Genomic DNA, 72,089 nt, shown 5'->3' with positions numbered 1-72,089 from the left:
GAATACTTGCCCCAATGCCCGCACGTGGGCTCAAACGTCACATATATGCACACTCATAGTGCATAGCTATCACAAATAATTAACTCAATTAGTGCCTCTACTGAGTTTAAATAAAATACTCACCTCAAACAGGTCACAACCCTGAAACAATATGCTTTTGAAAACTCCCAGTCTCCAAATTCATAGGACGCATGAATCATCATAATTGATCCCAACTCTAGCATTCGAATGACTAACACGTCTTTCATATACCATCATACCATGAGGAATACTTCCATAATTCTTCCGTGCCACATAGCAATAATTGGAATATAAACAGTCTATCAACCAGGTGAGTGCCGCAATACCGATGAACATCTGTAAGTCAAAACATAATACGCCTTCTGAAATGCGCACCCTTCTCAGGGATTACCGAGTAGTTATAACATTCACCTAAATATCTGAAACTGACCATGCTGTCCAAAATTTGTGACCTTCCCTTCAAGACCGAACTGCCAACTTGTACATGTAAATCTTAATCCCACACACCACACCACATCTATCATGCCATCATGTGACAAGCACAAGAATCTCATTATGAACTCTGATTCACCAGCAAATTGCATACCCGGTTAGTTAGAAACCTTTCTCTTGCTTCCTTCCAGGAGGAAATCACAATACACAACACGTTCCCCACACCAGTAAAAACAATATCCGGTTCAAACCATGATAAAAACCATCAAGAACACTTTAAAATCCATTTGCACATAACCAAGCCATTAGAGTTGAATCTCCCTAACTCTACCAAGCACGCAGGTCACCAAACCCAAGAATATTGCTACCAAAACATTTGTAAAGTCTCACCACATCATAATTACCAAAGAACCGATCATACCATTACCATACTGGTCCAGCCTACTACCTAGTCGTAATTTTTTTTTCTTCGAGTTTCTTCTGAATTATCCTCAAGTTGATACTTCTCCTTGTCAGAACTCCACAATCCTTACCCAAAGCTCATTACAAGACATCCTAACATAAAACCACACCGCCCTAAGGCCCATAAGCCGTTGTATTCTTCTTAAGAACCCCCATAAATACCATAACCGTGACACTCACTCTGAAAATACCTTATTTGAGTCTTAAGCCATTTCCATCACCTTTCTGATACCGAAATATAAAATCCATAATGATATATATAAAAAAATGCCACAAGTCTCGACACCATCCAACTTAAATCTTAGGTTCTTGCCATATACAAATCCGCTAAAAATTCTCAGTTGCTACATATTAATCTTGAATCCATTAAAACTTACTCGAGAGTCATCCACTCCCCTCAAATCTCAATTTCACCGCCCAAACAGGCCGAACTGCCTATGCTCAATTAGCCCAACAACACCCCAAAGAAGTAGCCATGCCTTAACGTAACCGAGCAAATTCATACAATGTGCACACTACATCCGTCACGAATAACAACTCAACTCATTCCGTGATTTTCATGTACTCATAAAGTGTAATGTAACCCGTATTCAGAAATTTCCTTGCTCGTGTCATCCCCGATCTCAACCTCTTCAGCCATAACTGATCCACAAATATGCCTCAGACCAAGCAAATACAACTCATAATCGTGCAATCAAATCGTAGATAACAGACTCCCGCTCTTGGCTCAAAGCCATATAAAAAAATACCTGATAACTCATCATACCCATACTCTACTATTGTCATACTCCCTCAATCATTTCAACAAAAATTCTTCACAAGCTCAGGTAACGCAAACCATAAAATACCTTAAATCATCCGCTAAACTCGTTTTCATCCTCGTGACGGTCAAGTCAACTTTCTCAACCAATCCAAGCTTGAATCTCAACACATATACCCTGCTGGTAGAAAGGAAACTCCCCACACAACATTATAAGAAACATACAAACGTAGATTACTCTGAAGGAGATAACCCACCGGCTTAATCTCAAATTGGCATTTTGCTATACCCTTTCGCAGCCACAATTTATACGCTATCACTTAATCTTTTTGAGTCTGAACTCATTAACAAGACATAAGAATTTAATTTATCCCACAATTTCACAACGTGAAAGACCCTTCAACACACTCATAACCTGAGACTATACGTCACATCAAGACAGAAATCAAGCACCCAATAGTCCTTTTCACATCCCAAACAAACTCATCCCGTCATATTCAAACCATCTTGACTCATCCTGCAGTCACATCATACTCATCATATGGTCATTCCACCGCTCATTGAGCCAAAAATTCCACTCATAGGGACACTACTGAACGTATAAGTCCAAATGTACAAGTTCACACAACTAAAGCTACCGAGCTTAAGCTACAGTCTAAACCTAGCCTCAAGTCCTCCAGACTGGCCCATCACCAAAACACAGAATACACATCTCTAACCTCGTTCATAGAGTCACAAGCCGGCAATGCACAACTGATACAGAGTGCTCACATGCGCACACGAATGCGTGGAAGGAATTCAATGAGTTATATTTCAAACTGAATCAATTTCGCATGATAAGGAAAGAAAGATGGGAAATTATCCTAAATGCCCTGTAGCCTCTCGAAGATAAGTATGGACGTCATCATACCGATCCGCAAGACTCTACTAGACACTTTCTCATGACTTATAGAACCTATGAATCTAGAGCTCTGATACCAACTTGTCACGACCCAAAATCTAACTAGCTATGATGGTACGTAACCTCACCCGCTAAGTAAGCCAAATAACACAATCCGATTCAATTAATAATTAACTGACTCTAATACACTCCCCAAGGACTGGTAGTACAAATCATGAGCTTCTAAGATTAGAATTATAAAGTTGGTATGAAATAAATACATCATCTGTTCTAAACGTACATAAATAGATTTTTATAAATCTAAGGCTACCATGAACAAGAGGCAGCTACAACCGGAACACAAGTACATCTTCAAATCCAACTCCCGTCGATCACAACAACATCAACATCCAATATTTGCACGCAAGGTGCAGAAGTATAGTATGAGTACAACCGACCCATGTACTCAATAAGTAACAAACCTAACCTTAGGTTGAAAGTAGTGACCAGCTGGAACACAAGTCGGGGTCCAACACCAATAGCCAACAATAGTTCATAACAACATAATGGAAGTAATAAAAGAAGTAGCTCAGAGATAAATTGCTCAGCTTAATCATGATTTCTGAAAATAGCTTTGCCTTTCAAGTGCATCAGTGAAAACTCAAATCTTTTACCGAAGTTGCCAAAAACATGAGTAATTTTGAAAACAGTAATTTTCCCAAAATTCCTTTCAACAATAAATAAGATGTTTCATTTTCTTTCCACATAGCCAGTGCAAAATGCATCACTATGCTCAAATGCCAATATGTGTAAGAAGTCATGAATGACGTGATACCGTACAACATGAGGAAAATGCATCTCTATGCCTGTATGTCAAGTATGCATGTCAATGCGATGCAACTCAGGGATAAATTCATATGCATAATCTCAGAGTATCATTTCACTCAGTCCTCCCAGTCATTCAGTCCTCCTAGTCACTTAATCTTCATGTTAGTCACTCAATCCTCCCAGTCAGTCAAACCTCCCAATTGCTCGCACTCGGCACTCAATACTCGCACTCACTAGGTACCTGCGCTCACTGGGGGGGAGGGGTACAGACTCCGGAGGGGCTCCTTCAGCCCAAGCGCTATAACAAGCCAATCATGGCATAAATCAATCAACCAAGTTGCGACGTACAGCTCGATCCCATAAATAATAATATACATATAAAGCCAATATGACTTGCTGCAGCGTGCAGCCCGATCCCATAATCATCCTCACAATCAGGCCTTCGGCCTCACTCAATCATCAATCTCTCCAGTCTCTCGGGCTCTTAGTGTCACGAAAAGGATCAGCCCAAAAACAATGATGTGATGTATCAATAAATGGTAACAGAGACTGAGTTATGATATGCATATGAATGCGTATGACTGAGTATGTAAATGCAATGTAAGCAGATAACTCAACAGAATTGGCATGTCGTCTAGACATGTTTTCTAATATGGATCGCAACTCTATAGCCCTAGTACGTAGAGATTTCATGGTTACAGATAAGATCAGATAATTACACAATGCCACAGAAGTAATAGAGTTATAATTCATACGGTGCCCGCCCACACGCCAGTCACCTAGTATGTGTGTCTCCTCCAAACAATTCACTTAACACATATAATTAGGGTTCATACCCTCAGCTCCAAGATTAGAGATGTTACTTACCTCGAACAAGCCAAATCTAATACCGAGCAAGGCAAGAAGAACACCATAAATATTACTCAAACGAATAATAAACACAGGTGCAACCAATTAATCAATAAATATATTTCGAATATACTTCCTTCAAATAAATATCTTTCCATTATAATTCTTTCAAATAAATATCTTTCGAATATAATTCTTTCAAGTAAATATCTTTCGAATATAATTCTTTCAAGTAAATATCTTTCAAATATAATTCTTTCAAGTAAATATCTTTCAAATATAATTCTTTCAAGTATATATCTTTCAAATATAATTCTTTCAAGTAAATATCTTTCAAATATATTTCTTTCAATTAAATATCTTTCACATATAATTCTTTCAAGTAAATATCTTTCAAATATACTTCTTTCAAGTAAATATCTTTATAATATAATTTTTTGAAATAAATATCTTTCTAATATAATTCTTTCAAATTAAAGTCACCATGTGACACCTCATTTAACCTTCCTGGCGTGAGAAATATATTCAACATATTACATCAAATGGCATGACAATACCTTCGTGCACTTGTCTCATTCTCACCCAATACATACACACACACACACACACACACACACACACACACACACACACACACACACACACACATATATATATATATATATATATATATATATATATAGATCAAATCAATTGGCACGGTAACACCCTTTGTGCATTTTTATCTTTCTCACCGTGTATATATATAACAATACCATTTAGGTGGGAGAAATGCCAATAACAATAAAAGAAATCAAGTGGAGGTACACAGGAAGCAACAACGACTACAAGTCACATAGAAAAACGTAGGTGTACAATAACATCTCAAGATAAAGGCATGAATGTATACACAACAAAACGATATCACAGTATAATGTATGTCTCTCGTCCTCGCCTGCACGGAAACACCCTTCGTGCCATGAATATATGATAATATAAAAATAATGGCACGACATCATCCTTCGTGCTTTTACTCTCATCCTCACCTGATAATATAAATAAAATGGCACGGCATCACCCTTCGTTCTTTTACACTCTCAATGGCACGGCATCACCCTTTGTGCTTTACACTCTCAAATGGCACGACATCACCCTTCGTGATTTACACTCTTCCTTATCAAGCACATATACATCATTAACAAGCAAGGTAGGAAGCATAAATAACATCAAGGAGAGTGTTTAAACCACAACACAATACAACAATTCATATCACGATTTGCCACTGCCCACAACCAAATTCCAAATATGTAGCAGAATCAATAAATTTCTCAACAAATAGCCCAAGGCTCCACACAACGTATATAAAACCTCAAAACAATCAACAGAGGTGAAAAATACTCAGTATAGGGCAACACCTTCATTAATCCAAATTCTTGATAATTATATTAACTTATCAATTTAAACTTATTTAATAAATATTTGCAGATAAGGATTCCATCATGAATTTAATTCCAAAATAAATATCAAATCAACAAACACACAGAATTCACATAAAATTCAAGTGACAATAACACGAAATTATTATATAAAATACAAACTTGATAAATAAGGAATGAGGCGTGATAATTCAAGGATTTACTAATGCCAACAATTATCCAATTTAATACATAAAAATGCCTAAAACTTTAAACCAATAAAATTTACACATATAAGCCCGAGTACGTACTCGTCACCTCGCATACATGGCTTCCAATCACACAATTTCCACATATGACTCAATGCCTAAGGGGTAGTTCCCCCACTCGAGGTTAGGCAAGATACTTACCTTTTTAAAGTTATGCCGATATTTCAAAATCGCCTTCTTGCTTGAATTAACCTCCGAACAGCTCAAATCTATCCAAATTAATTGTACAATTTTATTAAAATTCATCGGAAACAAATTCCGGATAATAAAACGTCGACGTGAAAATTTATTCAAAAAGGTCAACAAAAGACAATGCGGGGCTTGCCCCTTGAAACCCAACATAATTGTTTACAAAATTCGAACACCCATTTCGATACGAGTCCAACTATACCAATTTTATTGAATTCCAATAACAACTCGACCTCCAAATCTTAAGTTTTTGTTTTTGAAAGATTTTGCAAAAATCTTGATTTCCTCCATTAAAATCCGAATTAAAATATGAATATAACCATAGATTCATGAAATATAATCACTTTAGGATGTAGAAAACTTACCCCGGTCGAAGTCATGAAGAAACCCTCAAAATCGCCCAAGAACCGAGCTCAAAAATTAATTTTTGTGTTATGAACTCAAACCCTCGATTTGGAATTTAACACTGTCTGCCCAGATTTCCGTCTTCGCGAATGCGACCATCCTCTCGCGTTCGCGTAGACCAACTTGACTGCCTCTCCACTTTACTCTTCGCTAACGCGATGCATGACTCACGAACACAATGCTTTACTAGCTCAGACCTTCGCGAACACGACCACAACCTCGCAAATGCGTAGAACAAGGACCCGGGGTCCTCAACTGCCTCACTCCTTTTCGCAAATGCTACACTGCTCACGCGTTCGCGATGCACACGCAGACCACACCTTCGCGTTCGATTCCTCCCCTTCGTGAACGCGAAGAGAAAAATCTCACCACTCAGAAAACACTCTTCGCAAACACGAGGGCCCACTCGCGAACGCATAAGAGGATACCAGAAGAATGCAGCAACAAATATGAACAATCTCACCAAAGCCAAAACTGATCCGTTAACCACCTGAAACTCACCCGAGGCACTCGGGACCTCAACCAAACATACCAACGCGTCTCGTGACATCACACGAACTTAGTCGAACCTTCAAATCATCGTCTACAACACCAAAAATATGAATTATACACGAATTCAAGCCTAATAGACTTAGAAATTTTTGAATTTCATAAACGACGCCGAAACCTACCAAACCACGTCCGAATGACCTCAAATTTTGCACACAAGTCAGAAATGACACAATGAAGCTATTCAAATTTTTAGAATCGGATTCCGACCCCGATATCAAAAAGTCAACCCCTTGGTCAAACCTCCCAAAAATTATTCTTACGCCATTTTAAGCCTAATTCCACTACAGACCACCAAATAATTTTTCGGACATGCTCCTAAGTCCATAATCACCATACGAGTCTATTGACATCATCAAAATTTTATTCTGGAGTCGTTTGCTCAAAAGTCAACTCTTCGGTAAACTCTTTCTATTTAAACTTCTAAATAAGGATTGTTCATTTAATTTAATTTCGAATCTTCAGTAATTCAAACTCGACTACACAATTGCAAAGCTGCTCGAGATCTTAAGTCACTGAACGGGATGTTAATTCTTAAAATGACAAGTCGGGTCATTACAGGCAAAGAGCCAAATCTTCAAAAACTTTGAGAAATGACTTTTATGAAGTCAGGATATTGGGTTAATGATGCGTCTGCTGAATTTAATGTACATACAGAACTCTTATCTTTATCCTAGAATATGATCCGATTGAAACAAATATTGCAAGTTTAAGCTTGTATAATTATTTGTAGGATAAGCTGTCAGAAATTGTGGCTGAACAAATTCAAGAAGTGGAAGAGGGTACTGATGTAGACCCAATTGTTAATGCTGCTTTTGTGAAACTTGTTGGAGAAAAGTCAGGATAATGCCGCAATCAAGGATCAGGAGTCAAGCCAACTAGTAGAAGATCTATGCATGTAACTCAAGAGCAACTGCAAGCACAACAGAAAGAGGTAGAAGAAGAACGCTATAAATGAGAGAGTGTAGAGTGCAAGCTAATAGAAGTGGAAAATCAACTTGAGGAGGAGCGAAAAAAAACGAGAAGTCATGGAAGCTCGTCTACTGAGTGATCAAAAAATGTTAAAACAGGGCATGATGGCACTAGTATCCCATATGCAAAGTTCCAAGGTATTTAGTTTGTTTAAGACGTTAAAGTTTCAATTACTTGCTTCTGATCCTAAGAACAATTTTATTAAACTACTTAAGAATAAAAAAGATAGTATCACTTTTCATGTTAATCATTATCACACACAAATATTACTTTCTTCGACTATAGACATGCCACAATTTTACATTTGAAATGCAATAGAACAAAACATTAAGCACTAAATGATCATGAAGTACATGAAAGTGAATTTGCTACTTTCAGCTATAATAGAAACTTAAGGAGCAGTAAGCTAGATGTGATCTTTGGCGAGGAGCTATTTTGTTGGGGTGATGAAATACAATTATTCAAGTAAACAATGACTTTCTAATAATTGGTTATAATTTACTACTACTTCAAGACTTGTTTTAAATACTATGATTAATATATTTCTAAGTCTAATACATATATCCTTATGGTACTAGCTTCGAAGAATGGACGTTCTCATACACTAATCTGTTTGTCATTTCTACATGAGATATTAGATATTCAAGGTATAAAATACTCTATATGGGTGTTGTTTGTTTATTTAAATCTCTAGAAACTATTGTGTTCTACTGAAAGGAAACTTTTTCTAGTATTTTTGATGTTGTAAATTGGCTTCTTCGAGGTTATATCATATTTAAGTTTAGTTGTACAATGTTTAACAGACTGGGCCTCCCTACTGCAATTTTTGACATGATTGCTAATTTAAATAATTCGGATGAGACAAGTCCTATAAGTCTTATGGATGATACCATGATAAGTAAACTTATTCTAGTTCATGACAAATGAAGTTTCTTTGTTGTATATGCAAAAGAGTCTATTTGAATAAATCAATCTTTGCCTTGTATTTTGTTTCGACTATAGTATTGTATATCTTGGAGTATTTAGTAGGTTCTTGTCACGAACCAAAATCCAACTAGCCGTGATGACACCTAACCTCACCCGCTAGGTAAGCCAAATAACACAATCCGATTCAATTAATAATTAACTGACTCTAATACACTCTCCAAGGACTGGTAGTATAAATCATGAGCTTCTAAGATTAAAATTTATAAAGTTGGTATGAAATAAATACATCATCTATTCGAAACGTACATAAACAGATTTTTATAAATCTAAGGCTACCATGAACAAGAGGCAGCTACAATCGGAACACAGGTACATTTTTAAATCCATCTCCCGTCGATCACAGCAACATCATCATCCAATATCTGCACGCAAGGTGCAGAAGTGTAGTATGAGTACAACCGACCCTATGTACTCAATAAGTAACAAACCTAACCTTAGGTTGAAAGTAGTGACGAGTTGGAACACAAGTCGGGGTCCAACACTAATAGCCAACAACAGTTCGTAACAACATAATGGAAGTAATAAAAGAAGTAGCTCAGAAATAAAATGCTCAGCTTAATCATGATTTCTGAAAATAGCTCTGCCTTTCAAGTACATCAGTGAAAACTCAAGTCTTTTACCGAAGTTGCCAAAAATATGAGTAAGTTTGAAAATAGTAATTTTTCAAATTTTTTTTTCAACAATAAATAAGATGTTTCATTTTCTTTCCACATAGCCAGTGGAAAATGCATCACTATGCCCATATGCCAATATGTGTGAGAAATCACGAATGACGTGATACCGTACAACATGAGAAAAATGCATCTCTATGCCTGTATGTCAAGTGTGCATATCTTTGCGATGCAACTCAGTGATAAAATCATATGCATACTCTCAGAGTATCATTTCACTCAGTCCTCCCAGTCACTCAGTCCTCCCAGTCACTCAAACCTCCCAATCGCTCGGCACTCGCACTCGACACTCACACTCAGTAGGTACCTGCGCTCACTAGGGGTTACAAACTCCGGAGGGGCTCCTTCAGCCTAAGCGCCATAACAAGCCAATCATAACATAAATCAGTCAACCATGCTACGATGTGTAGCCCAATCCCATAAATAATAATATACATATAAAGCCAATATGCCTGCTGTGACGTGCAACCCGATCCCATAATCATCCTCACAATCAGGCCCTCGGCCTCACTCAATCATACATCTCTCCAGTCTCTCGGTCTCTTAGTGTCACGAAAAGAATCAACCCAAAAATAATGATGTGATGTATCAATAAATGGTAATAAAGACTGAGATAAGATATGCATATGAATGCGTATGACTGAGTATGTTAATGCAATGTAAGCAGATAACTAAACAGAATAGGCATGTCATCTAGACATGTTTTCTAATATGGATCGCAGCTCAATAGCCCTAGTACGTAGGGATTTCATGCTTAAAGATAGGATGAGGTAATTACACAGTACCACAGAAGTAATAGAGTTACAATTCACACGGTGCATGCCCACACGCCCATCACCTAGCATGCGTGTCACCTCCAAACAATTCACATAACAGGTATAATCAGGGTTCATACCCTCAAATCCAAGATTAGAGATGTTACTTACCTCGAACAAGCCAAATCCAATACTGAGCAAGTTGTACAATACTCCGAAAATTCCATTCCGTGCGTATCAACCTCCATACGACTTCCTATCTCCTCAATTCAAGCCAAACGATTCGTATCTATTCAAACAACGTACAAATTAATCACAATTTCCTCTAATGCTTACAATTTAACAATTTACAAAAATTCCCAACTCCTCTCGAAAAATTGACAGTGGGGCCCACATCTCGGAACCCAACGAAACTCACAAAATCTGACAACTCATTCAATTACGAGTCCAACCATACTAATTTTACTCAAATCCGACTCCGAATCGTTGTTCAAATCTTGAAAATTCATTTTATGGAATTGTAGAAACTTCCTCCGATTTCTTTCGAAATATCAACAATCTAATGCGAAAAACGAAGATTAATTCATGAAATAAAATCACAAGGGAGTCAATAACACTTACCCCAAGTTGTGTGGTTAAATTTGCCTCTGAAAATCGCCCAAACCGAGCTCCCCAACTCTGTTTTCGTCAAAAATGGCAACCCTCCCCCCATTTATAGGGATTTTTACTGTTCGGGCGCCACATGTGGCGTGGGGCGCTGTTTCCAGAACCTTTAAACATCCCAGCACTAGGGCTAGCGCCCCAAGCTACCCTGGGCGCTGACGGCGACGGAAAATCGTTCCCGATACGGAAATAGGCATAACTCTCTCATACGATATCCGAATTCGACGATTTATTTTGCTATGGCTCCTTAATTTCAATACGGATCTAATGCTTCAATCTGGAGCTCATTACTTAATATGATACTACTTAAATATTGAAGAAACGACATCGAAACTGACTAGAAATATCCAACTTAAATTTCGTTAACCATCCGAAATCCATCCGAGGCCCTCGGGACCTCAACCAAATATATCAACAAGTCCTAAAACATCAAACGAACTTAGTCGATGCCTCAAATCACGTCAAACAATACTAAAAACACGAATCACACCCCAATTTAAACTTAATGAACTTTAAATCTTTTACTTTCAAACCTCACGCCGAAACATATCAAATTAATCCGGAATGAACTCAAATTTTGCGTACAAGTCATAAATGACCTAACGAAACTATTTCAATTTTCAGAATATGATTCCGACTCCGATATCAAAAAGTCAACTCCCGGTCAAACTTCAAAACTTTAAATTTCCTATTTTCGCCATTTCAAGCCAAATTTAACTACGGACTTCAAAATGAATATCCGGACACACTCCTAAATTCAAAATCACCATACGGAGCTAGTGGAACCATCAAAACTCCATTCCGGAGTCATTTGCACAAAAAGTCAAATCGGTCAACTCTTTTCATTTAAGCTTCTAAATAAGGATTGTTCTTTCAATTTAATTCTGAACCATCCAAAAACCAAAGCCGACAATTCACACAAGTCATAATACATATTACGAAGCTGATCAAGACTTAAAATAGTAGAAAGGAGAGTAATTACTCAAAATGACAAGTCGGGTCATTACATTCTCCTCCACTTAAATATACGTTCCTCCTCGAACGTGCCAAGAGTTGTTTCCAAGCCATCAAATCACTATTTCACCTTACCACATACATATCCAGGAGTGATCCCACGTCCCCCTATACCATGTAGGCCTGACAACACCACATAACTGAAAATCACTAATTTAGCCCATTAACATGGAATCCAATTTTCAACATCTAAAAATTTCTTTCAAGACCCGAATCTCACATCTACACATTGTATAAGTCTGAACAAGCTGTATCAAGCCATAACCATAACCCTAGATATAATACATAACATACTACACAACTCGTATACTCGCAGCACCATTTTCGATCACAGTAACTACTTCAAACCAACCCGGTACTAGTATTAAACCTCATATCAAACAAAATCTCGTTCCCAAAACCTTCGTACACTGTTGATAATGAAAGAAATATGCGAAATCTCATAACCACTTATCATATCAACTAGTCATGGAGCTCTCTCGCCCCAACCAGAACCATAATAACTTTCTAAGTCGATTTTCGATATCATTATCCCAAATATACCATTATCAAATCCGATAGTACACATTCTATGTCCGATGGCCTTATATTATCAAACATAACTATTCTATTAACCTTGCAATCCAATTTCCAACATCTAAAAATTTCTTTCAAGACTCGAATCTCACATCTACACACCGTATAAGTCTGAACAAGCTGTATCAAGCCATAACTATAACCCCAAATATAATCACATAACATACTACACAACTCGTATACTCGTAGCACCATTTCCGATCACAGTAACTACTCCAAACCAACCCGGTACTAGTATTAAATCTCATATCAAACAAAACCTCATTCCCAAAACCTTGGTACACTGCTGATAATGAAAGAAACATGCGGAATTTTATGACCACTTATCATATCAACTAGTCATGGAGCTCTCTCGCCCCAACCAGAACCATAATAACTTTCTAAGTTGATTTTCGATATCATTATCCCAAATATACCATTATCAAATCCGATAGTACACAATCTAGGTCCGATGACCTTATAATATCAAACATAACTATTCCACATACACACCACACCAATATATCTCAAGCCAAAAACTATGCAATCTGTGCACCCAAAAATGAAAAATATCTCAAAGAAGAGAACCGTTTCGCTAGTTCAGCTAGTACCACCACAACCTAATATTTACAACCAACTCCTCAAATTTTGTGAAGAGGATAATCGTAGGCGCATGTACACAATTCCTCAAATACCCTGCTCAAGTAATTTTTATCATAGAGGAAGGAAAGTAATGAAATCAAATAAATTATCAAAGAAATAAAATTCCCACACACTGCACGGACAACTCACGTGCGACACGGACAACTCACGTGTCAATAATACCAATATATAGATCCACACGAACAACTCATATGCCAATAATATAAATCGCCCGGCATGGTCACAGGCCTCTAGTCCAAGCATATCATGCAGGAGCAATCAATTAAGTACACATGTATATGATACATGAAATAAGATTCATATGCTCCTGGACTGGTATAATTAACACGCCATAGAGTAGGCATGTGCAAAGTGTGCTATCACAACACAAATCGACAATTTAACATAGAAATAGTATCTACCCAGTTTACTTAGAGAATTAGACTCTTTGTAACCTCAAATATAGCCCAGATAGTTCTCCACAAAGGTATGAATACGAGAAACATTATAACTTTATGCTTAACAGTTAACTCTAGGCATATCATAGCCTAAGCATTCTTCCGAGTATGAATACTTGCCCCAATGCCCGCACGTGGGCTCAAACGTCACATATATGCACACGCATAGCGCATAGCTATCACAAATAATTAACTCAACTAGTGCCTCTACTGAGTTTAAATAAAATACTCACCTCAAACAGGTCACAACCCTGAAACAATATGCTTTTGAAAACTCCCAGTCTCCAAATTCATAGGACGCATGAATCATCATAATTGATTCCAACTCTAGCATTCGAATGACTAACACACAAATAAGCATGTAACAATTATAACATGGATTCAAAGCATTATATCGAGCAAGGAATATGGGAAAAATAATTAATATAATAATTAATGCATGATTTAAAATAATTTATGATTTTTCAAGTAATTATGCAAATAATTAATTTGACGACGTATAGGCACTCGTCACCTCGCCTATACGTCATGGGCTGCTTTCCATCATCGACCCATGACCCCTTGACGCGCCCCGTGGCATCCCGGCAAGCCTCCCAATGCCTAGCGCCACGGTCGGCCCCGTGGTCTCGGCAGCGCCAAGTGATAAGCGCACATGCGCCTCTGTCGCCCCACCGATAATCAGTGCTAGCGCCCAGCGGCTGGCGAATGCCATCAGTGTCGCGCGCACCCGGTTGACGCATTACAGCCCATCGTGGATACGTTGCCTGATCTAAAAGCCAGCCTAGTGCAAAGGTTGGATGACCTGGACCGCAGAATGCGGCAAGCAAAAATTGACATAGCAAACATCAGTCGCGACTCTGAGGAAGACCGGCAAATGGCTGTCATCGAGGCTACCAAAATTCATGGCAAATTCGAGGACCTCCAACAGGAGCGTGCCGAGGATTTAGCCCATCGGGAACTAGAGGCAGATAGACTGACCGTCATGTATCAAACCATAGACAACTTGACAGGCCAGCTCAATGTTGTCAATGCTGCCCTTCAAAGCCTGCTCAAAGGAGGCGAAAACCAAATCAGGGGTGCCATGAACATTGCCCCCATGCCACAAAAGCTGAAAATTCCGGAACCCAAGCCATACAACGGAGCCCGGGATGCTAAAGAAGTGGAAATGAATCTTGGCCCATACAAGGGAATATTCGACCTACACATAGCTATCATCGATGACTTTGAACTGATAGTGGGATTGGAATTCCTCAAGCAGACCAACACCATCCCGGTACCATATGCCAATATGCTCCTAATGATGGGTCAGGCTTCATCAAGAGCCTGGTCAGGCTCTTGATAGTTGGGAGGTTTGTTCCCCTCGGTGTTGTGAGGTGGCTTTCTGAATGATCTTCCATGTATTTTTGAAATGGCCTGAGGTGGCTAACATGGAAGACTGGATGGATTTTCCACCAGGATGGTGTGTTCAGCTGGTATGTGGATTTCCCGATGCGCCTTTCAATGGAAAAAGGCCCGATGTAGGTGTGCAATAGGCGAGGATCTTGGGCCCTCTTTGCAAACAAGTTCCTCCTCAGGGTTTTTACCATCACTTTGTTCCCTGCTTGATGTTGGGTAAAGCGAAGGTTTTGTTCAGCATACCTCATTGCCCTGTCTTGGGCTTTGACAAGATAGCTCCGCACTATCTTCAAAGTTTGCCCCCATTCTGTCGAGAAACTGGCAGCTCGATAAGATGTTGGCATGTTTAGTGCATTCACATTCTGTGGGAGTAGTGGTTGCTGTCCGGTAACAATTTCAAAAGCGCTTTTGTTTGTATGGGCGCACTTTTGTGAATTGAAACACAGCTGAGCAGCAGCCAGAAGCTTCACCTAATGTGTTTGTGACCCAGTTGCAAATTGGCGGAGATATTCCTCCAGCATGTCATTGAACCGGTCTGTTTGATCATATGTTTGCTGATGATGATGGCTTGAGTTGTAACTCAATTTTGATCTGAGGCAACTGAAGAGTTGGGTCCAAAATTTGCTAGTGAAGCGTGGGTCGCAGTCACTAATGATGTTGCTGGGCATACCCCGATGTTTGACAACATGAGAGAAGAAGAGTCGAGCTGTATCTTCTGCCAATATGTTCTGTGGGGCTGCGATGAAGGTAGCATACTTGGAAAATTGGTCTACTACCACCATGATGGTTGCATGATTTCCGACCTTGGGTAATCCTGTGATGAAATTCAGGGAAATGCTTTCCCAAGGTCTCTGTGGGACAGGTAGCAGCTCAAAGAGTCCCGCTTATGCTGAGTGATCCGACTTGTCCTTTTGGAATGCTTGACAAGTATTCACACAATGAGGGGTGCCATGAGTTGTTGGACGCTGATGATGTGATTTTTGTTTGATGATGTTGAGGGCAGTCGGAATCGTAGGTTCAGGTCTGTTGGTTCCCTCCTTTAACTGCATGGCCGTGATATTTTCAGCGGCCATCTTCATGGGTATGCACGGTATGGTGTGGGGTTTGGCCTCGTTGTCTCCCATTATTAGGAGCATGTTGGCATATGGTACCGGAATGGTGTTGGTCTGCCTTAGGAACTCCAATCCCACTATCAGTTTGAAGTCATCGATGATAGCTATGTGTAGGTCGAATATTCCCTTGTATGGGCCAAGCTTCATTGGCACTTCTTTGGCTATTCCACTCACTTGCTGAGATGGAGAGTTAATAGCCTTGACACGACCCTTGCATTTTTGCACTGCTAGACCGAGGCGTTACACCTGAGTTCCGCTGCTCAAATGCTCACGACATTGGTTTTCCCATGCGGCACTGACAATCTAGTCTAGAGTATGGAGAGGACCTCAGTTGGCGCATAGCAACCGCACTGACATCGGTTGCTTAGCCTTACGTCGCACTTCCAAGGAACTTCAGGAAGGCGCCGCGTAACATTACACATGAAAGTTTATTAACAATGAATTTTAGGGTTCTATTCCCTCAAGTCAAGGTTAACCACGACACTTACCTCGCTTTGCAACTAAATTCAAGATTCCAATAAACCTTTGCCTCACAAATTAGTGTCCGAAAGCTTCAAATCTAGTCACAAACAATTCAATATACTCAATACGAATCGTAGGAATTAATTCCATATGAAATTACTAATTTTCCTGATTAAAATCCGAAATTTATTTTAAAAATTGACAGTGGGACCCACGTCTTGAATCCCGAAAAAACTCACAAAATCCGAACACCCGTTCCGATACGAGTTCAACCATATAAAAATTATCGAATTCTGTCATCGAATTGCCTTTCAAATCCTCAATTAAAGTCTTTGAAGATTTCTACCATTTTCAACTCAATCTTTACCCATTTGAACTCAACAATCTTCCCACAAACCTTATTGGTACAAGACTAATACTCTCACATCCAAGAATCATCTTACTATTTACCTATTTCTAGTTGGATTTCGAAATTGAAGGATTGGGGAAAGAAATTCTTACCTATTTGAAGATCTAGCAACTCTTTGATGCGATTTCAAGGTTTGATTCAAGGTAGAGTAGTGAAATCCTTAGTCCTTCCTTTCCTCTCTCTAGAATTGCTCTCCCCTCTCTCTAAAATACCAGAAAATACCCAAAATATGAACCCTAAACGAGTTAAATGAAATGGGGGTTGGGTTATAAAAACTCTCCAAATTTTCGGACCGGGCTACAGACCAGGCTAGGCACGCTATGTAGTGAGCTACTGACCAGGCTTCGTGAGCTCTGTAGCGAGCTAAATACCAGGCTTCGCGAGCTCAATAGCGATCTAAATACCAGGCTTCGCGAGGGATATAGCACGGTCTAGCGCGCTACAGATCTGGCTTCGCGAGGGATATAGCACGGTCTAATGCACTACAGACCTGGCTTCGCGAGGTCGGAATGGTTCCACTCCCCAACGCACTGTTCAACCCAATAAGTCCTAAAATACAATACATTAGCCTACCTTGGCACCACGAAACCTTAAATTTCTTGGCGAAAGTTTACGGGGCATTACAATGAGGTGTTGAGTTAAGGTCACCAGGTAACAGAGTGCAGACTGCACAGGAAATTATGCGGCCGCATTCATCCTTCCTTCCCTTAGAAAAACCAAGTAGTATAAATAGAGGAATAGAGGCTATTGTATGTTTTTTCTTTCCCTCTCTAAGCACAAAAACAGTGCTATCTTGAAATTTCTTGGTGAATCTATGCAACGGCCCGGCCAGTCATTTTGAGAGTATTAGTCGCGAACCCTTAATTATTTCTCCCTCTATTTCATTTTTTACTTTTATGACTTACCGGGAGGATTTGTTTTCGGTTTCGGAGTGTAATAGGACACATAGTCCCTAAAATGAAAGTTTAAGTCATAGGAATTGACCGTAGTTCAAACTGTATGAAGATGACTACGGAATGGAGTTTAGACGGTTTCTATAGCTCCATAAGGTGATTTTGATCTTAAGAGGGTGTTCGGATGTAGGATTGGAGGTCCGTAGGTCATTTTAGCGCAAATTGGCGAAAGTTGAAAAATTGGATGATTTTGGGGAAGTTTGACCGGTAGTGAACTTTCTGATATAGGGGTCGGATTCCGATTTCGGAAACTGGAGTAGGTTTGTAATTTCAATTATGACTTGTGTGCAAAATTTGAGGTCAATCAGACTTGGTTCGATATGTTTCGGCGTCGGATGGAGAAGTTTGAACTTTGAAGTTCATTAGGCTTGAATCGATGTGTAATTCATGTTTTTAGCATTGTTTGATGTGATTTAAATGCTCAACTAAGTTCGTATGATGTTTTAGGACTTTTTGGTATGTTTGGTTGAGGTCCCGTGGGCCTAGGGTGGATTTTGAATGGTTAACGGATCATTTTTGGACTTGGAGGATTTCTGAAGCTGGGCTGGTTCTGGTGTCCTCGCACCTGCGGTAGATTTGGCCACAGGTGCGGTCTCGCATAAGCGAGCTGGGAGTCACATATGAGGAGGCTAGGAGGATGGCCAGTGGTCACAGGTACAGTGTGAAGGCCGTAGAAGTGGAGTCGCTTCTGCGGAAGATTGATCGCAGGAGCGGGCGAGTGTAGGGAGGCATGTCCGCAGAAGCGGACGTGTTTGCGCAAATGCGCACCCGCAGAAGCGGGATTGGGAATGCAGAAGCACATCCGCGGGTGCAAAATCAGGAGCGCAGGTGCGGGCCTTGAGGAACTTAAGTGATTTCTGCAGAAGCAGAGGAATTTACTGCAAAAGTCGTTCCGTAGGTGCGGTGGAAATGGCCGCAGGTGCGAAAAGCCTGGGTAGTGCTTAAAACCGAAGGGTTTCGTGATTTCTCTCATTTTCGACTTTGTAACCTCGGTCTAGGGAGATTTTTGAGAGCATTGTTCGGGTGATTTCTTGAGGTAAGTCCCTTGTGCTTATTTTTTATCAATAATCTTGTTTCCCCATTGATTTTCCCACCTAGATTGTGTGTGTTTAAGGTAGAATTTGGAAGTTTAAGGCTAGGGATTTGGAGAGTATAAATTGAGGATTTGAGTGGCGATTTAATGTCGGATTTTGGTAAAAATGGTACGGTTGACTTGTGGTGAAATGCGTGTTCGTAATTTGTGACTTTTACCCGATTTCGTTACGCGGGCCCGTGTCGGCTTTTTGGGGCGATTTTTTTATTCTTTGCTTACGTCATAGTTTCAATATTTAAATTAGTTTCTTGTAGTTGTATTCATGATATGTAATTGATTTTGGCTAGATTTGGGCCATTCAGAGTCAAAACATTGAGGGAAAGGCATCCTTATCGAGTGATTGAGCGAGATTTGAGGTAAGTGACTTGTCTAACCTTGTGTGGGGAAAATTCCCTTTGGATTTGCTACTGTTGTAACCATATGTGATACATGAGCGCCGTGTACGCGAGGTGACGAGTGCGTACACGGGCTAATTGTGGAAATTTTCTGTTCTTGCTGAGTTGTCTTCTTTTAAATTCCTTAAATGAGTTGCCATATCATATATAATGATCATGTTTAGCCTAGTATCGCATGTCTACGTGCCTTAACTCTTACTTGTAATTTGTGCAACATGCTTAGTTGAATTACCTATTTTCCTTGATTTGAATTAAATCTTTAACTCTAAGATTTCTTGTTGTAAATTCGTGTTTCCTTCAATTATCTATTGCATATTTACTTTGGGACTACGAGGCATTTCATCGGGAGATCCCCCTGTACTGCATATTTGCTTTGGGACTATGAGGCATTTTCTAGGGAGATCCCCATGTACTATATATTTACTTTAGGACTACGAGGCGTTTACTCGGGAGATTCCCCTGTACTGCATATTTACTTTCGGACTACGAGGTGGTTCCTCGGGAGATCCCCATGTACTGCATATTTACTTTAGAACTACGAGGCGTTTACTTGGGAGATCCCCCTGTAAAGTATATTTACTTTGGGACTATGATGTGTTTACTCGGGAGATCCCCCTGTACTGCATATTTACTTTGGGACTACGAGACGTTTACTCGGGAGATCCCTCTGTACAACATATTTACTTTGGGACTACGAGGCGTTTACTCGGGAGATCCCCTTGTCTTGTATATTTACTTTGGGGCTACGAGGCGATACCTCGGGAGATCCCCCTGTCATGCATATTTACATTTGGAACTACGAGGCGGTACCTCGAGAGTGCCCATGTTGTTTACCTCTATTTATTGTGCTGATATTTTCTTAAACTTCTTATCGTTTAACTTCTTAGTCATTTCAGAATATTATTACATATTCTGCCTTACTTTTCTTTTAAACCAGTAGGGACCTGACCAGACCTCGTCACTACTCTACCGAGGTTAGGCTTGATACTTACTTAGTACCGTTGTGGTGTACTCATACTACACTTCTGTACATCATTTTGGGCAGATCCAGGTTCTTCCCACCAGACCAGATACCCGTGAGTTGAACCGCACGTGGAGACTTCAAGGTACATCTGCCAGCGTCTGTAGACCTCGGAGTCCCCCTCTATCCTTACTATGTTGCTTTTCTTATTCTCTTTAGATTCTGATATATAGAGACACTTAGTATTTGCTCTTAGAATCTTGTAACTTATTTTCACCTGGTTTTGGGAGTTGTAATTATTGATGTGCAGTTTTATATTTATTTCATGTGTTGAGAATTGGACTTCAGTTTTATATTATGATATTCCGCAAATTATTAGGCTTACCTAGTCTTAGAGACTAGGTGCCATCACGACATCCTACGGAGGGTGAATTGGGATCGTGACAAGTTGGTATCAGAGCTCTAGGTTCATAGGTGTTATGAGTCACAAGTAGGTTTAGTAGAGTCTCGCGGATCGGTACAGAGACGTCTCTACTTATCTTCGGGAGGCTATGGAACTGTTAGAAAAAGTTTTGCTTTCTTTGATTCCTTATCGTGCGAGATGTTGACTTCGGACTCTAAACTTCTGTCTTTCTATTCTCTCACAAATGGTGAAGACACGTACAACTACATCAGATGACCAGACACCCGCACCCTCTACTAGAGCCGCGAGAGGCCGGGGCCGGGATAGAGGCTGAGGACATCCACGTGGTGCATCCAGAGCACCCGCAGGAGTTGCTACAGAGGAGCCACCAGTAGCTACAATTGGAGGGCAGGCACCTGAGACGCCTGTTACTGCACCAGCCCTCCAGGAGACTCTAGCCCAGTTTCTGAGCATGTTCAGCACCTTGGCTCAGGCAGGATTGATACCACTTGCTCCTGCCATATCTCAGGCAGGGGGAGGAGCACAGACTCCCATCGCCGGTACCCCAGAGCAGCGGGTTCAGGTAGACTAGGATCCAGAGATCATACTGATGCAACCGGTAGCTCCAGTTCAGCCTGAGGTTAGGGCAGCAACTTCTAAGACGGAGCAGCTTAAGCTCGAGAGGTACAAGAAGTACCACCCTCCTACTTTTAGTGGTTTGGCGTCAGAGGATGCCCAGGGTTTTCTTGAGGAGTGCCATCGTTTCCTCCGTACTATGGGTGTTGCGGAGACTAGTGGGGTTTCTTTCACTACGTTCCAGCTTAGAGGAGCGGCCTATCAGTGGTGGCGCATATATGAGTTGGATAGTCTGGCTGAGGCAGCTTCACTCACTTGGACTCAGTTCTCAGATATGTTCTTGAGGGAGTATGTTTCCCAAAGTCTCAGAGATGCTTGGCGTGCAGAGTTTGAGCAGTTGTACCAGGGTGCTATGACCGTGTCAGAGTATGCGGTTTGATTCAGTGATTTGGCCAGGCATGTACCAGCCTTGGTTGCTACTGTTCGGGAGAGGGTTCGTCAGTTTATTGAAGGGCTCAACCCCAGTATCAGGTTGAGCATGGACCGAGAGTTGGAGATGGATATTGTATACCAGTAGGTAGTAGGGATTGCTAGGAGGTTAGAGGGTATGCTGACTTGGGATAGAGAGGAGAGGGAGGCCAAGAGGTCTCGAGAGTCTGGAACTTACAGTGGTACTCGTGCCCCCGCGGCAGCTCGTCAGGGCAGAGGTTATATGGGTCGCCCTGTTCATTCAGCACTTCCAGTGGCCAGCAGTGCTCCAACCACTCCTAGACCCCAGGATGTTTATTATGCACCACTAGTGTCGAGTGTGCCTCCTGTACAGGGTGCTTTCAGTGGGCAGTCCAGTCGATCAGGCCCGAGCCAGTCGCAGTAGCACGGTCCTCCCAAAGCTTGTTTTGAGTGCGGCGACACTCGTCATTTGGTGAGGAATTGCCCCAGATTTAGAAAGGGTGCACCTCCACATATTTCTCAAGCACTGCGTGCTCCACCAGGTCATCAGGCTATGATTACCGCACCAGCTACCACCCCACTTGCACAGCCAACTCGAGGTGGAGGTCGGACAAGTAGAGGTCGTCCTAGAGGGGGAGGCCAGGCTAGATATTATGCCCTTCCTGCTAGGACAGAGGCAGTTGCATCAGATTTTGTTATCATAGGTATTGTTCCGGTCTATCATAGAGATGCATCAGTCTTATTTGATCCAGGCTCCACGTATTCATATGTGTCATCTTATATTGCTTTGTATTTGGGTGTATCCCTCGATTCTATGAGTTCACCTGTTTATATATCTATACATGTGGGCGATTCTAGTATTGTTGACCATGTGTATTGATGATAGGCTATAATTACATATTTTAGTCGCTTATTACACTCTAATTTACTGCACTTTAATTGAGTTTGAGCTTTAATCGCTAGTGTTTTGCACTAATTGTGTATTTTATGCCTTGTAGGAGTGATTCCGAGCTATGTAGATGTTAGGGAATGAATTAAAGTGATTTGGAGCTTTGAAGTCTAAGTAAAAACCCAAGGAATTAAGCCGGGATCGTGTTCGGGGATCAAATTTGATAGTTAAGAACGAACGAACAATCAAGTAGGCATATTGCGTACTGTCTAGTAAAATGCACATAACTTTCCACACATCTCAGGGTGAATAACGCGGTCGAATCCGCGACCGCAGATCTGGCCGTGGATGTGAGAGAGAACACTGGGTAAAATCCGCTTTGATGAAGCCAACTAGCGTAGTTCGAGAGAATATGTCTAGTAAATTGTTATAGTTGCTCGAGAGAGAATTGCGGCACCTAAAGTGCTCACGATCAGTAGAGAATACATCGGCGAAATTGTTGGGAACATAGCTGGAAGGATTCCGACAATTAGGGAAATCATAACTCTAGACCTCCTAATTTAGTCTCCAACCCTTTGTCTCGTTAGTTGATAATTTTACCGCTTTCTAGTATTTGCTAGTTAATTCGTTAGAAATATAAATCTCAATCTTTATAATTTAGAAAATTGTTCAAACTTGTCTTCTTAGTGATATTAAAAAGCTATAGCTAAACCTTAGTTCTCTGTGGGATTCGACTCCGAATTTTTAGACCGGATTATATTTGCAGCGACCGCTTATCCTTTTTAGGACTAGAGTTGGGCGTAATTAAATTTTGGCGTCATTGCCGGGGAACTAACGGTGTAGCTATAGGTGCACATATTGCTAGGTTTCAAGTTTGAACTTTTATTTTTATTTTCTGTATTTGATTTTTTTTTTGTTTTACTTGTTAATTTTTTTAAAAAACAATATGGCATCTTGGAATTATGAGAGTTTTGATGTTGGTAATTCTACTTTTAATCCTCCTTATGCATATTGTGGAGAAAACCACCAATGAATTTTTTTTAAAATATTCCCGAGAGCGAGTTATGTGCACCAACTCAATCTTATGTGTGGAATGTATGTGATATGTGTGGTGGTCAAGATGGTCACTTTCATAGCTGTGCTTATATTTCTTATCTTCCCCCAATCCCTTTGACGGTTCTTCTTTTTCTTGTGAAGTTAATAAGAACAAAGAACCTAGGGATGATGACCTGAAAGAGATCAAGGAGATGCTAAGGTGCCTTGTGGAACAAAATAATGAGAAACAACTGCACATACAAAGGCAAGATGCTACTATTCGCAACCTGGAGGCACAAGTGAGTCAACTAGTTGAAGCTTTTAATGCTCAGCAAGGCAATTTTGTGGATAAAAGCCAAGAGGAGTGTGAATTTGAGGTGCTAATTGAGGAGGTCAGAGTAGAACATCAACCACCTAGCCAACTACAATTTGAGGATGTCGATGTTGAAGAAGTGAGACTAGAGTCAGCCAAGGACTTTGAGGATATAAATTTTGTTGACTCTAGTATCATTGATGTTGAGGAAGTTGAAAGTCCTGAAGCTCATGTGTTTGTTCGCATTTGGCCTCACTCCAAATATTTTTTCACATTGTGCTTAGATGACGATATGGAAATAGAGTCATCCAAGCCGATTGAGGAGTCAAGGAATGAGGAACAAGGTGCCTACATTCTGAAATTTTTCTTGCCAAAAAGACAGGACTACATACCTCATCTAAAAACCAAGAAGTGTAGAATAGTACAATGGTTGCTTGGGCCAATTAGATTTGTTCCACCACCCTTGGAGCATAATCGAAAACTTGAAGCCAAATTGGGGATTCAATTCATAAGCTCGAGGTGGAGACAAAAAGTAATTTTCGTCGTGCCACGATGTTAAATCAAGCGCTTGTTGGGAGGCAACCCAGCTTTATTTATTTTATTTTTTTTATTATTATAGTATTATTTTTGTAGTGTTGATTTTTGATTTTTTAGGAGCATGAAATGCAAAGCCATTGGAAGAATGCAACAGCAAACCAGATGGTTGGAACTAAGTGTGAGGTACCCACACGAAGGACCAGGCCTGGGAGAAGTTTGAGTACCCCATGAGCTGCTAGTGCTTCGGCCTTTGACCTACCAGGGAGTTTCTTTTACCCTCTCGTATTTATGGGTGTGCATTGGGGACAATACACAATTTTGAGTGTGGGGTGAGGAGATTGTTTAGGTGACTTTCCATGCTATTTTAGTTGTGTTAGTTTAATTGAATAATTATTTTTTACAAAAATAGAAATGATTGGACTTTTCCCAACAATGGATCTATTAGACAATTTTCTTGAGGGATTTAAGTCGAAAGGAAAAAGACAAAACAAAAAAAAATCTTATGTTAGGTTAGTGTAGCAATTGCCCCTTGGTTTTTTTTTTGTGCCGCAGTTCTTTTCCAAGGGTTTTATTTGAACCGGGTGTAGCTAGTTTTATTTTTTTAGGAATAGGAGCCATTGTGTTGTGTTTTGAATTGAAGCAATATCTCTTGACTTTGTTATTCCTTGAGAATAGCGAGAACTTTGGTTGTGATGCTTAGGCTCAGTTCTTGACTCTTGTATAAGTACCTCAAATTGTATAGGCTTAACTTTTCTTAGCTGCTTTGACTAGAGTGTCTCGATGAAATCAATCCTGAGTGAGTTATATGCCATGTGTGTGTGAGGTTTGTGTGTCATTTTGTACATTGCATTTGATGTCTAGAACTTGCCTCATGTGTTTGCAAAGCGAAATAGTAGTTTTGTTCAGTCTTGGAAGTGATATAGGCGTTTCTTGGTTGAGCCATATATATATTTTACCCGCCTAATTGTTATGTATCGTAGTTAATCCATTTGAGCCTGCAATCCTGTTTCTTTGGCGACCATATCACAAGCCTTACCTATTTGTTTGAATTAACCATCTATTTGAACCTTCTAACCTCTCATGAGCACTTGAATTATTATGAACTGTGTAAAAGTTAAAGTGTGGGATGGATGGTTTGGCTTTTGAGTGGAACTAATGAAATAAGGAGAAAGGTGCATTGTTTTGAAAAAGTAAGAGCCACCTGAATTGAAAAAGAAAGAAAAGAAAAAAAAAATAGTTGTATTGCTGTGAAAAAAAAACAATTCCTTGATAAGTGATGACTCTTGATGTAATTGTGCTTAAAGAAGTATAGAGAAATATACATTGATGTGAAGGTGGAGTTTGGTTTGACATAAGTATGGGGTTTGAATGTTAAAGTATATGTATTAAAGTGCTTAGGGAGGTGTAGTCACTCTTATATCTAAATGTATCCTACTGGTCCCACAACCTACATTACAACCAATTAAAGTCCTACTTGATCTTAGACTGAATGAGCTCGATTAGTAGAGTAGTACACTACGGGTAAGCCTATGGTGCATCTTTTGTGGCATATGAATGTTATTTCTGAGAGTGAGCGAATTCTTTCTATCTTGAGTTCCTAAGTGTTCTTAAATTTTATTGTGTGGAACTACTCTCTTTTGTTGTGTGAGGGCACTTGATTCATGAAGGAAAGGTAATGTCAATGACCTCTATGTTAGAGTAAGTGGGTGAGTTATGAATAATGCATGGTACTTGTAAGTCAAATCTTGAGGTAAAGATGTTACGCTTTTGCGCTTTGTCTATTTTAAGTATTCTTGGTGTGATGAGTTAGGAGAATTGTTTAAAAAGGTCGTGTCTATATAAAGTGTAGTTTGATTGCTCGAGGACGAGCAATGGTTTAAGTGTGGGGTGTTGATAATAGGCTATAATTACCTATTTAGTCGCTTATTACACTCTAATTTACTGTATTTTAATTGAGTTTTAGCTTTAATCGCTAGTGTTTTGCACTAATTGTGTGTTTTATGCCTTGTAGGAGTGATTCCGAACTATGTAGATGTTAGTGAATGAATTCCAGTGATTTGGACCTTTGAAGTCTAAGTAAAAACCCAAGGAATTAAGCCGGGATCGTGTTCGGGGATCAAATTTGATAGTTAAGAACGAACAAAGAATCGAGTAGGCATATTGCGTACTGTCTAGTAAAATCCACATAACTTTTCTCTCAGAATTCCACTTGAGCTCCACAATATATGGTTGGAAATCTAATTCAAAGGGACACATCTTTTATGTTTTACGTTTTTCCAAATTCCAAACAGAACAGGATGAAAAATGCGGTCAAATCCACGGTCGCGGATCTGGCCGCGGATGTGAGGCAGAACACTGGGTAAAATTTGCAGCCGCGGACGTTCTGACCTGGAAAAGTGTCCTTTTTCGCATAGGAGAAGGTGTAATTGTTTGGGCCCGACCCTACTTGGTATATATACATGGAAAAATGGTATTTTTAGGACCTTTGACATACCTTTGACATACTTTTGACACAATTTAGACCTAAAGAGGCTAAGGAGACTGGGGATTCGACCTAAGGAGGAAAGAACACACTAGGAGCAAGGCGGAGAATTTTTCTACAAGTTTCTCACTTCCTTCTTCCTTTTTCTATTATTGGTTATGAATTCTAGTATTGTAATTATGTATACTATTATGAATAGCTAATTTGTTATCTAGGGTTTTGATGAAACCTTTTGTAGGGTGAATTCTTGTTATGTTTTAATATAATTTAGCCTTTGAATTTATCTATTTTTTTAACTACGTGTTTATTTTAGCTGATTGAATGGCCATCGATTGACTGTGCCTATTTATTATGTGTTGCTTGAGAAAGGATACATATTTAGGTGGTTGTTGAATAACGTCACTCCTAACGTATGTGAGAAATCAATGCAGTGGGTTTAAAGGTAGGTTTAGAAATAACAAAGCCTTGACGTGGTCATAGTGAGTGGTTCGATGAAGCCAACTAGCGTAGTTCGAGAGAATATGTCTAGTAAATTATTGTAGTTGCTCGAAAGAGAATCGCGGCACCTAAAGTGCTCACGATCAGTAGAGAATACATCGGCAAAATTGTTGGGAACATAGCTGGAAGGATTCCGACAATTAGGGAAATCATAACCCTAGACCTCCTAATTTAGTCTCCAACCCTTTGTCTCGTTAGTTGATAATTTTACCGCTTTCTAGTATTTGCTAGTTAATTCGTTAGAAATATAAATCTCAATCTTTATAATTTAGAAAATTGTTCAAACTTGTCTTCTTAGTGATATTAAAAAGCTATAGCTAAACCTTAGTTCTCTGTGGGATTCGACTTCGGACTTTTAGACAGGATTATATTTGCAGCGACCGCTTATCCTTTTTAGGACTAGAGTTGGGCGTGATCATGTATCAGTCATGTTTGATTGTCCTTAGTGGTTTTGAGACCAGATCTGATTTATTATTGCTCAATATGGTGGATTTTGATGTTATTTTGGACATCGACTGGTTGTTGCCCTATCATGCTATCCTTGATTGTCATTCCAAGATGGTGACGTTGGCTATGCCAGGTCTACCACGGCTAGAGTGGAGAGGTACCTTGGATCATGTTCCTAGCAGGGTTGTCTTATTTCTTAAAGCTCAGCGAATGGTTGAGAAGGGGTGTAATGCGTATCTGGCCTATGTGAGTGATGTTAGTGTTGATACTCCTGCCATCGAGTCAGTTCTGGTAGGAGGGATTTTGCAGACTTATTTCCAGCAGATCTTCTAGGCATGCCACCCGACATGGATATTGACTTTGGCATTGATTTATTACAGGGCACTCAACCCATTTCTATTCCACCTTATCATATGGCCCCAGTAGAGTTAAAAGAATTAAAGGAACAGTTGCAAGAGTTTCTCGATAAGGGCTTCATTTGGCCTAGTGTGTCGTCTTGGGGTGCTCCTATCTTGTTTGTGAAGAAGAAGGATGGTTATATATGAATGTGTATCGATTATCGTCAGTTGAACAAGGTTACAATGAAGAACATGTATCCATTGCCACGTATTGATGACTTATTTGATCACTTCAGGGTGCTAGAGTGTTCTCTAAGATCGACTTGTGTTCAAGCTATCATCAGTAGAAAATTCGGGAGCCAGATATCCCGAAGACTGCTTTCAAGACTCGGTATGGTCATTACGAGTTCCTTGTGATGTCTTCTGGGCTGACCAACGCCCCAACAACATTCATGCACTTAATGAATAGTGTATTCCAGCCCTATCTTGACTCTTTCATCATTGTGTTTATTGACGACATTCTGGTGTACTCTCGGAGTTAGGAGGATCATGAGCAACACCTGAGGACTGTGCTTCAGACCTTGAGAGAGAAGAAGTTATATGCAAAATTTTCGAAGTGTGAATTCTGGCTAGATTTAGTGGCATTTTTGGGTCATGTAGTATCGAGTGAGGGGATCAAGGTAGACCCAAAGAAGATTGAAGCAGTGCAGAGTTGGCCTAGACCATCCTCAACTACGGAGATCCGGAGTTTTCTTAGCTTGGCGGGGTATTACCGTCGATTTGTAGAGGGTTTCTCGTCTATTGCATCACCTATGACCAGATTGACCCAAAAGGGTGCTCCGTTCAGATGGACCGAGGAGTGTGAGAAGAGCTTTCAAAAGCTCAATACTTCTTTGACTACAACCCCAGTGTTAGTGTTGCCTACCGGATCAGGGTCCTACACGGTGTATTGTGATGCATCACGCATTGGTCTCGACGTGGTGTTGATGTAGGATAGTAGGGTGATTGCCTACGCATCTAGACAGTTGAAGGTTCATGAGAAGAATTATCATGTCCACAATCTTGAGTTGGCAACTATTGTTCATGCCGAAGATCTAGCAGCACTATTTGTATGGTGTCCCTTGTGAGGTTTTCACCGATCACCAGATTCTACAGCATTTATTTAAATAGAAGGATCTTAACTTGCGGCATCGGAGATGGTTTGAGTTGCTTAAGGATTATGACATCACCATTCTCTATCATCTCGGGAAGGCCAATATGGTGGCTGATGCCTTGAGTCGCAAGGCGAAGAGTTTGAGCAGTTTAGCATATCTACCAGTAGCAGAGAGGCCTTTAGCCTTGGATGTTTAGGCCTTGGCCAATCAGTTTGTCAAATTGGATGTCTCCGAGCTGAGTAGAGTTTTGGCTTGTGTGGTTTCTCAGTATTCTCTTTATGATCGTATTAGAGAGCGTCAGTATGATGACCCCCATTTGCTTGTCCTTAAGGACACGGTTCAGTACGATGATGCCAAGGAGGTCACTATTGGAGATGACAGTGTATTACAGATGCAGGGCAAGCTATGTGTGCCTAATGTAAATGGTTTGCGTGAGTTGATCCTCCAGGAGGCTCATAGTTTGCAGTACTCCATTCATCCAGGTGCCATGAAGATGTATTAGGATTTGAGGTAGCAATATTGGTGGAGGCGGATGAAGAAGGACATAGTGGAATATGTCGCTCGTTGCCTAAATTGTCAGCAGATGAAGTATGAGCATTAGCGACCGGGCAGATTACTTCAGAAGTTAGAGATTCCAAAGTAGAAATGACAGCGGATCACTATGGATTTTGTTGTTGGGCTCCCACTGACTCAGCAGAAGTTCGATGCAGTTTAGATGATTGTGGACAGATTGACTAAGTCAGCTCATTTCATTCCCGTGGTTACTACTTATTCTTCAAAGCAACTGGCTTAGGTTTACATCCGCGAGTTTGTCAGGCTTTATGGCATACCAGTATCTATCATCTCTGCCTATGGTACGCAGTTTACATCACGGTTCCGGAGAGCCGTACAGCATGAGTTGGGTACTCGTGTGGAGTTGAGCACAATATTTCACCCTCAGACGGACGGACACTCCCAGCGCATTATTCAGATATTTGAGGATATGCTTCGTGCGTGTGTGATTGATTTTGGGGGTGCTTGGGATCAGTTCCTGCCACCTGCGGAGTTTGCCTACAATAACAGTTATCAGTCGAGCATTCAGATGTGCCATATGAGGCTTTGTATGGTAGACGGTGTCGATCTCTAGTGGGTTAGTTCGAACCGGGTGAGGCTAGGCTATTGGGTACAGACTTGGTTCAGAATGCCTTGGAAAAAGTTAAATTTATTCAGGATCGACTTCGTACAACCCAGTCCAGGCAGAAGAGTTATGCGGATCGGAAGGTTCGCGACATTGCATTCATGGTTGGGGAGCGGGTCTTGCTCTGGGTTTCGCCCATGAAGGGCGTTATGAGGTTCGGAAAGAAGGGCAAGATGAGCCCTAGGTATATCGGGCCTTTTGAGATTCTTGAGAGGGTTGGAGAGGTGGCTTACAGACTTGCACTGCCACCTAGTCTTTCTGCAGTTCATCCAGTATTCCATGTTTTCATGCTCCGAAAGTATCATGATCTATCTCATGTGTTAGACTTCAGCTCAGTCCAGTTGGATAAGGATCTATCTTATGTTGAGGAGTCAGTGGCCATTTTGGACAGGCAGGTTCGAAAGTTGAGGTAAAACAAATCGCTTTTGTGAAGGTTCAGTAGAGGGGTCATTCGGTCGAGGAGGAGAATTGGGAGACAGAGCATGATATGTGCAGTCGTTATCCTCATCTTTTCACTTCAGGTATGTCTCTATACTCGTTCGAGGACGAACGTTTCTTTTAAGAGGGAGGATGTAATGGCCCAGCCTGTCGTTTTGAGAGTATTAGCCCCGAAACCCTAATTATTGCTCTCTCTATTTCATTTTTGGATTTTATGACTTACCGGGAGGATTTGTTTTCGGTTTCAGAGTGTAATAGGACACATAGTCCCTAAAATGGAACCATAAGTCATAGGAATTGACTATAGTTTGAACTGTGTGAAGATAACTCCGAAATGGAGTTTTGATGGTTCCTATAGCTCCGTAGGGTGATTTTGGTCTTAGAAGCGTGTTCGGATGTTGGATCGGAGGTCTGTAGGTCATTTTAGCGCCAATTGGCGAAAGTTGGAAAATTGGATAATTTTTGGGAAGTTTGACTAGTAATGGACGTTTTGACATCAGGATCGGATTCTGATTCTGGAAGCTGAAGTAGGTCTGTAATGTCAATTATGACTTGTGTTAAAAATTTGAGGTCAATCGGACTTGGTTCGATAGGTTTCGGCGTCGGATGCAGAAGTTTGAATTTTAAAGTTCATTAGGCTTGAATCGATGTGCAATTCTTATTTTTTGCATTGTTTGATGTGATTTAAAGACTCGACTAAGTTCGTATGATGTTTTAGGACTTGTTGGTATGTTTGGTTGAGGTCCCGAGGGCCTCGGGTGGATTTTGGATGGTTAACAGATTATTTTTTGACTTAGAAGATTTCTGGTGTTGGGTTGGTTATGGTGTCCTCACACCTGCAGTGGATTTGGACGTAGGTGCGGTCTCGCATAAGCGAGCTGGGAGTCGCAGATGTGGAGGCTATGAGGATGGCCAGTGGTCACAGGTATGGTGTGAAGACCACATAAGCGGACGTGTTTGCGCAGATGCGCACCCGCAGAAGTGGGATTGGGACTGTAGAAGCGCATCCGCAGGTGCGGAACCGGGAGCGCAAGTGCGAGCCTTGAGGGACTTAAGTGATTTTCGTAGAAGCGGAGGAATTTACCGCAAAAGCGGTTCCGCGTGTGCGGTGGAACTGGCCGTAGGTGCGAAAAGCCTGGGCAGCGCTTAAAATCGAAAGATTTCGTGATTTCTCTCATTCTGGACTTTGCAACCTCGGTCTAGGGCAATTTTTGAGAGCATTGTTCGGGTGATTTCTTGAGGTAAGTCCCTTGTGCTTATTTTTTATCAATAATCTTGTTTCCCTATTGATTTTTCCACCTAGATTGTGTTTGTTTAAGGTGGAATTTGGGAGTTTGAGGCTAGGGATTTGGAGAGTATAAATTGAGGATTTGAGTGGCGATTTGGTGTCGAATTTTGGTAAAAATGGTATGGTTGACTTGTGGTCAAATGCGTGTTTGTAATTTGTGACTTTTACCCGATTTCGTGACGCGGGCCCGTGTCGGCTTTTTGGGGCAATTTTTTGATTCTTTGCTTACGTCGTAGTTTCAATATTTAAATTAGTTTCTTGTAGTTGTATCCATGATATGTAATTGATTTTGGCTAAATTTGGGCCATTTGGAGCCTAAAAATCGAGGGAAAGGCATCCTTATCAATTGATTGAGCGAGATTTGAGGTAAGTGACTTGTCTAACCTTGTGTGGAGGAAATCCCCTTGGGATTTGGTACTGTTTTAACTATATGTGATACATGAGCGCCGTGTACGCGAGGTGATGAGTGCGTACACGGGATAATTGTGGAAATTTTCATGTTCTTGCTGAGTTGTCTTCTTTTAAATTCCTTAACTAAGTTGCCTTAGCATATATAGTGATCATGTTTAGCCTAGTATCGCATGTCTACGTGCCTTAACTCTTACTTGCGATTTGTGCAACATGCTTAGTTGAATTACCTATTTCCCTTGATTTGAATTAAATCTTTAACTGTAAGATATCTTGCTGTAAATTCATGTTTCCTTCAATTATCTGTTGGATATTTACTTTGGGACTACGAGGCGGTTCCTCGGGAGATCCCCTTGTACTGCATATTTACTTTGGGCATACTAGGTGGTTCCTCGGGAGATCTTCCTGTACTGCATATTTACTTTGGGACTATAAAGCATTTACTTGAGAGATCCTCATGTACTGCATATTTACTTTGGGACTACAAGACGTTTACTCGGGAGATCCCCCTGTACTGCATATTTACTTTGGGACTACGAGGCATTTACTCGGGAGATCCCCTTATACTGCATATTTACTTTGGGACTACGAGGCGGTTCCTCGGGAGACCCCCCTGTACTGCATATTTACTTTGGGACTACGAGGCGTTTACTCGGGAGATCTCTCTGTACTACATATTTACTTTGGGACTACGAAGCGTTTACTTGGGAGATCCCTTTGTCTTGCATATTTACTTTGGGACTACGAGGCGGTACCTCGGGAGATCCCTCCTGTCGTGCATATTTACATTTGGGACTATGAGGCGGTATCTCGGGAGTGCCCCTGTTGTTTACCTCTATTTACTGCTGATATTTTCTGAAACTTCTTATTGTTTAAATTCTCAGTCATTTCAAAATATTATTATATCTTCTGCCTTACTTTTCTTTTAAACCGGTAGGGCCCTGACCTGACCTCGTCACTACTCTATCGAGGTTAGGCTTGGCACTTACTGGGTACCGTTGTGGTATACTCATACTATACTTTTGCACATCTTTTTGTGCAGATCCAAGTTCTTCCCACCATACCAGATACCAGTGAGTTGGACCGCACGCGGAGACTTCAAGGTATATTTGCCAGTGTCCGCAGACCTCGGAGTCCCCCTCTATCTTTACTATGTTGTTTTCCTTATTCTATTTAGAGTCTCATGTATAGAGACACTTAGTATTTTTTCTTAGAAGCTTGTGACTTATTTCTACCGGGTTTTGGGAGTTGTAATTATTGATTTGTAGTTTTATATTTATTTCATGTGTTGAGAATTGGACTTCAGTTTTATATTATGATATTACGCAAATTGTTAGCCTTACCTAGTCTTAGAGACTAGGTGCCATCACGTCATCCTACGGAGGGTGAATTGTTGTCGTGACAATCTATCTGTCCACACACACAACATCTTTGTTCAGTCACTCATCACACTCACTCATCTGGTATGCTTCAATTTCTTGTTAATCTTTTTCTTTTAATTTGTAGATTTTTAGCCATTTTTAGGCCATTTGTCAATAGAATTCAATTGTACATTCATGTGTGGGTAAATCTGTAGTGGGTTAACTAATACATGCTCTATGGGGACTGGGTCAACATATTTTCATGCCTCTATGTTGTTACCATGTCAAAATTTGCACAAAATTACAAAACCTAGATAGAAAAAAACTGGACTATTCATAGTTTTTTTGAATTCTACAGGCGCACCTGAAATTGTGCGGTCCACAGATTGTGATTTTAGGGCAACATAGTGAAATAAGGGATCTGCAGCCGCAAGATAAAACGTGCGGACCGCAGATTTCCCATCGCGGCCGCAAAACAATGTTTTTACTGTCATGGGAGAGTCTACACTTTTTGACTCAAATGTGTGGCCACATGTCTAATTGTACGGACCGCAAAAAATAGGTTGCGGCCTCACATCAGCCAATTCTCTGTCATCAGAGAGTTGGCACTTTTTGGGATCAGAGGTGCTGCCGCAAGTGAAATTGTGCGGACCGCACTTCACTTTTGCGGCCGCAAGACAAAATTGTGCGGTCTGCATGTCCAAATCTACGACCGCAAGAAAATTGTACGGACCACAGATCTGGTTTCCTGCAAGCATGCTTTGAATGTGTACCCTCACCGTGTCTTCTGGTTTATATCTTACTTGCATGTCTCCTGGTATGTTTGAATATTGAATTGCAACTAATAATCGCCTTTACTTGATACATAAAATGGTTCGATCTAAGGGACGAGGCGACACATCTAAAGAGATGGGTGAACCTTCTCGGGGTCGAGGCATGATTTACCTCTTGTCCAACAAAAGACACTTATAAAGAAAGCTACAGTCGGTAGAGGGAGAGGTGCAGATCTCTTCGAGACGAGCTCATATGTCTTATTTAGGGAAGAATCAGAGGGCAACTCAGCCTCTGTTTAGGAGCAGCTGACCGTACAGTCAAGGCCGTAAGGGAGATACCAACTCAAGGACGAGCCGTTCTCATCTTATAACACTTTTGAGGACTCGGAGAGTGCTAGTCAGGCTTCTGAGCCATCGGCTACACCTGTCCCTGAGGCATAAGATACACCAGTTCAGGATATCCCCAATGATGGTAGAGAGGGAGATGCTGCAGCTGTCGACCTTGAAAGGTCGAAGAATAAAGAGGTTTGGGAGGACCGATTTGTCAGCTTGGCTACCTTCACCAGCTTTCGTACATGGTGTCCAATGAGGTCGTTAATTCTCGAGTGACAGTTTCTATTGAAAGATTTGGAAAGGTACAACCCAGCAGTGTTGAGATAGTTCTGGGAACGCAACGGGTACCTGGTCCGGGAATTCTATGCAAATGTGGCTCACATCAAAAAGGAGACAAAAGTGATTGAAGTACGTAACTTAAAAGTAAGATTTGATCAACATACACTCAACACGTACTTGGCTTCGAAGATGTTGAGCCAAAAGAATATTTAGAAAAGTATGCATTGGGAGACACAACCTGACATTGGTTAGCGGAGATTCTAGCAGCACTATGGCCACCACCTCCATGGATTGCCGCTGGGGTTCCTATCCACCGAAGCACTCTGAGTTTCGAGGCGAAAAGGTGGCAAACCTTTATCTGCAGCAGACTGGACCTGAGCTAGAATGAGACTTACCTTCTGATTCCTCGTGCAGTTCTGGTTGCTTTTATTATGGCCGGCTACCCTATCAATGTAGGGGTCGTGATGTCGGCCAACATCTCAGTGATTGCTCCGCAAGATGACTCGTCCTACCCGTATCCCAACACTATTACAGAATATCTCACGGATGCAAGGGTAGAGCCGAGGGATTATGACACAAAGGTGAGGCCTAATAAGCCTTTTACTTGGTATTCACTAATGGATGTGAACAATCCAAAGAAGAAAGTTTAGCCTCCTACCACCGTGGGCCAGTCTGATGAGCCAGCTACGGTAGCTGCTGAGGCAGTTGATATTCCATCCACTTCAGTCGAGCCTTCCTCCAGTGCCGCAGTTATGCCTCCGCCATCATCCACAATCCCTACTACAGTTCCTGCCACAACTCCCACCTCATCTTTGAAGCCAGTGCCTACGCCTACAACCCCACGTTCTGCGCTGCGAGTCTCCCAAATATTAGCGAGTCTCAACAACTGGATGCAGACAGCCACTACAAAGCTGTCTGACTTATCCAGTATTGTTGCAGCGCAATCTTCTGTTCAGGCACCTCAGTTTCCCCCGACAGTTGAAGAGACATTGAAGAAGCTCCTATAGAACCAGAACACTATTATGGCTACCTTAGTACATCACAGGTCAATGATCGAAGAGTTGGGAAAAGAAGTAAAGAAGATGAGAAAGTCCTAGGCCAGCAAGAAGTCAGTGGACAAGCTCCAGAGATAGGTGGCGAGGCTTGCTACAGCCGGAGATCTCCCCTTTGACATGCTGCTTGACCCAGACCATTCTGTCCCAGATTCTATAGCACCATCTGCACCGGTGGCACCAGTTGGCTAGTCTGAAAAGCCAAACCTTGCTGCCCACACTGCTGAGGCAGTGCGTCAGATGTTCGCCAACCCAGCCATACCCAGAGTTGAGGATGATGAGATTCAGTTGGCTGAGCCTGAGGGCGATGACATTGCTGGGGACACAGAGATGTCCAAGGAGCCATAAGGAGTTTTCTTCACTCTTTCCTCTCTTTTACTCTTATTTTTTTAAGCATTGGGGACAATGCTTATCTTTATTCGGGGGTGGAGTTTATTGATTATATTTGATATATTCTGAGACATTTGGCCTATAATAACTTGATATTATTTTTTTTCTCTTTTCTTATTATGTATATATATTTTCTCTTTTTCTCTCATTATGTATATTCATTCTATCTTCAGTAGTTTTTGCTTATTAGCTTCTTTATTTTTGTCTCTTTATTAGTCTTTATTTGATTTAGTACCTTCTTTATTTGATTTAGTAGTTTCTTTTTATGTTTTAGTAGATAATAATCCTTTGGTATCTTAATGCCACGGTTCTTTCCAAAGGTAGTTGTTGTGAGAACCGGGTGACTCGTCCCAACGATGGATGGCATGACAATCTTCTTAAGGGAATGAGTCCGTTTTTGTGTTTAGGTAATAATAGTAGCAGTGATGAATAAAAAGACCTAATTAAGTCATGCTCGAAGAGTCAACCATGCTTCAATTGGTACCAACACACTTAATGTAAGACCCCGTAAAATTTTACCAAGGAATTTAAGGGTTCGTGGTGCCGAGGTAGGCTTACGTGTTTGAGGATTGTAGAAGTACGAACTTTTTGGGTTGAAGAATGCACTAGGGAGTGGATGAAATTTTTTGGCAGAAGAAGGCAATTCTGCGGTCTGTTTCGCGACCGCAGAACCGTTTCACGGGCCGCATAATCATCGCGGAGTTGAGTAGAAAGTTGTTGAATTTTGAGGGTTGTTTTGCGGTCCATTGTGCGATCACATAACTATTTCGCAGTCCGCACTTCTATCACAGATTTAGCATGAGGAAAATCCGTTGGGTGATTCTGCAGCCGCATAAGTGGTCTGCGGACCGCAGACCTATCGCAGACCAGTCCAGAGCAGCCCAGTTTTTAGGCATCAGTTTCGCGGTTCATTTTGTGGACCGCATACATGTTATGCGGTCCATTCTGCGACCGCATACCTGAGTTCGGAGGGTCCATTTTTTTATTTTTATAATCCGGCCCCATTTTGATAAATAGCCTTTGGGGCTTACTTTGGGGCGATTACCTGATGATTTTAGAGAGAAATAAGAGCATTTTAGAGAAAGAAGGAGGAAACCTAACACTCTAATCATCCCAATCTTGCACCAACCTTCAAGAATCAAGGAAATTAATTACTATATTATCATATATCCGGATAAGTCCTACTTCTAAGCTTTCATGCAAGAGGTTATGTGCTCTAATATATTGTGGGGGTTGGAAATAGGCCATGTATGTGACCATAGGTTGTAGTGGGTGGGATTAATGAACCATTTTGGTTAGTTTCTTGTTGAAATTAGTTGAGGGAGGAAGAGATTACCATTATAAAGCTTTATAGTCTATTTTGCATACTAGGTGTTTGATAAAATTTCTAAGAGAGTTACACCATGTGAATCCTTCTAATTATTATCCGATTTTCGCTATCTTCCTATAGATTGTTATTGCTAGAAGTGTTTGGACGTTGTAGGAACTTAAGGAAAGCCCAAACAAGGTATGTTAGCTAAACTCCTCTTTTAGAATTGAACCCCACAATGGCCTTGTAAGTCCCATGTTGCTCATTATAAATTGATTATTCCGAACAAGCCTTGTATCAAAAGATATATGCGTTCAAATCGTATTCCAAACGTTCTTCTTTGTTGAGTTACTATTTGAGAAGGTGATTAAACATGGGCTGTGTGTTAATATGTTACGATTTGAAGCGTGATTCTAATGAAAACTAGCATGTCGAATTGTGTAAGAAATCACATATGTCTAAGACCCTTAATTTAGTTAGTTACTCAAATGTGTGTCTAAAGTCTTAAATTAAAATGCCTTGTTATTGATAATCTATAAGGATGCTTGAAAGTGAAGGAAGGGGTTGGAGATGGAAAGTGTGGCCACCGTGCTAATAATGAGAGTTATACTTGTGCCCAAACATGGTTGTTTTAACTAATGTTATGCTTTGTAAGTGTTTTCAATGTGTCTTTTGCTCTTATATATATATATATATATGCTAATAATGAGAGTGATAGTATGGCCACCGTGCCAATAATGAGAGATATTTGTGCCCAAATGTGATTGTTTTAACTAATGCTATACTTTGTAAGTGTTTCTAATGTGTCTTTAGATCTTATATATATTCATGAGTTGAAATTGTGTATTGCCCTTTTTGGAAAAAGTATTTCAAGATTAAATGATGTGTTACTCGTTTATGCTTCTAACTTGTGCTTTGATTGCCAACCATTTTACTCCATTTCTTAGAAAGAAATCCATTATGTTTAAAGTCTTCATTACTAACGAACTTAAAGTTGTGATTTCCGGCATATTCTATATGTTGATGTTTGATGGTGATCCTTGAAAGTAAAGAAAAGAAAGTGTGGAATATGAAATACGGTCGTCGTGCCATGAATAAAGAATCCTGTGAATGGCCAAAAGAGCCAAGGAAATATTGTTGTTGTGAGTGGTTGAAAATACTAATGAAGGTTTATACAATGTGACAGATGATGAGGTGAATACATTTGTAATTATATTACCTTTGTGTGCAAAAATAAAAAATAAAAATGGGAGTATCATGAGCAAACCGAGGAAGGGTGGGTCATAAGGTCCACACCCGAAATTACACGTGTCGGTATAAGGGTGGATTGTGATTATTTTCCTTATTTGGGATGAGATTGATATTAGCTGGAATTGGAAAGTCAACCCACACGGCATATGTGGGAAGGCGGCCTAGCCGATCGGGTGGAGATCGGACACCATGTTGCGCACATGGTGGTACTACTCTTGGTAACACGTTTCTTTCGCACCACAAGTCAAACCGCATTGTTCGTGGGGAGACGGCCTAGCCGATCGGGCGTGATCGGACTCCGTGCTAAAAATACGATGGTATATCGGTGCTAATGATCTTCCAACCAAAAATATATATTATTTTCGTATTTTGAAAATTTGTATGTTTTAACTAGGCATTTGGATATTGTTGATTGTGACTTGCTATTTCTATGATTTTCCCTTTCTTATATTGGCATTCTATTTTGAAAGTGGATATTTAACTTTACATACTAGTACTATTCCATATGTACTAACGTCCCTTTTACCGGAGGCGCTGCATCTTCAATGGATATAGGTGGTTCGTCAGCAAGTGATTTTGACCCTCGTTAGTAGTTACTCTCTATTCAGCAGATCTTGGTGATCCCTATTATGTTTCGGGCTTCATGTCATCTCACGTTGTACGTTACATTTTGAGGTATAGTCGGGGCCTTGAAATGGAGACAAAATAGCAGAAATAATAGTTCCGGGAGCAGGGCTTCGGACACAACAGCAATGAAATCAAGAAGCAAGAAGATAAAATTATATTAAGCTTTGAACAGAGTATAGCGTATGTTTGCAAGAAAATTCGTATCATTTCCAATGATAATAGAGCTGACTATTTATAGTTGCACCTAGGGAACAAGGTCCTAAGATCAAGCCCCTCTTTAATGTCAATTATGAGGATCATTGAAGAATGTGTAACGGCGGGCATGAATGCCATATTCTTTTGTAACGGGCAATGTACTAAATGCAGTAGAATATTCTTCATTAAATGCTACCGGGTGGCATACATTTATTTCGTCTTTATGAGTATCATTCTCTCCGGTAACAGACGAGATCGTTGCTTTCGATTTAAGTTATCCTCTGTCTTCGACTCCGCATGTCACTGTCTCATGCGATCATTTAATATAACATATTTTACCTCATACAATTATCTTCTTATCGAGGTTTTACCGGAAAATTAAATTCCCGTCTGCTTTATAAGACATTTTATTTTAAATGAAAAAAGTACTAACTGGACAAAATAATGCCCTCTTACTGTCCTACTGTACTTCTTGTTTAAACAATATGAGGCGCAAGATGGTTTAAGGCTTTAAGCAACTAACAAAAGCTCACTCTACAGATATTAGCACAAAGTTGGCCGTGGCTTCGGAAAAATGGTTCCAGTTGTCTGCTGATACAGGAACTTTATTTGGTCTTTGCTAGTTTATTCCCACATCGAATATGGATAGCAAAATAACAGAGGGCAGCAGGTATAATTTGAGCGAGTCAAGCAGAAGAAAAATATACCTTTCTCGGCCTTTTGGTTAAGATTAAGTGTAGTATCTGTTCTTATCAGTTTTATATTTGATATGTAAGTCATCGACTCACACGATACTAACTCTATTTTTTAAAGGGGAGAGTTCACTATGATAGCTTGCTATCTGGGCTCTCAAGTATCGCCTCGGTGTTGCACTATTACCTCGGCCTGGCACACCCCACCAATTCTAGTTTAAAGTAAATTTTGGAATCTTAAAACAGATGAGTGATCAGTAATTATCTTAGCGGAACTAAATGGTTGTTATGAAGAACTTAATCTTGTTTTGTACACCAAAATTAAAGAACTGGAGAATAAATTTGTCTCAATTTGGACAGCCATGTTTTCAGTAATTTTTATCCTTCTAAAATATCTAGCATAATTTGAAACAAGATAACTATTTATTAATTGGAGTACAACTTTTTGTAATAGTTAAATGATATATGAAAATTTTCTAGTAAAAGAAAAAGCTGTCCAATTCCACAAATATGAAGTGTCATATAGAGTAAAACTGAGAAAATATCTACTATTAGCCCCCATAGATTCCGCCCAGCCGCAACAGCATAAAATATCTCTTTATGAGTCTCCTTTATAACACTAACCTATGCAATTGAAAGCATTGCATAAGATTTGAAATAACAGTGTGTACCCTGTCAGAGAAAAAGAATAAAATGGTTAAGGCCAAAAGCAGACAACTGAATTCTGAGGTCGTCGTCCTCCAACAATCCTAATATCATAGGCCTGTCGAAATTTTAGTCAACTTAATAAATGACTTAGAAAAGCATCCGAACAAAAATCTATGTTGCTCAGACTCTCCGGAATTGTCGTTAGACGTGTGTTGGATCCTCCAAAAGTAGTGTATTTTCGAAGGACCCAACACGGGTTCGGGTATGGCAATATTTTAAAGCGTCCATACAATATAGACAAGAAGTAGGCAGGAAAGCGCGACTACGCTTCTTCAAGTTCAGGAAGAATTGTAACTTTCGTATTTAATTATGATCTTCCACTAGAGATATTGACCTGGATTCAGATATTTTACTATAATGTATGTTAACATGTACAACCTTTGTTTTCAAAGTTTACGAACAAGCTGCATTGCGTTAAAGTAACGCAATGAAGAAAAACATGTGCACTATTTCTGATTATATATTACCAGACGCGCGCAACTGTTTGTAATCGTCATGAAACTGAGCTTACATTTAAATTTCTTTTTTTGTGTCTTTTCTCGGTTTTGATTAAATTTTAAGTAAATTTATAAGCTAATTGGCTAAAAGAGAATGTACTACTGCAAAGCATAGGATTATAACTTTTATTTCATTAAAAGATTCTTATTACCATTTACAGCAGCTCAATAAGCACAGATTTATATGTAACATAGAAAAAATTTAATGCTTCCGGTTCATAATGGAAGGAACCTTATTTGGTCTTGCTAGCTTCTCCCACATCGAGAATATAAACGAAGAGAAGCAGAGAGCATCAGGTATAATTTGAACTATTCAATCTGAAGAAAAGCATACCTTTCTCGGCCTTTTGGCTAAGATCAAGTGTAGTATCTGTTCTTATCAGTTTAATATCTGATATGTGAGTCATCGACTCACACGATATTAACTTAATTTTTTAAGGGGGAGAGTCCATCATCGTAGCTTGCTATCGGGGCTTTCATGTGTCGCATTGGCGTTGCATTATTGCCTTTGCCTGGCACACCCTACCAATTCTAGTCTAATTTTACCTTTAATCTCAAGTTAACAGAATCTAGAACTGTTTTGCTATACCGGATTTTTATTGAGCATAACAAAATCAAGGTTAGTGATAAAGAACAGTCCGCCACTAATTTTACTGTTTAAGGTAAAAATCACACATTTTTTAAAAGACCTGGATTTGCTATACTATCCTTTTTCACCTACACAAAAAGCATGTAAGTCAATATGATGTACTGGTTGAAATTATAATTAGGTTTAACGTTACAAACGTACAGTCATTTAGTAGCTAAATGTTCATATACTTGAGCAAAAGTGAGACATTGTTACAAGAAACAAACTAGGCAACATAGTTTCTTGCTAAGATAAGCAAGATTCTCAAGCGCACAAGTTTGTAAAAATTGCAATAACTTCAAGCGTTACACAAGGCTTAATAAAGTAAGATCATCCATCTTTACGCAAACAATCGGTTAGATTTGTTGTTTACCTTTTCTAGCCGGTATACATAAATGATCCACTGATTATATATGATTTTACACATATTATATATGAATATTGCATATATTGTTTCTTTACCCATTTATTTTTAATTTAACCGGCTGGATGAGCGACTATAGATTAATTCTTCTTTATTAATAAAATATAAAAACTGAAACTCCAGTATTGTACCAATTCGCAAAAAGAGTGGCTCAAGTGAAAAACAGTTATACATAACATATAACAAAGAAGCAAGGACCTATAAAAAAATTGTACGGCACGCCCCTAACGGATTGATCTTGGCGGAATGTTATTATTTTTGACTGTCTTACTGAAATAAACCTATTTTTACTTGAACACCATAGTTTATCAATATTTAAAGCTTGAAATTCTTATTTGGTAGTGGAAAGTACAAGGTTAATGATCCATTATTGTTAAAATCATTTGAATGGTGATAATTTATGCTTAAATTTCTAGTTCAAACACCGATTTAATGTAAAAGAAAACTCAAAATTTCATTGTTGGACCTTAGAAAGTATTAAAAAGACAAAATGAATCTTTTTAATTTGGTGTTATTTGACTAAATTGGTGATTGAAAATTATTTGTGTTGGTATTTGGAAGTTTTGTTTCAAATTTGAGATCATTTGAAGCATATTTGGGGTGGTTTGATTGAAATTAAAGTTGCAAATTCAAAGAACACTCCGTTTAAAAGAAAAATTATGTCAATCGAATAGACTTCTATGAACAACTTAATTGATAATGTAAATATAGAATAAACTTTACAAATTCAATAGAGAAATCCCTAAAGAGTAAAATCATGTCAACCTGGTAGACTTATAAACAACTTAATAGATAGGTAGAATAAATATAATACTATAAACTCTACCAATCCAGAAATGCCGAAGAGCAATAACTGTATGCGGATCGGGGGTCATTTTTTATACACCGCCAATTTTAGGGACATTAAAACAAGCCCCAGGGTCATTCCTGTCAATCAACCAGGACCTATTAGGTTAAGTTGGACGAGGAGTGCAAAGCACTCATATATATATATGGGTGGATACTATATTTTGTCTGACAAGATCGAACAAAATGTATGACGTAACGATATACGGCATACTATTTGTACATATTAATCATTGCCGACTTCAACGGAAAAGGACCTTTGAGACAGTTTTCTTTCTTATATATATAAAAAAATCTCTTAGTTCTGTCCACTTTTGTTCAATTCTCATAAACTACTTCAAGTCGTTACCTTGAAGAAATTTATACAAAAGGTTGAATCCTAAACCTGTTTTTTCTTCTTCTATGGGTAGCTGTGAGAATTTACCAAACCATGAACTTATTAGCAGGTTGAAAAAAGATGAAGTAGCTATAATCATGGTTCCATTTCCAGCTCAAGGCCATCTCAACTAACTTCTCCAACTTTCTTGTTTAATCTCCTCTTATGGTCTTCCTGTCTACTATGTTGGCTCAGCTACACATAATCGTCAAGTCAGGATTCGAGCTAACGCCTTAAATCCTTTGGACATAGCCAAAATCCATTTCCATGACTTACCAACTCCTGAATTTGACTCCCCTGAACCTGACTTTAATTCCTTAAGCAAATTTCCCGTGCATCTTCAGCCATCATGGGATGCTTGTATGCTTTTGCGCGAGCCCATTGCTTCCTTCTTTCGCGATATTTCTTCAAAATCAAGACGAGTTGTTGTTGTTCATGATTCTTTAATGTCCTACAATGTTCAGGATGTTTCGTCCTTTCCCAATGTGGAATCTTATGTATTTAATTGCATTTCAGTATTCACTTTGTACTGTTTGATATGCATAACTAAGGGAATGTCTATCCAACTTGAGGAAGAATTGCTTAAAAAGCTACCTTCCCTTCAAGGAATAGTGACAGATGAAATCAGAGAATTCGGAGCTTCTCAGAAACCGTATATGGAAATCAGATCAGGTGATATCCATAATACGAGTAAAGTAATCGAAGGCAAGTTTCTTGATTTGTTGACACTAGTAACAAGTGAACAGAAGAAGAAACAATGGGCAATTGGACCAATTCTCCCTACTAAATTAGATCATATCTCAAAAAAGAACAATATATGTTTGGACTGGCTTAACAAACAACCTCCAAGATCAGTTCTTTATATATCATTTGGAAGAACAACTTCATTTTCCTATAGAGAAATCAAGGAGCTTGCGATGGGATTAGAACAAAGCAAACAGAAGTTCATATGGGTGTTGAGAGATGCCGATAGAGGAGATATCTTTACTGGAGAAGCTAGAAAAGTTGAGCTGCCAGAAGGGTTTGAGGAAAGAGTAAAAGAGATAGGCTTAGTAGTTAGAGATTGGGCACCACAACCAGAAATCTTGGCTCATTCGTCGAGAGGCGGGTTCATGAGTCATTGCGGATGGAATTCTTGCATAGAGAGCATTACTATGGGAGTGCCAATAGCTGCTTGGCCTATGCACTCTGACCAACCAAAAAATGGACTTTTAGTAACGGAAATATTGAAAATAGGAATGCTTGTTAGGGAGTGGAGGAAACGCGAGGAGCTGGTGACTGCATCCACTATTGAGAATGTTGTGAGGAAGTTAATGGCATCAGAAGAAGGTGATGTGATTAGGAAAAGAGCAGAAGAACTAGGAGAGGCTGTAAGGCGGTCCACAGAGAAAGGGGGTGCTTCTCGTAAGGAGTTGGATTCTTTCATCGCGCATATCACAAGATAGACTCGTTTTTCACCACAATCTTGGGTGGCCATGGTTTCTAGATCGTTCTTCTTTGTTTTTCTCTTTTCAAGTATTTTGGTTACTTTCTCAATGTTCTTTAAACCTGTCAATTGTCTGGTTCTTGGCTCAGACTATTTTATATTACCTTAAATTTCTTTGATCTCGGTATGTTCAATATCTGAAGCTTTTTATGATAATCAAAAAATGACTGCTTTGTATTTCTTTCACTGAAGAGTGTAGCTTAATAGATAATTAATCTGGTTCTAACTATGTGGAATACAGGGTTGATGAGGAGAATAATCTTGTAAGCATTTATCAGTTGTTTGCATATGCTAAATTGGCTGTACCCATATGTCCTATATTGGACTCTTTTATGACAAAAGACTTGGTTCATAAATTCCTATGTGCTGTGTTGGTTTTTTCTTACTCTTCAATGATGTTTGATTCGTATGTACGCTGTACTTGGGATTAAATATATAACAATGTTGATATTTGTCCTTTAGAACATAAGACAGGAAGAAGCCTGTCATTGACAATAAGGGATGTAGAGTCCCAATTTCAGCCAGAAATCCACATGAAAAAAACAGTTTATTCTTGAAACACTGGGAAATGCAGAAGACAATTCTTAAATTAGGTGACATACTATCATGTCTATTCTTGAAACATGGCAAGTGCAAGTGCTATGACTAGTGCTAAGTGCTAGCATGTTGTAGCACTTGATAAAGATATACAAGCATAATTTAGAGCAATAAAATCTACTCCCTCCGTTTCTTTTTATACGAAGATGTTTGATTGGATATGGTGTCTAAGAAGCAAAGAAAGACTTTTGGAACATGTAATCTTAAACAAGCCATGACATTTCTGTGGCTATAAAAACATGTCATTAAGGGCGGTGGTCCTTGTCGTTAGCGTCCTCCGTACATATAGCTCTCAGAATCACTTGTTCCTTCGGAAAACTTGCCAACTTAATCAGTTTCCATAGCTATAACCTACCATTGAAAGATAAAAGTAAGCAACAACTGTAGTCATTCAAGAAGGGGAGAATTTAGTCCTTCAACTTCAACAGACTACAAAGAAAAACTAATTCATTTATTTTATTTTCGTAAATTATAAGATTTTGAAATTGGAATGATATTGTTGTAATTATGGCCAATATTTTGGCTAATGGAGTCCATCTCACATAAGCATAAGCATCTTTGCAAAGTGTAGACTTTGGTGGCAATATTCTTTGGGACCCAAAAATATTGCATTGTGTGTTGGACATCATTTGCACAAGTTGTATCTCTTCTTTTACACCTAAGAGGCCAAGACTTTTTTGCCTATAAAAAGGAAGGCCATTAGTTCATTTAGACACACCAACAAGACTTGTCTTCAATTCTTGTTTTTTCCTTTCTTCCTTTATTAAGAGTGTTTTGTATGAGAGTTAGTGTTGGGAAGCACTTGTGTGAACCCTTTCTTTGGAGTGATCTTGTAAGGTTATTCTTTTAGGGTATTTGGGATTAATTAGAGTGTTTACTCTAATTTTGTACTCTCTTTTGTACTCTTATTGTTATAGTAAATTGCTCATCTCCGCTTGTGGACGTAGGTCACTTTGACCGAACCACGTTAAATTTGTGTCTTCTTTATCTACTTTAATTGTCGTTGTTATCAACTTCCATTGTCTTTGTTATTGCCATTATACCGCTGTTTGGCTATATTCCGCACTACCCAAGTTCCCGATCCTAACAATTGTCATTTTTTTTTTTTTGAGGAAACATGAAATAGATAGAATTAGGACATGATGGATTCTATGGAGGAGATTGGGATGTAACAGATCAAATACCACTATGACTTAGCTTTGGGACGTTTAGATATATTATTGAGGATAACAAGTTCACTACTCATAAGATGTTGGGTCATCTGAATAGTATATGGATTAAGTTCTTTGGCATGAGTAGAAGTTCAACGAAAACAACTCAGAAAAGGGGAATATTCTTTTTCCACACTTAATAATTTGAATGTAAAGGAATCATGTTAGAACTTTGAAAAAATTACATGCACCTCCCTTATTGCATCTTTAATCCAACTTATTAGTTAAAAACATCCCCAGTAGCTATCATATTCTAGATCAGTAAATTTAAAATGCCAACATTACACTTCCAAGTTTTGTTCAAGATATGTTAAAGCCAAGTAAGAAGAACAAACAGGAGTTGCACATACTGCAGCAGAATAGGTATATACTAATGGTGATGGTTTATCAGCTTTTTCATTTCAAAGATCCATATTCTTTCCGTCTAATGAAACAATTCTAATTCATTATCTACTTGCCTTAATTGCATTATTCTTGAACATGGACAAAAAATCTAGAAAGTCAAACCTGTTAACTAATGGCTGACTAGTCTTCATTAGAATCAACAATATTACTCCTTTCAAGAGGTCTTAATTTTCATTTGAATATAACATACTTAAAAGGCCCAGATCTTATATAACATTAATTTCTGATATTCTACAAATGAATCCATTAGGTATATATGTTATCTTTACATTACCTATGTGGTCAAAGCTCATTGTGATAGGTGCAAATGAGACTTTATATTATCCATAAAACCAAATTCATTTATGTAACTAGAGTTCAAAAAGATTTCCTTGTACCTATATATACACTTGTATTGTGACATATGCAAGCATGCAATTCTAAGATTTTTCTTCTCTAATACTTCTATTCCTCTTAGTTAAAAGCATACCAATGGCTGATAAATGCACTTCAAAAGTGGCTGTAGTAATGGTACCACTTCCAGCACAAGGCCATCTCAACCAATTTCTCCACCTTTCTAGGCTCATCTCCATGTACAATATCCCTGTCCATTATGTTGGAACCAATGCTCACATTCAACAAGCGAAAACTCGTGTTCATGGTTTTGATCCTCTCACAATAACAAACATTCAGTTCCATGAATTTCCAACACCTTCTTATGAAACTCCCTCGCCAAATCCTAATGCTCCTCACAAATTTCCAAGCCAGCTAATCCCTTCATTCTTTGCAGCATCCCATCTCCGCGAGCCAGTTTGCTCTCTAGCACGCGAACTTGCTAGCACGACGAATGTTAACAAAGTGGTTGTTATTTATGATAATTTGATGAGTGGGGTTGTTCAAGATTTGCCTGAAATGCCAAATACTGAATGCTACTGTTTCAATCCTATCTCGGCTTTCCATAGGTATTCGTACTTTTGGGAAGTGAAAGGAAAGCCTTTACTCCCTGGAACCGAACATTATGAGGACATTCCATCAGTTAAAGGCTGTTTTTCTGCAGACTTTTGGGAATATTTGAAGGCACAAGTTGTACCCTTTGTTGGTAAGATCAGCTGTGGTGAACTTTTCAATTCATCCCGTGTGATAGAAGGTTTGTACCTTGATCTAATGGCTAAAGAGTTCAATAACCCGAAGCTATGGGCTATAGGTCCATTCAATCCTGTGGTGCTAACAGAGAAGAACAAAGACTCCAGCGAACGCCACAAGTCCCTGGATTGGCTTGACAAACAAGAACATAACTCAGTTATTTTTGTGTCATTTGGAACGACTACTTCGTTGTCTAACGAAGAAATTAAAGAGATCACGATTGGTCTAGAGAAAAGCGAGCAAAAGTTCATTTGGGTTCTTAGAGATGCTGACAAAGGAGATGTTTTTGCAAGTGAAGATAGAAAAATTCAACTGCCTGAAGGATATGAAGAGAGAATAAAAGGAAGAGGAATTATAGTAAGAGATTGGGCACCTCAATTGGAAATATTGGCACATAGTTCAACGGGTGGTTTTATGAGTCATTGCGGATGGAATTCGTGTATGGAAAGTATTTCCTTTGGAGTTCCTATTGCAGCTTGGCCAATGCATTCTGATCAGCCAAGGAATTCTCAACTTGTAACTAAGTACTTGAAAATTGGAGTTACTGTTAGGCCATGGACGCGTAGAGATGAACATGTTACATCAGAAATGGTTGAAAATACTGTGAAAACTTTGATGGATTCAACAGAGGGAGATGAGATGAGGAAAAGAGCAGCAGTTTTGAGTAATGCTATCAAGAAATCAGTGATGGATGGGGGCATGAATCGTGCTGAGATGGATTCTTTCATCGCTCACATTACTCGTTGAATTTAGATATATTGATATAACAAATATATAAAATAATAAAATTATTCTGCTAAGAATGGTTTAGTATATGAAAATATATCAGTACTCTGTTAAGCTGGCAATGACATGGCTATCTTTGATCGTCTTTATGGTAAAATAGTGCGGAAATTTCTGTTTTAAAGATGGCAGACTTTGATGTGCCTTGCCTAGGAACTGTTCTTGTTGCTTCATATATTCAAGAATCGTACCTTGTCTTACTTAAACTATTTTATTTTATTATTATCTACAAAAAATTGAAAGAAGAATATGTGTATTGAATTGAATAGCGAAAGTAATGTACTAACCACTATATGGCCATATACATTAGCCAATGCAGTCTGAGTTTTTAAAATTTGCATGAATAACCAAGTTGCAGCTTATATGGCTAAATAAGAGTGCGTTCCTGCCTAGGATTAGAAATTGTATTTTAAATATCCTAAAGACTTCACAAGACAATTATTTACAACAGCTCAGTAAACTGTTTGCAAATACCAAAGTAGCCTCAGGGAGTAAGCACAGAGTTGGCCGTAGCTTTGAAAATATGGTACCAGTTGTCTGCTATAAAAGTAATTTTATTTGGTCTTGCTAGTGTATTCCCACATCGGGTATGGAAAAGAAAACGAGCAGAGAACATCAGCTATAATTTGAGCGATTCGGGAAGAAGGAAAGCATACCTTTCTCGGCCTTTTTGCTAAGATCAAGTGTAGTATCTGTTCTTATCAGTTTAATATTTGATATGTGAGTCAGTGACTTACACGATATTAATTTAATTTAAGGGGAGAGTCCACCACGGTAGCTTGCTATCGGTGTTGCACTATTACCTTGGCCTGGCACACCCCACCAATTCTAGTTCCAATATTGTGTTTGTAACTTAAGCCAGAAGAGTCATGAGCTTAACAAAACTTAATGTTTGTCGCGATCAACTTTATCTTCTTTGATAGAAGCCCTACTAAGTTGTACATTAATAGTAGTAGGAGCTCAAGATCCCATTTTAGATAATTGCGATTTTTCACTTTAAAAAACTGCTTCCTACCAAGGGAGGAAACAACCCGCGGTCAATTTTGTAGCTTAATTCAAGTAATCCCTTCAAATTGATTCGTTGTATAACAATAATCCATGCATAATAGCCACGCGTAACAATCCTTTCTTTATTATTCGCCATAAACAATGCATACATTATAATTTCCAATAACTAATATGTGACCCAAATGACCCCTTAACGCATAAGCCAAATGATGCGAAGTGTCAAATTATCCTTACTATCAACAACTAAATAAGACGTGGTAGCATGAAGTTCAACGTGTTTTCTCATGTTCTTTCCTCGTGATAAGGTTAACTTCTATGTCAAGTGGGTCCTAAGTTATTACGGGTAAAATGAGGATAACGAGATTAGATAGTTTTAAAATTGTAGAAAATGACAATCTTTTTGGGACAATCGAAAACGTGACACACAAAATAAGATGGACCGGAGTATTCATTAGCCATACGGAGTTAACGTAACCACAAGAGCACAAAACAACTGCATGCAACATCGTCTTTATGAGCGGAACAATTAATCTAAACTGACGTTTATTCAATCACTTAAATTAAAAATAGTAGGTAAATATATATTATATGTATAATCATGTTTAATATGTATATAATTTATGTATACCAGCTAGAAAGTAATTAGTGATATCAGTTGGCTATTTATATAAAGATCCCAATACATAGCTATGCAATTGAAAACATAGCATAAGATTTTAAATAACAGTGTGTACCCTATCAATAGGGCTGTCTAAGGGAAGGGCACGGGGACATTAAGGGTTAAGGGTTAATTAAGGGGAGGGTAAGGGAAGAGTTTCTTAAGGGTACTTTTCTTAACGGTATTTAAGGGTAAGGGTTAAGGGTATTTTTTTGTGTACCCTACTAGTACCCCTACCGGTCCTAAGGGTGCGGTACTTAAGGGTGCGTTACCGGTACTTTTGGGATACTTAGGGGTAATTAAAAATTAAAAATTAAAAAAATATATATTTAAATACTAACAAGCTTTAATGGATGAAAAAAATTCAAGGCTATGAAGTGCCTTTTATTTTATTTTATTCAATATAAATATTAGATTTCTAATACAAGTTACAAGTATTTATTTGTATTTCAACACTTGTAAAACTAAAATTACATATTTCTTTTGAACGATTTACGTAATTTTTCAATAACTTTTCGTGGCTCTTCAGTTGGAATTGGTAGCACTTGTTCATCTACATTCCTGCCATCTCTGATTGATAGTATTTCATTATATGCATCGTCGTCTTCTGGAATTATTTCTGAAAGGCCAAAGTTTCTTCTCTCCTCTTTAATCCAATCTCTGAATAAAACGGTAATTTCCAAGGTGTCTTCTGCAAATGAGTGTCTGTGGTCTCCAAGTTGAAATCGTGTTGCACTGAAATCGCTTTCGGAAGCTACTGATGAAGCTTGAATAGTTAGCACAACTCGAGCCATTCTTGAAAGAATCGGAAATGATATATTGTTCATTCATTCTCCAATATTTTAGTAAGTCTTCATTCCCTTCATCATCGCAAATATCAATAATTCCTACAAGTAAATAAATATCAAGCTCGTTAATTTGTGACGATTGCGATTGACAATCATTTGCCGAATAACACCAAAAGATTTATTTGCAACAGTCTTTTTAAGAGGTTGAGATGATGAAGAAGTAGAGGCACCACTAGTTGGTCCTAACACATTTCATTTATCTTTGGTAATAGTCATACACGATTTTAGCATTTTGTTGAATACTATCTAAACAAGTAGAAATAGTTGGTCTTTGAGTTTGTAACGACCCGACTTGTCGTTTTAAGAATTAACGCATCGTTCAGTGACTTAAGGTCTCGAGCACCTTCGCAATATGTATTATGATCCGCGGGTGTGATCGAGTTTGATTTACTGAAGATTTGGAATTAAATTAAAAGAACAATCCTTATTTAGAAGCTTAAATGGAAAGAGTTGATCGGAGAGTTGACTTTTGAGCAAAAGACTCCGGAATGGAATTTTGATGATGTCAATAGTTCCGTATGGTGATTATGGACTTAGGAGCATGTCCGAAAAATTATTTAGAGGTCTGTAGAGGAATTTAGCTTGAAATGGCGAAAGATGAATTTTTGGAAAGTTTGATCGGGGGGTTGACTTTTTGATATCGGGGTCGGAATCCAATTCTGGAAATTTGAATAGTTTCGTTATGTCATTTATGACTTGTGTGCAAAATTTGAAGTCATTCCGGATTGATCTGATAGGTCCCGACGTCATTTGTGGAAACTTGAAATTTCAAAGTTAATTAAACTTGAATTGGGGTATGATTCGTGATTTTAACGTTGTTTGATGTTATTCGAGATTTTTACTAAGTCCGTAATATATTTTGAGACTTGTTGGTATGTTCGGATGGGGTCCCGAGTGGCTCGGGTGAGTTTCGGGGTAGTTTCGGACCATTTTTAGGCCATTTATAGCTGCTGATTTTTGGCTACAGCAGTGTGCTATGCGATCGCGTGGAATTGGACGTGATAGCGAAGCACAAAATGGGGGAAAATGACCAGGGAATCGCGATCGCGGAAAGTGTTTCACGATCGCATAGAGGAAATTTTCTGATGCACTGACCCGATTTTGAAAGCTTATATCTTGCAATCTATAAGGAATTTGGAGATGATCCAAAAATAAAAGTTGTATCTCTTTGTGTCTAGTTTTTAGAAAATTAAAGAAATTGTTATTTGAAGTTGTGTACCAAAAGTTATAGTTGATATACTACAGGCTGTCCTGGAAGAGTTTGAAAACCGCAAAGAAGAAATTTGTGTTGCATAGAGCTGACTTTGGAAGCTTATATATATATATATAAGAAATTGGGAGATGACCAAAACATAAAAGTTGTAGCTCTTAGTGTCTAGTTTTCAGAAAGTTAAACTATTTATTATTTGAAATTCTATACAAAAAGTTATGACCATTATAGTATAGGCTGTCCGGAAGAAGTTGGACAAGGTTGTTGGGGAATTTGTTCTTCGCGATCGCGGGAAAATGGTCGCGATCACATAGAGTAAAAAAGGGCTGGAAAATTTTTGTTCTTTGTGATCACGGGTGTTTTGTCGCGATCGCATAGATGAAATGACTGGGTAGTAGATTTAAGTTCTTCCATCTTTGACGATTTGGAGCTCGGGGAGAGGCGATTTTCGGGAAAGTTTCAAGAAAAACATCGGGGTAAGAGTTCATAACTCAATTTTGTTTAAATTACCCAAATCTATTGTTGTTTTTATCATTAAATTAGTGTTTTGGGTTAAAAATGGTAGAAATTTTATAGACTTTAAATTGAAGATTTAGAGGTCGATTCGTTATCGGAATTTGATAAAATTTATATGGTTGAACTCGTATCGAAATGGGTGTTCGGATTTCGTAAAAATTCTGCTGGGTTCCAAGAGGCGGGCCCCGCATTGACTTTTGTTGACTTTTTAGAATAAATTTTCAAGTCGACGTTTTATTATCCGAAATTATTTTTGATGAATTTTAATAAAGTTATACAATTTATTTGGATAGATTTGAGCTGTCCGGAGGACAATTCAAGCAAGAATGCGATTTTGAAATATCGGCATAACTTTAAAAAGGTAAGTGTCTTGCTTAACCTCGAGTGGGGGAATTACCCCTTAGGCATCGAGTCTTATGTGCCATTTGTGAAATGTGAAAAGCTGAGTACGCGAGGTGACGAGTACGTACTCGGGCTTATATGTGCAAATTTTATTGGTTTAAAGTTTTAGGCATGTTTATGTATTAAATTAGATAATTGTTGGCATTAGTAAATCCTTGAATTATCACGTCTCGTTCCTTATTTGTCAAGTTTGTATTTTATATAATAAATTTGGTGTTATTGTCACTTGAATTTTATGTGAATTCCGTGTGTTTGTTGATTTGATATTTTTCTTGGAATTAAATTCATGATAGAACCCTTATCTGCAAATATTTATTAATAAGTTTAAATTGAGGAGTTAATATAATTATCAAGAATTTGGATTAATGAAGGTGTCGCCCTATACTGAGTAATTTTTACCTTTGTTGATTGTTTTGAGTTTTATTATACGTTGTGTGGAGCCTTGGGCTATTTGTTGAGAAATTTATTAATTCTACTACATATTGGAAATTTGGTTGTGGTCAGTGAAAAATTGCGATATGAATTGTTGTATTGTGTTGTGGTTTAAACACTCTCCTTGATATTATTTATGCTTCCTACCTTGCTCCTTGATGTTATTTATGCTTCCTACCTTGCTTGTTAATGATATACATGTGCTTGGTAAGGAAGAGTGTAAAGCACGAAGGGTGATGTCATGCCATTTGAGAGTGTAAAGCACGAAGGGTGATGTCATGCCATTGAGAGTGTAAAGCACGAAGGGTGATGCCGTGCTATTTCATTTATATTATTAGGTGAGGATGAGAGTAAAAGCACGAAGGGTGATGCCGTGCAATTATTTTTTTATGTTATCATATATTCATGTCACGAAGGGTGATTCCGTGCAGGCGAGGACGAGAGACATACATTATATTGTGATATCGTTTTGTTATGTATATATTCATGCCTTTATCTTGAGATGTTATTGTGCACCTATGTTTTCTATGTGACTTGTAACCGTTGTTGCTTCCTTTGTGTCTCCACTTTATTTCTTTTATTGTTATTGGCATTTCTCCTACCTAGTTGGTACTATTATATGTATGTATGGTAAGGCTGTCCAACGGGACAAGACGTCCCGTCCCGTCCCACTTAATTTTAAACGGGGTGGGCCCGTGTTAAACGGGACACGAGATGGGACGGGATGGCCATTTTGTCCCGTTTATCCCATCCCATTTCGTCCCGTTTCGTCCCGTCCCGCTCCCTTTTTTTGAATTATAGCCGTTGGGCAACGGCTATAATTGCAAAAATAGCTGTTTTCAATGGCCAAAAAGGCCATATTTAATCCCCCCCCCCTCCACCCCCCAAAAACAACACCCCCTACCCCCCAAACTTTTAATATAATCCCTAAGTCTATTAAATTATACTTTGACCATATTTTCTACTATAAATACCCCAATCCTTCTTCATTGTTTCCCACAAAAATAAATTATTCTCTCTCAAATATCTTAAAACTAATCCATCTTATGCACCGTCCATTAATGAAATGATTACAAAATTTAAAAAATATTTTTTTCTATTCCCAAGTTTATTTAATTTCTACTATACTTAACCCATCTTTAAAATTAAGAGGTGCAAAGGGACTTGTTCGTAAAATTTATGAGAATTTAGCAATTCAAGAAAATGAAAAACCATCTCTCGAAGAATGCCAAGCCAACATATATTCTTATGTTAGATCAATGTTTGATAAATATAAATCTATGAAAACAACATGTGATGAAACTGCTCCTTCTACTTCTAAGTCTAGAGTAAAAGTTCTATGGGAAGATATGGATGATATAACAGGTTTTGATTCCTCTATTGATGATGAACTTGATTCTTATCTTAATCAAGGATTGGAAAGTATTAAAGGCGAAGAAGGCAACGAACAACTTTTGGCATGGTGGAGGGAGGGTGGCAAGGCTTTTCCAACACTTTCAATAATGGCCCGAGATATCCTTGCTATTCAAGCATCATCAGTAGCATCGGAGAGTGCTTTTAGCGCGGCAAGATTTCAAATCGGAGATCATAGACATTCATTATCGGAGGACAGCCTAGAGATTTCCGTATTATTCAGAGATAGGATTAATTCAGAAAGAAAAAATCTTGATTTTAAAAAATTAACCACTAGGGAAGAAGAAGAATGCAATGAGATACTTAGCACTGGGAGCGATGACGGCATGGAACTTATGGAACATCAATCAACATTGCCAATTCCAGAACAATGTCCGAGAGAAATTATAGATAAGTTACAATGAAGTTATATAGGAGCTTACAAATATTAGTATGATAATTTGTAATTGGCTACTAAGAAGCCTAGTTCAAACAGAACCCTTCCTAGAATGTGGCTGCGTAGATTAGGTGCTCTTCAAAAGAATTATATTTGTATGTGAGATTTGAAAGTTCTATTAATAAAATAAAAGGCTCTAAGCGTTGAATTTGTTTTATGAATTGTCTTACACTCTTACTTAGTTACTTAATGGATTAAAATTATATTAAATAAATTATAACTCTATTATATATTTATAATTGCTAGAATATTTCATTACAAGTCTTTTGTTTTAATATTTTATAATTCTTTACTTTGTTTCCTAATTTTCGTTTAATTTTTAAGTTTATTAAATAAGTCAAAAAACTAGATGTTGCAAACTTTAAAAACTTAGTCATTGTCAAAAGAATATCTGTTGCCAAACTCAATGCTTAAATAATTTTTTTTTAAAATGGCACTTAAGGCCCGCGAACCCGTCCCGTCCCGTTCCATCCCAGCGGGACGGGATGGGCCTACTGTCCGTCCCGTCCCGTCCCGTCCCATCCCGTTTGTTAGCGGGACGGGATGGGCCTACCATTTCGTCCCGTCCCGCCATCGTCCCGGCTAAATGTTGTCTCGTCCCGTTGGACAGCCATAATATACGGTGAGCAATTTTTTTTTCTGCGACACATGTATCATGCATGCATCACATACACACACACACACACACACACACACACACACACACACACACACACACATATATATATATATATATATATTGTGAGTGAGAATGAGATAAGTGCACGAAGGTATTGGCGTGCCATTTAATGTGATATGTTGAATGTATTTCTCACGCCAGGAAAGTTAAATGAGGCGTCACATGGTGACTTTTATTTGAGAGAATTATATTATAAAGATATTTACTTGAAAGAAGTATATTTGAAAGATATTTATTCGAAAGATTTATATTAGAAAGATATTTATTTGAAAGAATTATATTATAAAGATATTTACTTTAAAGAAGTATATTTGAAGAATATTTATTCGAAAGAATTATATTAGAAAGATATTTATTTGAAATAATTATATTATAAAGATATTTACTTGAAAGAATTATATTCGAAAGGTATTTACTTGAAAGAATTATATTTGAAAGATATTTACTTGAAAGAATGATATTCGGAAATATATTTATTGAAAAGGATTATATTCCAGAAATTTTTATTGAATAACTTAGATAAAAGATGTATATTCTGAAGGACCTGATTAATTAGTTGTACCTGTGTTTATTACTCATTTGAGCAATAGTTATGGTGTTCCTGTTACCTTACTGTTTAAATCACTAGTTGATTGATGTTGTTATTACTGCTATTTGTTTTCTATTATTTTGCATGCTATATTGCACATGTTATTTGACTAGTGAGTGTCTCGACTATACCTCGTCACTATTCCTCTGAGGTTAGTCTTGATACTTACTGGGTACCGACCGTGGTTTACTCATACTACACTTCTGTACATTTTTGTGCAGAGCCAGGTATTGGAGATATCGGACTTGAGCAGAGTTAAAGAGGGATCGTAAGGATTCAAGGTAAAGTTGCTTGGTCGTCGCAGTCCCTTGGAGTCTTTTCATTTCATTGTACTGTTAGTTTTTAATCAAACAATATTGTATATTCGGTACTCGTGATCATTCCATGTATTCAGTTAGAGTTCGTGACTCAGTACTACCAGTGTTGGAAGGTTGTATATTCATGTTTGTTCCGCTGTTAGCTTTGATTATTTATTTAATTCAAAAAAAAATATGGCTTCAAAATATAATTGAAATCGGCTCACCTAGTCTTAGAGACTAGGTGCCATCACGACGCATGTGGTGGGATTTTGGGTCGTGACAGAGTTGGTTCTATTTCTAAATTAAAATAAATTATTTCAATAAGTGTTTTTGCACCAATAACTTTTATTTGAGGATGTAAAACAACAACAATAATGTAAATAACAGGAATAGGAGAAAAAATTAAAATTTGTCAACCTTATTTTAATAGCATCTTTATAATCTTCTTTTTGTTTATACTCAAAAAATAACATCGAAATTCCAGCTAATAAATCAACATACTAGAAATAGTTAGATAATATACCCCAGAAAATTCTTTTGTACAAAAAATGCTAGATTTAAAAAAAAAAAAATATTGGGTACCGGTACAGGTGTGGTACTGGTACGGTCTTAAGGGTACTAAATCGGGTACCCTACTATTACCCTTACCCTCCACCCCAAATTTTTCACCCCTACCCAACCACCGGAGCGATACGGTACAGCATCGGTATCAATACGGTTCTGTACGGGTACCGGTAATACCGTACCATTAGACAGCCCTACCTGTCAAGAAAAAAGAAAAATTCAGGCGCGCACACATTGAAGATTGTGTCTTAAATGGTTAAGGCCTAAAGTAGAAAACTGAATTTTCGAGGTCATCCTCCTTTAAAAATCTATCATTTGCCTGACATAGAAAAGCATGGTTGATCAAAAGTTCTGCAAAGAGAGAAAAGAAAAATCTTAACAAAAATTAGGCAGGAAGGCTTTTTCTATAGTCAGAATGTCCGATACACTTCTTTCAAAAACCTACAAAGGGACTGTAACTTTTCGTTCAGTACCTTCTACTGTAATAGTTTTGTTTCTGTTTATCAATAAAAGGCTTTCCTTAGAAAAAAGAAAAGGTCCAGTTAATTGAATTCTGCCATAAGAATTGTAACTTACGTACTTAATATTCTTCCTTACCAGATTTTTAGCAGTAAAATTGATGCTCTTTCTTTTCCTCTGTAAAGATATCTTATTATAATAACCTTGTGGTACCTGGATAGTCTAATACCCTCAGGCCTCATTTGTTTGCACCATAGGATTGCGTAGAAGCGTTCATAACACGCAGCGGAAGATAATAACAATCCTAGACAGAACTTTTTGTGTTTAAAATTTATTTTGCATGTCAAAGATCGGATCTAAGACGTACCTAGTGAAGAGAGTCTCGTTTTAAATTTCTCCGATAGTGCGAAGATTCTATGCGTATCCACACCGAGACTGATCCTTACTATCAACTCTTTGATCAATAAAATCCCGCGAACAAATTGAATAAAAATATTGTGTTGAAATTTTTCTCAAAAATCTCAACTCATAGGTAGAAGAACAAGAAATAATTTTCTTGTACTAGTATTTTCTATCTTAGCTTTGTATTGCATTATTACTTTCTCAAAACAATTTTCTTCTCAAGAATAACTCTCTTGGTTTTTACATGACTTTACAATATGTATAAGATCTATATCTTCCTTATTCTTAATTAGGACTCACACATATATATACACATAATTTTCATTGAAAAATACAAATCACATGCTTTTATGGTAAATATTTAAAAAATATGTAACTCATTTATGGAATTCAATTCTAAATTGAATTCTACAATTTAGTCATACTTTTAAAATAAAAATATGTAACTCATTTATGAAATTCAATTCTAAATTGAATTCTATAACTTAGTCAACATTTTAAAATAAAAACATGTAACTCATTTATGGAATTCAATTCTAAATTGAATTCTACAACTTAGTCATACTTTCAAAATAAAAATATGTAACTCATTTATGGAATTCAATTCTAAATTGAATTCTATAACTTAGTCAATATTTTAAAATAAAAACATGTAACTCATTTATGGAATTCAATTCTAAATTGAATTCTACAAATTAGTCAACATTTTAAAATAAAAACATGTAACTCATTTATAGAATTCAATTCTACAAATTAGTCAACAATTTAAAATAAAAACATGCAACTCATTTATGGAATTCAATTTTAAATTAAATTCTATATATATATATATATATATCAACCAAGAGATGTAATTTAATTTTCTTATTTAAAATAGAAAATTTCAACTTGTCCACAATATTAATTATATCCTCTGTGCTAGCAAAGAATATAATAATATTTCATTTGGATTAATAACTAAATTTATTTGATTAATTAAGTTCTTTAATTTAATTAACAAATAATAAAGTAATTAATCCTTTAGCAAAGATCGGAACACTCGTTAGTGTGCGACCCCATAGGTTCAATACTAAACAGGTAGTAAATTGACCACATCAATATTCTAATCAAGGGTGGCGTCTAGCAACACTCCTAACGACCGGATAGTATGAAGTATACAATTTACTCTCAAAAACCTGTAGAAGAATAATGTATTAATTCCTTGTGTCCTTATAGCTCTGCGTCACCCTAGGATATGGTTCAACTGTCAAATCCTAATAGGCGGCCGACTATGTGTTCATGTCAAAAATAATCGACTATTAAATGACCTAAGAAACTCTTTTCTTCTTTCATTCAATCGCTCTTGCCAAGGTCTTAATTTGGTCGGTTATAATTTATGACAACATGGAGCTTAAACTCATTACCAAGAGTTGACAGATTCCATCTTGATCAATCACTAATTCTACAAATATTTAATCGTACCCAATATCCTTTCAACTATCGCCCTAGGGTCATAGGTGTCTTGTATCAAAGCATAATAAATAACTTGTCAATTACTTTAATGATATCAGGTCAAAGGAAACTCTTACATCACATTCTTCAAGAGAATATCTTATTGACAGTTTATGGTAATTCTAATCATTAGGAATTATCCAATGAATCGTTTCAATGATCATATCTCTATATGCATCATCTATTTATGTTATTTAGTTAATGAGATCAACTAATCTTTATCCCATAAAGACGATCACATAAATATTGATCTAACCAGATTACTAATGTCCAAATTAATAATCTTATGATCAAGAACAAAATTTAAGTTAAATTGTAAGAGACTTTACTCTCATTATCATGATTTCATCATGATGACAAGTCTCAAAATTTAATCAAGGACCTTATTAAATTAATCAAGCAATTAATAATAATAATGATAAATAAATATCAAATGCCATATATATTTTTATATCAAATAACATTCACAAAAATATGTTCAAGTTATCAAATATGAGATTGGATCTAGGGCATATTTAATATATCCCTAACAATCTCCCACTTGCACTAGAGCCAATTGCTCTTGTATTTCATTCCCAATTTCCACGTGTGCTTGTCAAACTCCTTTGCTCCAAGAGCTTTAGTGAATGGGTCTGCAACATTTTCCTTTCCATCAACTTTTTGAATCTCAACGTCTCTACGTTCAATGATCTCTCTTATCAAATGATACCTTCGTAGAACGTGTTTGGATTTTTGGTGTGATCTTGGTTCTTTTGTGTAACGACCCGACCGGTCGTTTTGAGCATTTACGCTCCTTTCAACTATTTGAAGTCTTGAATAACTTCCTACGAGGTATTATGACTTGTGTGAATTGTCGGTTTTGGTTTTAAGGTATTTCAGAGTTAGCTTGGAAGAATGAATTTTCATGTTCGAAAATTTAAGTTAGAAAAGTGGACTGGATATGGACCTATGTGTAAACGACCATGGATTTGAATTTTGATGATTCCAATAGCTCTGTATGGTAATTTTGGGCTTAGGAGCGTATCCGGAATATTATTTGGAGGTCCGTAGTGGAATTAGGCTTGAAATGTCGAAAGTTAAATTTTTGGGAAGTTTGACCGGGGGGTTGACTTTTTGATATCAAGGTCGAAACCCGATTCTGAAAATTTGAGTACCTCCATTATGTCATTTATGACTTATGCGCAAAATTTTAGGTAAATCGGACGTGATTTGATAGGTTCCGGAGTCGTTTGTAGAACTTAGAAATTTCAAAGTTCATTAGGCTTGAATTGGGGTGTAATTCATAGTTTTAGCGTTGTTTTAGGTGATTTGAGGGTTCGACTAAGTTCGTATGATGTTTTAGGACTTGTTGGTATATTTGGTTGAGGTCCCGAGGGGCTCGGGTGAGTTTTGGATGGTTAACTGATCATTTGTGGCCTTGGTGAGATTGCTGATATCTGTTGCTGCATTTTTCGGATTTTCTCTTTCGCGTTCGCGAGTGGGCCCTCGCGTTCGTGAAGAGGAATTTCAGGCAGGCAGGATTTACTCTTCGTGTTCGCGAGGGGGTCTCGCGTTCGCGAATAGGAGCTGGGTTGTGCATCGCGTTCGCAAGCAGTATCTCGCGTTCGCGAAGAGCAAATGTTGGGAAGCACATTTTGTGCTTCGTGAACGCGAGGGACCTGTCGCGTTCGCGAAGAAGAGAGGTCTGGACAGAGAGTTTAAGTTCTAAAAATGGGACTTCGTCCCATTTTTAATTTTTGACGGATTGGAGCTTGAGAAGAGGCGATTTTCGAGAGCTTTTCAAGAAAAACAACGGGGTAAATGTTCTTAACTCAATATTAGTTAAATTACCCAAATCCATGGTTGTTTTTATCATATAATTGGTGAATTAAGTTGGAAAAGTTTGAAAACCCTCTTAGTTTAAATTGAAGATTTGAGAGTCGAGTTGGGGTCGGATTTGGATAAAATTGGTATGGTTAGACTCGTAGTTGAATGGGCTTTCGGATTTTGTAACTTTTGTCGAGTAACAAGACATGGGCCCCACAGACGATTTTTGAGCTAAAATTTGGATTTTTATGGAAAATTAGCATTTTCTTAAGGAATTAATTCTAATAAATTTTATTGACTGAAACGAATTATTTGTGACTAGATTCGAGGCATTCGGAGGCCGATTTGCGAGGCAAAGGCATAGCAGAGTGAAGAATTTCACGCTCTGAGGTAAGTAACAGTTATAAATCTTGTCCTGAGGGTATGAAACCCCGAATTTTGTGTCATGTGATTATTTTGGAGGTGACGCACATGCTAGGTGACGGGCGTGTGGGCGTGCACCGAGGGGATTATGACTTGGTTCATCCCGTGAAACTGTAAAGTTGAATAATTTGTTGTTAGCTATATGGTCTCTATGTGTTGAAGAAATTTGACTATAAATCATGTTAGAAATCATGCTTAGGCTATTTGATAGTACTGTTGGGACCTACAGAGGGCACGTACTTATTGAATTATTTGCTAATTTCTATCTTGTGCTCAGTCATGATTTTTCTTGCGTATCATACCTCAGTCTTTCTTGATATTTGTTGATGCATTATGTTATCTTTGTTTGGGCTGATCTTTGTGATTTCTGAGAGCCCGAGAGACTAGAGAGGTTGAGGACTGAGTAAGGCCGAGGGCCTGTCGGTTAGGTAAGGATATTATAGTATGTGAGTTGTCCGTGCAGGATATTATAGCACGTGAGTTGTCCGTGCAGATTATGGCACTTGGGCTGTAGGAGCCCCTCCGGAGTCTGTACACCCCCAGTGAGCGCGGGTACCCATTGAGTGTGAGTGCTGAGGGATGAGATCCGAGTAATGAGTTGAGTGACTGTTGCCTGAGAGGCTATACTTGCTTTGCATTTGTTATTGCAATTGATTGATATAATACCCCGGAAAATTTTGAAGTTCTTAAGTGTAAAGCCCGGTGAAATTGGCAAAGAAAATAATATTTCATGGTGCCGGACTAGGTTTACGTGTTTGAGGATTGTAGAAATTCTTCGCATAATGCTTGCGAGCCGCGGCTCGGACTTTTTGGGCTGAACAATGCACGGGAAGGTGAAGGAAAATTTTTGGCAGAAAAGTGCGTTTATGCGGTCTATTATGCGACCGCATAATCACTCTGCGAGCCGTATAATGGCCGCAGAAGTGAGCAGGAGAGGGCCATTCTGGAAGCAGCTATGCGGTCAACTATGCGACCGCATAACTGTTATGCGGTGCATTATGCGACCGCATAATAGTTATGCGGACCGCATAGTGACCGCATACACAGACAGTTCTTTTGGCTATTTTGTAACCAATTATGCGACCATTATGCGGTCCGCATATCCATTATGCGGTCGCATATGCAACCGCAAAACCTGTTCCGGAGCTTCATTTTTGAGTTTTTAAAACCCGACCCTATTTCATTAAATACACTCTTTGGGCTATTTTTGAGACATAATATGATATTTTAGAGTGAGAGAGAGTGCCCTAGAGTGAGAAGGTGTTCTTCAATAATTATTTTTCAATTCTTGCTCAAGTTTTGGAAGATTAAGAAGGGAAGCTCACTAGGTCTTCATCCTAGAGATAAGATTCTACACCCTAAACCCTAATTTCGAAATCTTCTGAAAATGGATAACTAGCAAGATAATTTTTGGACATGAGAGTTGTTTATTTTACATGCATGTGTTATCAAAGGGTGTAGGAAGATTGTTGAGTTAAAAATGGTAAAGATTGGGTTGTGGGATGATGGAATCCTTCATAAAAAGGACATTGAAACCTTATGCACACTTAGTGTTTGATAAAATGCTCAAGTGAGCTAGAACCATGATCATCTTCCTAATTTTGATTCAATTTGTTATATTTCTACAATAGATTGAAGTTGCTAAGAATTCCGGAACATTATAGAGTTTAAGGAAGCTCAATTGAGGTATGTTGGCTAAACTCTTCTCTTAGAATTGAATCACATGATATTCATGAAAAATATGTAAGTCCCGAGTGGTTCATTATAAAATTGGTTATTCCGAGTAAGATTGGGTTGAACAATGGTATATCAATACTAAACATCTCTCAATGTGAGAACGATATATATATATTCGACAAGTATCTCAAATGCTTTATTCATGTTATGTTATCAATTGAGGATGTGTTAAAATATGGTTGTGCATTAATAATGTTTCGACTTCAAGTCAAGTTCAAACGAAGGCTATTATGCCAAATTTTGTGAAATATCTCTATGTGCTTTAGACTCTAAATTGCTCACATGTGTACTACACACCTTGATTTGAATTGTATTTGTTGTTGTTAATGATGATGTATTTGAAATTGAAAAGGTGAGCAGGAAATACTGAATATGGCCAACGTGCCAAGATTGATCTTATAATTATGGCCATTATTGCCAATGAAATGAAAAGATGTGAAAGTAATATGAAATGCGATGATTGATATAAAAAGGTTGATGTCTCGATTAAGATAACCTAGCCGATCGGGTCGTGATCGGATACCATGCCGCACACATGGTGGTAATTGTGCTGGAAATTATAATTGAAATGGTAATTATGGTTGATGTTCCTAATGGATAGCCTAGCCGATCGGGTCGTGATCGGACTCCGTGTTAAAGACGGTGGTATTGATATTGGGATAAATTGTGGTTGATGTCTCTAATGAGACAGCCTAGCCGATCGGGTCGTGATCGGACTCTGTGCTAAGAGTACGGTGGTACTGGTATTGTGAATAATGGTATTGTGGACAATGGTATATCGATACTAAAAATCTCCCAATGTGAGATATGGAAATTTATTTGAACAATGTCTTGATCCTAAATTGAGGTTTGATGTTGATTAAAGCTTCATTTGATGTTATGATAATCTTGTTTGTATTATTTGTCATTCTATTGAGAGGGTGTTTAGTTATACATACTAGTACTATTCGACAGTACTAACGTCCCTTTTGCAGGGGGCGCTGCATCTTTCAATGGATGCAGGTGGTTCCACAGTAGGAGATATTGGTCAGTGATAGCAGTGCACCTTCTTCCCAGCTGACTTGGTGAGCCCCACTTCATTTCGGGGTCATGAATCTTTTGTACTTTGTGTATTCTGTTTGAGGTATAGCCGGGGCCTTGTTGCTGGCATTATCATTGTACTCTTCTTTATCTATAGAGGCTCCGTAGACATAGTGCGGGTTGTGTATTGGTGCTGGGAAAGTCAAATATGTTATGTTGTGGTTGTATTACTTGTCCCATTTGAGACTTTAAAATGATGGAAACTATTGGTAATGAATTGGAATTGTAGACATGATCACGTTTTGTCTAGTTAATGAAAATATGTATTATCTTCATTCGTGGATAAGTTTGGATAGAAGGAAATCTAACAGGCTTGCTCGGTCGGGTTCACTCGGATGAGCACCGATCGCGCCCCTCAATTTTGGGGCGTGACAATTGCTATCTGCCATTGTTGTTAAATCTTCTGAAATATTTTGTATCCGGATTATATGAAATTTAACTGTATAAAATTAATTTGACTTAAACTGCCGGATTTGAAAGCATGTCTATTCTTTGCTGGAATTATTGAAAGTGAACTGTAACTGTGTAGCTCGTCATTATGTTCAGTTCCTTAGTTATTATTGTTACTTGCTAAGTTGGTTGTACTCATACTACACCCTGCACTTCGTGTGCAGATCCAGGTGTTCCCGGACATAGCGGGTGTTGATCGTTTCGCGCAGTCGATTTTCAGGAGATTCAGAGGTAGCTGCCGTATTTCGCAGACCTTGTCTCTCTTTCCCTATCTCCTTGTTTACTGTATTTTGGTCTTAGACTATTATAGACCTTATGTTCCAGATTTGTTTCTGTATTAGATGATCATGTACTCAATGACACCAGGTTTTGGGTAGTGTTCGTGTCAGTATTTATGGGATTTTGTATTGTTTTAAATTATTGTATTTTCAAATTTAAGAGAAATTATGGTTTATCGAGATTATCGGCTTGCCTAGTATCGAGATAGGCGCCATCACGACAGGTTGGGATTTTGGGTCGTGACAAGTTGGTATCAGAGCTTTAGGTGACATAGGTCTCACGAGTCATGAGCAGGTTTAGTAGAGTCTTGCGGATCGGTACAGAGACGTCTGTACTTATCTTCAAGAGGTTGCCGAACCCTTAGGAAAAAAATTCACTTTCTTGTATTCTATCATGCGGAATTGATTCAGCTTGAAACATAACTCTTTGAATTCCCTCCACACATTCGTAAGCGCACATGAGCGCTCGGTATCAGTTGTGCATTGCCGGCTTGTGATTCCATGAATGATGTTTGAGATGTGTATTCCGTGTTCTGGTGATGGGCCAGTCTAGAGGACTTAAGGCTAGGTTTAGACCGCAGCTTAGGCTCGGTAGCTTCAGTTGTAACCTGTACATTTGGACTCGTATGTCCGGGAATATCCCTACGAGTGGAATTTGTGGCTCGATGAGCGGTAGAATGGCTTTGTGATAATTATGATGTAACTGCGGGATGTGTTAAGACGATTTAGATGTGACGAGAAATGTTTCCTTAAAATGTAAAGGAAGGCCATTGGGTGCTTTATTTTCGTTTTGATGTGACGTACAATATCGAGTGTGAATGTTTTGAAAGATCTTTCATGTTGTTAAATTTTGGGGCAATTTGAATTCTCGTGTCTGGTTAATGAGTTTGGACTCAGAAAGATTAAGTGATTTCATAGTAATTGTGGCTGCGAAAGGGTATAACAAGATGCCAATTTGAGACTAAGCAGGTGGGTTATATCCTACGCAGTAATCTATGTAAGTGTGTTCCTTATGATGTGAATAGAGAGTTACTTTTCTGCCAGCGGGGCGTATGTGTTGATACTTGAATTTGAATCTGGTTGATAAAGTTGACTTGAGTGTTAAGAGAATTGTCACGACCCAAAAATCCCACCACAGGCATCGTGATAGCACCTAGTCTCTAAGACTAGGTAAGCCGTTTTTGGAGCCATTTTTTTAATTAAATAAGTAACCTAAACTAACAGCGGAACAAATATGAATGTACAACCTCCTAAGACCGGTAGTACTAAGTCACGAACTCTAACTGAATACATGGAATGATCACGAGGACCGAATATACAATACTGTTTGATTAAAAATTAACAGTACAATGAAATGAAAAAACTCCAAGGGACTGCAACGACCAAGCAGCTCTACTTTGAATCCTTACGATCCCGCTTTAACTCTTCTCAAGCCCAATAACTCCAATACCTGGCTCTGCATAAAAATGTGCAGAAGTGTAGTATGAGTACACCACGGTCGGTACCCAGTAAGTATCAAGACTAACCTCAGTGGAGTAGAGACGAGGTACAGTCAAGACACTCACTAGTCTAATAGCCTGTGCAATATAATATGCAAAATAATAGGAAGCAGATAACAATAAGGGCAACATAAAATAACCAGTAATATGCACAGCAGACAACAAGAATACCCTTAATATCGCTTAATAATTAATAAATACAATTACACACAATAAATCAAATCCTTCAAATAAATGTCTTTCACATAAAATTCTTTCAAATAACTCTCTTTCAAATATAATTTTCTCAAATAATTACCTTTCAAATATAATTCTTTCATATTTTACCTTTTACATAAAAATTCTTTCAAATAAATATTTTGAATATAATTCTTTCAATTAAAAAGTCACCATGTGACACCTCGTTTTATAATCATAAATATACGGGTCTCACAGCCCATTTTCATATTTCCACGGCATCTCGTGCCCTCATTTCATATCACAACTGCACGGATAACTCACGTGCCAAATATCATTATCATTTAACCACAGCACCTCGTGCCCACAATTCATATCACAACTGCACGGACAATTCATGTGCCAATATCCTCATTATTTACTCACGGCACCTCGTGCCCTAATTTCATATCACAACTGCACGGATAACTCACGTGCCAAATATCATTATCATTTAACCACAGCACCTCGTGCCCACAATTCATATCACAACTGCACGGACAATTCATGTGCCAATATCCTCATTATTTACTCACGGCACCTCGTGCCCACATTTCATTTTATAATCCGCCTGGCAATAGCCACAGGCACTCAATTTCAACATAAATCAGATTGTCATCAATTTACCAACAACAAGAAAAATTGCACAGGGTATAAAAATAAACACAAGAATATCACAACATCACATGAAAATCATCAACCCCACATCATCACATATCGTCCCTGACAATAGCCACCCTTATCGCTTCTATTGCCACCCTTATCACTCCTATAGTCACCCTTATCGCTCCGCCCAGACAATATCAATAGCCACTCTTATCGCTCCTATTGCCACCCTTATCGCTCCGCCCAAACAATATTCCAACAAACACAAACACAATGAAATGCCACACTTATACCCATATAATATCAACTGTGAAATGCCACCCTTATATCTTCAAAATAATAATAACACAATACAATAATTAACACGGGAAATTATCACGGCAACATAACAAAATCAATTCATATCACAATTTGCCTAATGGCTACAACCAAAATTCCAAAGATACAACCAAGTCAATTAATTTCACAACAAATAGTTGAAGGCTCCACATAATGTGTACAACACCCATAAACAATCAACAGAGATAGAAATTACTCAACATAAAGCAAAGTCTTTATTAACTCCAAAATTTCGATAATTATATAAACACCTCTTCTTAAGCTCATTTAATTAATTATTTGCAGAGAAAAAAATCCAAAATGAAATTAAATTCCAATAACTATCAAACCAGCAAATTCACGAAATTTCATAAATAATCAAATAACAATCACATCAACTTGTCATATAACAACAGAGTGAACAACAAGGATTTAGGCACGACAAATAGATGATTAAATATATGCCAACAATTATCCAATTTACTACACAATATGCTCAAGACTTTAACTCAATAAAATTTGCACATATAAACCAAGTACGTACTCGTCACCTCGCGTACATAGTTTTCAATTACACAAATTGCACATAAGACTCAATGCCTAAGGGGAAATTCCCCCACTCAAGGTTAAGCAAGACACTTACCTTTTTGAAGTTAGGTCGATATTCCAAAATAGCTTTCTCACGTGAATTGATCTCCGGACGGCTCCAATCTTTCTTGAGCCTTCCTTACATTACTACGAGGTTCCGGAAATCCTAGCAACTTCAATATATTTATAAACATAACAAAAGTGAACCATAATTAGGAAGATTTTTATGGTTTAAACTCATTTGAGTATTTTATCAAACACTAGGTGTGCAAATTTGGTTACAAGGTTCTTCTACAAGATTTCCTTCATTCCACAACCCAATCTTTACTTATTTGATCTCAACAATCTTCCCACAAACCTTATTGGTACAAGCATATATACATAATACTCTTACAACCAAGAATCATACTCCCAATCACCAATCTTTTACCCCAAACTCGAAATTGAAGACTAGGGGTTGAATCTTACCTCTTTGATGAAGATCTTGTGATTAGCTTCCTTGATTCTTGAAGATTGGATGATTAGAATGTTAGGTTCCTTCCTTCTCTCTCTAAAATGCTCTTACCTCTCTCTAAAATCCTCAGAAAAACACCCCAAAATAAGCCCCAAAGCCTATTATCAAAATGGGGTCGGGTTATGAAAATAGAAAAATTAACCCTCCGAAAGCAGGTCTGCAGTCGCATAATGGACCGCAGAATGGGTATGCGGGCCGCAAAAGTGATCGCAAAATCAGTGCCCAGAACTATTTTGCGATCGCATAACTGTTTTGCGATCGCATAATTGGTCGCAGAATTGCATTTTCCAGCCTTTGGTAATTTGGTCCTAACTTCTTGTAGGAATGTCCAAATGATGAACGGTTTGAAGAGTTGGAAACTAGATTCATAGATCTTTCTTTTGATAGATAACACACCACATAACTCTTCATATCAAGAGAGGTATGCTCGTTTGAAGTTACGTCTTGTGCGAACTCACTTGAAACTTTAGTGTATTATGAAATTTCCAACTTCAACATTCGATGCCGAAACCTAACGAATCAAGTCCAATTGACCTCAAATTTTTCACACAAGTCATAAGTGACATAACGGACCTATTCAAATTTCTAGAATCGGATTCCTACCTCGTTATCAAAAATTCAGCCTTCGATCGAACTTTCCGAAAATCGTCTATTTTCCAACTTTCGCCAAAATGTGTCGAATTATCCTACGGACTTCCAAATCCAAATCCGAACACGCGCCTAAGTCCGAAATTATCATACAAAGCTATTGACATCATCAAAATTATATTCCGAGGTCGTTTGCTCAAAATTCAACTCTTTGGTCAACTCTTTCCATTTAAGCTTCAAAATGAGAATTTTTCTTTCAATTAAATT

General features: G+C 38.4%; 1 protein-coding gene and 3 non-coding genes across 4 annotated transcripts; all 4 read left to right on the top strand.

The window, feature by feature from the left end:
* Positions 1 to 41,241: 41,241 nt before the first annotated feature.
* On the top strand, positions 41,242 to 41,437 carry LOC142177665 (U2 spliceosomal RNA). The gene has a single exon (XR_012706238.1). It is a non-coding gene; the product is annotated as a U2 spliceosomal RNA (small nuclear RNA).
* A 1,328-nt stretch (positions 41,438 to 42,765) lies between these two features.
* Positions 42,766 to 42,961, top strand: LOC142177919 (U2 spliceosomal RNA). The gene has a single exon (XR_012706447.1). It is a non-coding gene; the product is annotated as a U2 spliceosomal RNA (small nuclear RNA).
* A 1,698-nt stretch (positions 42,962 to 44,659) lies between these two features.
* LOC107788648 (zeatin O-glucosyltransferase-like) lies at positions 44,660 to 50,277 on the top strand. The gene is made up of 2 exons (XM_016610339.2): positions 44,660 to 46,113; positions 48,833 to 50,277. Exons 1-2 carry the CDS (start codon positions 45,072 to 45,074, stop codon positions 50,275 to 50,277), a joined length of 2,487 nt encoding a protein of 828 aa, XP_016465825.2. The 5' UTR covers positions 44,660 to 45,071.
* A 688-nt stretch (positions 50,278 to 50,965) lies between these two features.
* Positions 50,966 to 51,154, top strand: LOC142177670 (U2 spliceosomal RNA). Its single transcript, XR_012706242.1, has one exon. It is a non-coding gene; the product is annotated as a U2 spliceosomal RNA (small nuclear RNA).
* Positions 51,155 to 72,089: the final 20,935 nt, after the last annotated feature.

Source organism: Nicotiana tabacum, chromosome 23, assembly GCF_000715075.1.
Source record: "Nicotiana tabacum cultivar K326 chromosome 23, ASM71507v2, whole genome shotgun sequence".
Lineage (NCBI taxonomy): Eukaryota > Viridiplantae > Streptophyta > Magnoliopsida > Solanales > Solanaceae > Nicotiana > Nicotiana tabacum.
The sequence above is the reverse complement of the archived record's forward strand: the minus strand, read 5'-3'. Positions and strand labels throughout refer to the sequence as shown.

What these genes read in the sequence shown, in the direction of transcription:
- LOC107788648 (XM_016610339.2), top strand. Translation starts at nt 45,072, where the DNA reads ATGCTTTTGCGCGAGCCCATTGCTTCCTTCTTTCGCGATATTTCTTCA. An exon ending in AGAGAAAGGGGGTGCTTCTC is followed by an intron (nt 46,114 to 48,832) that starts GTAAGGAGTTGG and finishes TGCAATTCTAAG; the next exon opens with ATTTTTCTTCTCTAATACTT.